This window comes from Pelodiscus sinensis, chromosome 28 (assembly GCF_052426305.1).
Source record: "Pelodiscus sinensis isolate ZL-2025 chromosome 28, ASM5242630v1, whole genome shotgun sequence".
Lineage (NCBI taxonomy): Eukaryota > Metazoa > Chordata > Testudines > Trionychidae > Pelodiscus > Pelodiscus sinensis.
This window is the reverse complement of record NC_143079.1, coordinates 19112027-19181907: the sequence shown is the minus strand read 5'-3', so window position 1 is coordinate 19181907 and position 69881 is coordinate 19112027.

Sequence of the window (69881 nt, the reverse complement as noted above, 5' to 3'; positions counted from 1 at the left end):
CAAAGGGACGTTGTTAAGTGCCCAAAAGCAAACAATTCCGCTGTGTAGGAAAGATAGAAAATATGGCAAAAGACCAGCTTGGCTTAACAAGGAGATCTTGCATGATCTCAAAATAAAAAAGGAGTCGTATAAAAAATGGAAACTAGGACAACTAACAAAGGATGAATATAGGCAAGCAACACGGGAATGCAGGGGCAAGATTAGAAAGGCAAAGGCACAAAATGAGATCAAACTAGCTACAGGCATAAAGGGAAACAAGAAGATCTTTTATAAATACATTAAAAGCAAGAGGAAGACCAAGGACAGGGTAGGCCCACTGCTTAGTGAGGAGGGAGAAGCAGTAACAGGAAACTTGGAAATGGCAGAGATGCTCAATGACTTCTTTGTTTCGGTCTTCACCGAGAAGTCTGGAGGTGTGCCTAACGTAGTGAATACAAGCAGAGAGAGGGTAAGTTTAGAAGATAGGATACACAAAGAACAAGTTAAAAATCACTTAGGAAAGTTAGATGTCAGCAAGTCACCAGCTCCTGATGAAATGCATGCCAGGATACTCAAGGAGCTGATAGAGGAGCTATCTGAGCCTTTAGCTATGATTTTTGAAAAATCATGGCAGACAGGGGAGATTCCAGAAGACTGGAAAAGGGCAAATATTGTGCCCATCTATAAAAAGGGGAATAAGAACAACCCAGGAAACTACAGACCGGTCAGTTTAACGTCTGTCCCAGGGAAGATAATGGAGCAGGTAATTAAGGAAATCCTATGCAAACACTTGGAAGGTAATAAAGTGATAGGGAATAGCCAGCATGGGTTTGTGAAGAACAAGTCATGCCAAACTAATCAGATAGCTTTCTTTGATAGGATAACGAGCCTTGTGGATAAGGGAGAAGCGGTGGATGTCATATACCTAGACTTTAGTAAGGCATTTGATACGGTCTCGCATGATATTCTTATTGATAAACTAGGCAAATATAACTTAGATAGGGCCACGATAAGGTGGGTGCATAATTGGCTGGGTAACCGTAGTCAGAGAGTTGTTGTTAACGGTTCTAAATCCTGCTGGAAAGGGATAACAAGTGGAGTTCCTCAAGGGTCTGTTTTGGGACCCGTACTGTTCAATATCTTCATCAATGATGTAGATATTGGGATAGAGAGTACGCTTATTAAGTTTGCAGATGATACCAAACTGGGTGGGGTTGCAACTTCTTTGGAGGAGAGGGACATAATTCAAAATGACCTTAGCAAGTTAGAGAAATGGTCAGAGGTAAACAGGATGAGGATTAATAAAGAGAAATGCAAAGTGCTCCACTTAGGAAGGAACAATCAGTTCCATACATACAAGATGGGAAGCGACTGTCTAGGAAGGAGCATGGTGGAAAGAGATCTAGGGGTCATAGTGGACCACAAGTTGAATATGAGTCAACAGTGTGATGCTGTTGCAAAAAAAGCAAATATGATTCTAGGTTGTATCAACAGGTGTGTTGTAAGCAAAACTCGTGAAGTTGTGGTCCCGCCCCAGGGTCAGGAGCATGTCAGGTCTTTTCAGACATGCATGTGCCTATTGGGCCACGGCCCCTGGGTGTCACGCAGCTGGAGCGTGGCATGGCATGTGCTTGCACGTGCACAGGTGTCTGTGTGATCCGTGGGAGGCATGGCCCACGTGCGCGGTCCCTGGTCTCCCTCCCGCCTCCTCCCCCGAACTACTTAATTGGAACTACTTCCCCGGTACGGTCTCCCTGGATGATCCTGCCGACTTCAGTGCTGGAACTCCTTGTGGTGGCCCCTCCGGTGTGCCCAGGTGTGACGTAGTGGGGGTACCTGGCTGGTTTCTATGCTGCTGGCTCTGGGGTAACCCCCACTGGCTGTCGTGGGGACCACGACCCAGCAAAACAGGATGAGTCACTATGCAAACCAGTGGCCAGACACCCCCCATGGAGAGGAACAAAGGAAGGTGGAATGCTGCCTTGGCTGGGGGGCAGGGCTGGAAGTGAGTGAGTTGGTTGCTGGCTGTCGGAGGGCATGGAGGAGAGCCTAGGGGAAGGGGCTGGAGTTTAGGGGCCCAGTCTCCCCCATCTCAAGGGGGCCTGAGGCATCCTAGCCCAGTTCCTGTAACCAGATTACATCTGTGCTGCGCTGTGCTGGAGGAGCAATAAACCACCCTCAATTCCACTGGCTGGTGTAGTCTGTTTGTGCCATTTCGGGGTGCAGGAGACGGGGAACCCCCAACGCGCCGTCACACTGGTGTCAGGGGTGGGGATGCACTGCACCCCGTGGATGAAGCTCCCAGCGGCAAGCGACAAGGCGCAGTAGAAGCAAGAGCCCTGGAGCCAGGCGTGCTGGAGACAGAGCGAAGCGGTTCCTGGGAATCGTGGGGCGCTGCAGCACTAGACTGGTGAGTCTGCACCAAGGGGACCAGCGGGCAGATGGCCTACGCCCGACTCTTGAAGGCAGAGCTGGTGGGGCTGTGCAGAGAGAGGGGCTTGCCTGTGCAGAAAGCAACCAAGGCCCAGCTGATTGCCCAGCTGGAAGATAATGACCAGCCACAGGGCCAGGATCTTGTCCCCAGGGGAAGCAGCCAGACCCCCCCTGAGAGTGTGTCAGGCTCAGAGAGGGGGAGGAGCGCTGGAACCCAACGGAGAGATGAGACAGCGTCTCCCGGGAGGCCTGCAAGCCGTAGCCCATCTAGGGCAGGGGACAGCCCAGCGGAGCTGCGGCGCCTGGAGATCCAGCTGCGGATCAGGGAATTGGAAGTAGAGGACCGAGAGAAGGACCGCCAGGACCGAGAGAGGGAGCGCCAAGATCGAGAGAGGCAGCGGCAGCATGAGCTGGCCATGGCAGAGCGGAGAACCGGCGGGGCACCGGCTGCGCCAAGTGCGGATGGGCCCCAGGGTCCCAGGACTGCCAGATGCTTGGAGAGGCCCGTGGTGGCCCAATTGCAGGACATGGGCGACATAGACGGGTTCCTCAGTACCTTTGAGAGGGCCTGTGGACTGCAACGGGTTCCCCCAGCTGACTGGCTGCAGGAGCTCATCCCCGCACTGAGCCAGGAGGCGGCCGGAGTGCTCAGTCAGCTGGAGGACCTACAGCCAGGGGATTACAACCGAGTCAAGGAGGCCCTGCTGCACAAGTTCGGGCTGACCCCCGAGATGTACAGGAAGAAGTTCCGGGGGGTACAGAAAGGGCCACGGGAGACCTATGTGGACCTGGCCTCCCGCCTGGCGCAATACTGCCGCAAGTGGGTGTCTGGAGTCGGAGCCCAGACCGCAGAGGAGCTGCTCAAGCTGGTCATGATGGAGCAGTTCTATGAAGCGTGCCCACCCAAACTGAGGCTGTGGCTCAAGGACCGGAGACCAGAGAACCCCCAGGAGGCCGGGAGACTGGCGGATGAGTTCACGGAGAGCCGGTCCGGGTGTGAACGGGAGTCCCGGAGAGAGAGGGAACCGCGCAGAGACCGGATCTCGGCTGAGCGACGGAGGGAGTCAACTACGGGGCGAGACCAAGGAACAGGTCATCTGTGCCCCAGAGAACCAGCCAGGGCCGGGACAGAGACAGCCCAAAGCCTAACTTGCCATCGCTGTGGGCAAAAAGGCCACAAGAGGGCTCAGTGCACCAGGTCCCAGGACCGGGGACTTTCCAGGGTTAACTGGCTGGGGCGGGAGGAAGGGCAGGCTGCCCCAGAGGCAGGGGCTGGCAGGCAAACCTCAGCTCAGAGAGAGGGGAAGGATGCTCTGTGCACCTCCCCTGGGAGGTCTGATTCTCAGGAGGCGGATTTCTCCGTGTACCGGGTGGGGGCAGGACGGCCCCTGCGGAGCGAGTGCCTCATACCCCTGGAGGTGGATGGTAGGAAGGTGACGGGCTTCTGGGACACGGGGGCGGAGGTGACTCTGGCCCGATCCGACATAGTGGCCCCGGAGCGGATACTACCCCACGCGCAGCTGACCCTGAAGGGCATAGACGGGTCCCCGTTTAAGGTGCCTGTAGCCCGGGTGCATCTGAAATGGGGGGCGAAGGAAGGCCTCAAGGAAGTGGGGGTGCACCCGCACTTGCCCACCGAGGTGCTGATGGGGAATGACCTAGAGGAGTGGCCCCATGAATCCCAGCGGGCTCTAGTCACTACCTGGAGCCAGAGCCAGCGGGGGGCTGACAACGTGGGTCCAGGGAAGGACTCCTGGCAGCATCCTCAGGGTCCCATCCCAGTGGACACGGGGTCCAGCCAGGCTGGGACTCCGGACCTAGGCAGAGGTGGGGGACAGGTCCCGATCCCTGCCTCAGCAGCTGAATTCCAGGCTGAGGTGCAGGCAGACCCCTCCTTGCAGAGGCTGAGGGACCAGGCTGGCCTCCATGCAGCTCAGCCCCGGGGGAGAGGTGGCCAGGAGAGATTCCTGCGGGAGCGTGGGCTCCTGTTCCGTGAGTGGCTTCCCCCCAGGAAGGTGAGGGCATGGAGGGTAGAGCGGCAGCTGGTCGTCCCCCGAAAGTATCGCCTCAAGCTGCTGTATTTGGCCCACGATTCCCCCGTTGGGGGCCACCGGGGGATCCGGAGCACCCGGCTGAGGCTGCTCCAGCACTTCTATTGGCCGGGAATCTTTACAGCCGTGCAGCAGTACTGCCGGTCCTGTGACTCCTGCCAGAGGGGCGGGAAGGCCCAAGACAGTAGGAAAGCGGCTTGGGGGTCTCTACCCCAGATAGACCCTCTGGGCTTGCTGAGAGAGTTATGGGAGGGGAAGTCCTCCCTGGATGGAGCATCGGGGGTGGAAGCCGCCCTGGCTGTCCAGAGAAGGCTCGCTGGGCTCATGGCCCCGGCCCGAGAGACCCTGGCCAGAGATCAAGGCCAGTGGAAGGGTGGGTGTGACCCCCGAGGACAGGCCTCTGCCAGTCGCCCTGGAGCGGGGCGGCGAGTGGACAGAGGGAAGCCAATTCATGTGGGGCCTCGCCACGGCCGGCCCGAGTCAAGGGGAGCACCCATGTCCCCAGGGCGGGTTCCCACGCAGAGGACCCGAACTTCCCTAGGTCACGAGCGGAGTGACCCTGCTCAGTTCGCTCTCGGAGGGGGGAGAACTGTGACGTAGTGGGGGTACCTGGCTGGTTTCTATGCTGCTGGCTCTGGGGTAACCCCCACTGGCTGTCGTGGGGACCACGACCCAGCAAAACAGGATGAGTCACTATGCAAACCAGTGGCCAGACACCCCCCATGGAGAGGAACAAAGGAAGGTGGAATGCTGCCTTGGCTGGGGGGCAGGGCTGGAAGTGAGTGAGTTGGTTGCTGGCTGTCGGAGGGCATGGAGGAGAGCCTAGGGGAAGGGGCTGGAGTTTAGGGGCCCAGTCTCCCCCATCTCAAGGGGGCCTGAGGCATCCTAGCCCAGTTCCTGTAACCAGATTACATCTGTGCTGCGCTGTGCTGGAGGAGCAATAAACCACCCTCAATTCCACTGGCTGGTGTAGTCTGTTTGTGCCATTTCGGGGTGCAGGAGACGGGGAACCCCCAACGCGCCGTCACACCAGGTCAGGGCCCTCCAGTCCCGGTTCGCTGCCTCCCGGGCTGGCACGGACCGCCCCGCCCCCCCAAGAGTCGGTCGAGGGCAGGGAAGTAGGGGCAGGTGGCAGCCCCTGCTGCGACGCCGCCCCTGGTGGCCATGGCGTACGCCTGCCGCAGCTGTTTTACTTTCAGGTGCACCTGCTCCTGGGTGGCCTGTGTCCCTTTCGGGCCATGGCGGCCGCTATGCGCCCGTAGACGGCCACGTTCCTCCTCCTAGTACAGAGATCATGGACGCTGGGGGCCTGCCCCCAAACCTCAATGAGGTCCATGACCTCCACACTAGACCAGGAGGGTGCGCGCCATCTACGGCCCCTGGCTGGCCCCTGGGTGCTGGGGGACTGGGCGGGGGGACGGCTCGCTGGCACTGGCTGCCTGGCTCATCCTGCAGCCCCTGGTTCGGGGCAGAGACTGCTGGCAGGGCTGGCTCTGGCAAGTGCCGTCTGGCCAGAGTCTACCCCTTTAAGGGCCCCAGGGCTGGGGAGAGGAGAGGAGCTTTCCTGCTTTGGCCCAGAGCAGCCACCAGGGGAACCTGGGGAGGGCTGGGCTCCAGCTACTTCGAATTAAGTGGCTACACAGCCCTTAATTCCAACTACTGAATTTGAATTTGGCGTTACTCCTGGTAGAATGAAGTTTACCTAGTTCGAATTAAGTCCAAACTAGCGGTTTGTATGTGTAGCACCTATGAAAGTTAATTCCAACTAACGGCTGTTAGTTCGAATTAACTTTGTAGTGTAGACATACCCATAGTTCCTATACAACTAACAACTAATGGGTAGTCTCCAGTAGTTTAAATCTTGGGGCATTTGGAAAAGGAGGGGGAGCTACATGTGTGCGGGGTGTATTGTTGCCCTCTGCTGGATGGACTGTAAATGCTTTATGTATGTATCATATGCCCTATAGTGCTAACAGTTAATGGAGATTCTCCTCTAGCTCACACCTGGCATTTTCTAAAGTAATATATGTGTGTGTATGTGCGAGAAAGAGCAAGAGCCTGGGGGCTCCCTCATGTCTCCTCCCCATCCTGATCTGCTTGGCTTAAGTGCAGGAAAGAAGAAGTAGTGAGCTTTGTGTATTTGACATCAGGTGGAAGCAGGGGAATGGAGGACTGGTGGGAACAAGAGCACTTGGCTTCTTTTCCTGCAGACCGAGAGGGGTGGGGACTGGATTGAGCTATATAAATCAGATGCCGCTCCATGCCTCAGTTTCCCCCTTCATACAATGCCGATGACACAGAGAATGTTTGTAAAGTGCCTTGTTGTTAGCCCATGGGGCAGAGGGGGAAACTCGGTCTCAGAAGCAAACTGGGGGGAGGTAAAACCCTACCTAGGCAGCGCTGGTTCCACTACGTCACGCTGCCAGACCGGTCTGAGTGGGTCCCTCTCTTGGCTGCTCCTCCCCCCAGGAGGAGTGGGTTCCTCTCCATCGGCTGCAGGAACCAGCATTTCAAGGTCTTTGCCAATGGGCAGCCGTTCTGCAATTCAGCTCTGCCGCGGCTTCCAGCAGATCGATACACTGGAGATCGATGGTGCCGTGGTCGGGTCCTGTGCCCAGTTCTGAGCCCGACCGGTGCCGCTGCCCAGACGGAGATGAGTGGCACACACACGACACCCCCCTACGGCCGCCCTCGCAGACCCAATAAACCTCTCCCTTTCGCAGAACGACTCTGCTCCTGCGTGGTTCTGGGGCTACTTGTGTGTGTGTCCTAGACCCCCTTTCTGCTCAGCGCAGATAGAGACTCCTCTGCAGGTAGAGCTGAGTGCGACACCTGCACTGGGATGGCGTATTGGGATAATGTACTGACAGCTCCTCTGCGCCACCCCTCCTCTTCCTGCCGCTGCAACATCAAATTAACCTTCCTGGTCTGCCCCCGTCCTCCCTCCGGTACCAGGAGACCCCACGCATGATGGGAGGGGCTGCAAACTGGGGAGCAGGCTACTGCAGGGCTGAGGGCAGCAAACCAGCCCCCAGAGCCCTGCAGGGCCTGGCCACGGGGAAGGGGAACTGATGTGAGCAGCATTTAGAGCTGGGGGGGGCTGTGGGGAGGAGGACAACGGAGCCACGAGCAGGACAGGGGGTGAGCCAGCACCAGTGAGTCTCAGGGGGTATGTCTACATTACCCTGCTAGTTCGAACTAGGGGGGTAATGTATGCATACCGAACTTGCTAATGAAGCCCGGGATTTGAATTTCCCGGGCTTCATTAGCATAAAGCCGGCGCCGCCATTTTTAAAAGCCGGTTAGTGCGAACCCCGTGCCGTGGAACGAGGAGTACAGATAGTTCGGAATGGCTACGTAGTTCGAACTATCTAGCCCGTGCCGCGTGTAGCCGCGAGGCACGGGGTTCGCACTAGCCGGCTTTTAAAAATGGCGGCGCCGGCTTTATGCTAATGAAGCCCGGGAAATTCAAATCCCGGGCTTCATTAGCAAGTTCGGTATGCATACATTACCCCCCTAGTTCGAACTAGCGGGGTAGTGTAGAAATACATACCCAGGGGGACTAGAGCCTCCAGGCCTGGCCCCCGTTGAGAGAGAAGCTCAGAGATTGGAGCTGGGGCAGCCAGGAGCCCCCCACTGCTTTGTGGGGTGCAGAACAATGACTGCTCCGGAGGGGGGAAAGGAAGGTGCCTGCACTGCAGGGCCTCCCTGGAGAGACAGTATCGGTCCCTGGCAGACAAAGGTGGAACCAGTTCCAGGGCCTGGCCAGGAAAGAGCCCAAGTCCTGGGAGAAATCAGGTTCCATGCTCAGCTGTGAGTCCGAGTCCCATAGACAAAAGCGCCCCAGGGCAGTGGTGGATTCTCCACATGTCAATGGGTCTAGTGCAGGCCAGAGGCCTTGCTGGGATGCGCTAGGGCAAAGCCCAGGGCTGGGGCCGGACGGGAGCCCGTGAGAGGCAGCGGGGCGAGTGGGAGGCTCTAACTCTTGCTCCTGGCCAGGAAGTCCAGTGCTGGGTGACACCAAGGCCACGTCTGCACTGCAGGCATTTTGCTCAAGAACAACTGTTCTTGTGCAAAAACTTGTGGTGCGTCTACACTGCACGTGAATTCTTGTGCAAGTAAATTTGCAGTAAAGCATCAGAAAAGAGGGCTTCTTGCACAGGAGTTATTCCTCTCCCCACGAGGAATAAGCCCCTTTTGTGCAAGAGCTGTTGTGCAAGAAGGCAGCGTGGACGGGCACCAGGGGCTTCTTGAGCAAGACACTTTTATGGCTAAAATGGTCATCAGAGCTTTCTTGCACAAGAAAGCGTTCACAATGCCATGGACACTCTTGTGCAAAAGCACATGGCAGGGTGGAGGTGCTCTTGCACGAGACCTTTTGCGCAAGAACTCCGGTGTGAAACAGTTCTTGTGCAAGAAGCCTGCAGCGTAGGGCAGGGAGCAGCCTATGGGGCTACTGGAGCTGCTGGCTGCAGGATGCCCAGTCAGGGAGTGGGGGGGACCCCTAGGAATGGCTCCAACTTCCCAGAGGGGTGGCCAGAGGCAGGACATTTGCCTGGCAGGGTGAGGTGAGGGGGGGGGCAGTGACCTCACAGGGGCTTTGGGCAGCCCTCAGCAGATCAGGCAAAGGGCAGGTGGGGAGGTGGTGACCTCACAGAGGAACCCACATCTCAGGCTGATAAAGGGGGGGGCGGGCCCAGGGGACTTTGGAGACCCCCGGTTGCTTTAGCTCTGGTGCGTCTCCTGCTCACAGTTGCTTTGTCCTCTGTGAGTTCCACATCCGGACAGCGTTTTGCAGAAGGTAAGAGCCCCCAGGGGTTTGGATCCCGCCCGGGGCCGGCTGGGTTCCAGGCAGGCCCAGCCCTCGGTCAAGGGCCAGAAGTGCCTGTGCAAGACCGAGCCGATAAGCAAGGGGCCATTTGGGGGCTGGGGGCAGTCGCTCTGGGGAGCTGGAACCCCTGGATTTCGGTCTGCAGGCTGCACCCCAAGCTCCCCTTTGCTCCCCTCATTTGCAGCATGGCCAAACACATCAGGCTGTGGTTCCGGAAAGCCCTGAAGATGGCCCCAGGGCCGGTGGGGAGCAGCTCCTCCGTCCCCGCGGGCGGGGAAGCTGAATCCCACCAGCTCGGGGCGACTCGCCCACCGGCCAGGCCCCTCCGGACCTAGCTCCAGAGGCGGCTGGGAAGGCGGGACCCAGCCCAGCGGGGCAGCCGGGTAGGGTGGCTCTGGGGCCTCCTCTGTGGAGAGAAACACCTGCCCCAGGAGCCCAGCCCCCATTACCACCAGGGGGCATCGCCCTGCCCGGCCCCCGGGGACCTGCCAGTCTCCGGGAGCCCCCAGCCTCTCCGCACCAGCCCCTGCAGCTGTGGGTCCAGCTCAGTGAGCAGCAGCGCCTGGGCCTCCAGCTGCAGCCGGGCCACCTCCTGCAGCCGCTCAGACCCAGGTGAGGGGCCGTGAACATGCTGGGCCCAGGGGCTCACCCAGTACATGGGGGGCAGCCCCAGTGTCTGCCCCGCAGCCAGGGCAATGGATGGGGGCGGGAGCTGCTGCTTGGCTCTCTTGTTCCTGGTGGGGGCTCTGCTGAGGGCGTTGGCAGATGTGAGGGTGGAAGGGGGATGGGTCCCTGCGAGGGGCGTGTGGGGCCCAACCTGCCCTGGGTCCCTGACATGGGGGCGCGTGACCCCTGCTGGCCGCTGGAGTCACCCTGGTCCCTTCCCTCCCGCACAGAGCCCCCCTGCACCTCGGCGGAGCTCTGCCAGGAGCGGATGGACTCCCGGGTGGAGGAAGGGGCCATCTATGATATTGAAGAGCAGCTCCACACCCGGGACACGGTAGGAACCTTCTCCACACGGGGGGGGGGACCCGAGATTGTCCGGCCCCTTCCCAGCACGTCCCCCCCTCCGGGAGGGGCTTGTCCCTGGGGATCCCCCTGGGGCCCCTTCTCCTGCATGACCTGGGCCCCCCAAGCTGAGGTCTCTTGTCATGCACCAGCTGGGCCCCCACAAGCCTGAGGAAGCAGTTGGGGGGGGGAGTGTGGGTGCTTGGACAACCGGCAGCTCCCACCTCCACTCCTGGGAGGCCTGAGCCCTGCAGCTGTCCGTGGAGGGCAGGCAGGCCCCAGGCTCACAGACTCTCTCTGGGGTGCAGAGCCCAGCCGCCCTGCAGCGGTTCCTCCTGGCCGTCCCCCCCGCCTGCCTCGCCGCCCTCCAAAGGGGCGAGGACACCCTGGCGCCGCGCTGCTGCAAGGACACCATGATGGCCAGGATCGTGGTGAGCGAGTCGCGGCGGCCGGGAGGAGGGGAGGGGATACGTGGGGTGGACAGGGGTCTGCCTGGGCCATGGCGGCGGGTGGGGGTGCTGGAAATGGGATGGGTGGGGCCAGGAATGCTGGAGGGGGAGGGGGAGGTGGACATGGGGAGGGTGCGTGGGGATGCTGGAGGAGGGAGGGACACAGAAATGGGGCAGGTCTGGGGTGCTGGACAGGGAGGGGGATTCGGAACAGGGAGGGGTCTCCCCGTGCCATGGGGGGGGGAGCTGGAAGGTTAGCAGAGCGGGCTGCTGAGGATGCGCCTGGGGAGCAGGGATGAGGAGGTTCAGAGGCTGGTCACCAGGGCAGTGAGGGGCAGGAGACGGCCTGGGGACAAGGATTGAGCTGGTCCCGGTTTGGGAGGGGGGTGCTGGGAGGGGCCCTGTGCCGGGCAGGGGGGCTACAGGCCAGCGGGAGGCAGTGGGGTTGGATCCTGCTGGGTGGGGGCGCTGGCTGTGTGAGCGTCTCTTGGGGGCCCCAGCCTCACACGCCCCTTTGTCTCCTTGGGTCTCACAGGAGATCATGGAGGACTCCCCCACCCCACTGGTCTTGGCCGACTGCCTCAACGCCGCCTGCAGCCTCAGGTACCGACCCCCCCCCCCGCCGGCTCCCCTCCAGAGCAGATCCCCTGACCAGGGAGTGGGAAAGTCTCTGTCTCCTGGGCTATGTCTAGACTGCAAGCCTCTTTCGAAAGAGAGCACCCAGTGAGTCTGGATGCTCTCTTTCGAAGAAGCCCTAGTTCCATTCAAGAACGCCTTCGTTCGAAAGAAGCACTTTCCAAAGAAGGCGTTCTTCCTCGTGAAATGAGGTTTACTGCCGTGGAAAGAAAAGCCGCGTTCTTTCGATTTAATTTCGAAAGAACGCGACTGCAGTCTAGACGCAGGTGATGTTTTTTCGGAAAAAGGCTACTTTTCCCGAAAAACCCCCTGAGTCTGGACACAGCCCTGCTGCTGAATTAACAGTCTCTGCCCCTCTCTCCTGCCAGCACCTTGCAGCCTCCCCTACAGGCCCAGCTCCTGAGCCCCCTGCTGAGGGCGGCCGTGGGACAGACTGTGTCTGGGGACTGGCAGCAGGAGCCCATCCACACACAGGTACGTCCCTCCGGGCCCTGCTCCCGGGCTGGGCTGGAGCTCCAGAGAGGAGTGGGGGTGGGGGCAGAGGGAGAGAAGAAGCTGCAGGTTTGAATCCTTCCCTCCAGGTTTCCCGTTGCTCTCCCTGGGGGCCCGTCCCTTCCATGCCCAGCCTGGGCTCCTCTCTGCTCTGCGAGGCGGCTCAGACCCTGCTCAAGGCTGCACCCTGGATTCCCCAAACCCCCTCTGACCCAGGGCTCCCCCTTGTCTTGCAGCAGTTCATCCGGGCCCTTCCCGTCGACCTCCAGGCCCTACTGGCAAGCCTCCTCGCCGAGTCCCCAGACACCGTCAGGCTGCAGCTGATCATGGAGGTGAGCCCCGTGGGGGGGACGGGGCCATTGGCCCTGCTTCCTCGGGGGGCCGAGAGAGGAGCTGTGTCAGTGGCTGGGGGGGGGGGCACAGTCTGAGAGGAGCCCCAGGCTCTGCCCAGAACCGGCGCCTCCCTACGGGTCCTGACCTGCCTCTTTCCCCCCCAGCACCTGAGCCCGTGGCTGGAGTCCCGCCTGCCCCAGGAGCGAGCCAGGGCCCTTGGCAGCACCACGGCCCTGCTGGGAGTCGCCACCACCCTCCCGGGGTTTGAGGTAAGTGACCTCGGAGCCGGGGGGTCTGGGGCTGCAGGGCGCGGGGCTGGGAGCGTCCCCGGGAGGCAGAGCTGGGAATGGGCCGGGAATGGGCCGCGTTCTCCTTTCCCCGGGGAGGGGCGACCCTGGGCCTTTCCGGGGGGCACCTGGGCCCCAGACTGGGGAGTGGCCGTCAGTGGATCCCCTTGTTCAACCCCCGGAGTGACCCTTCAGTCGGGGCCATTGCTCAGGGTTGTCTCCTCGCAAGGCCGGCCCCGCCCCGCCCCACCCCGCCCCGGGAGGTGTCTCTGTCCGTCCCCGAGCTCAGAACCGCCTCGGCGGCCGTTAGCATGGGACGTGCAGCCCCAGGATGCTGAGGGACCCCCCCCCCCTTCTCTCCCCTCAGAACTCCGCCGACTGGCCGAGGATGGGTCACCACGTGGCCCAGCTGGGCCTTTTTATTTCGGACCCATCCGAAGACGTCAGCCGGCTGGCCCGGAAGGGGGTGCACAGCCTGTACCGACTCCTCCTGCACCACAGGGGTAAGGAACCCAGCCGGGACCTGGGCCCCAGGGACACCCTGAGGGTGCCGGCGGCGGGGGGAGGGGACCCAGCCCTTTCCCCCAGACTGGCCCAAGGGGGGATGCGTCCCTCTGTGTTCCCCTTCTGCCCCCTGTGCCCCTCCATTTGCCCAGGGATGCCTGCAGGGACCCGTGGGAGGGGAAGGGCTCAGACCTGCCAGCAGAATCACCCTGGTTTGTCTCTTGCAGGCCTCAACATCCACCAGGCAGAGGACCTGTGGTGCAGGCACTACTATAAGGAGAGATGGGTCCTGGCGCATAGCAACACCGTCAGGGTGGGAGAGGTAAGGACGCGCTGCCAGGGCAGGGCAGGGCTCGGGGGTGGGGCTGGCTGGGGCCCTCGTGCGGGTAGGACGCGGGGTGGGAGCGGGGAGTCGCTGATCGAATGGTCGATGCATTTTCCCTCGACTATTCGAGCCGTGGACAGGGCGGCGCTGCCCCTTTGTGACGCTGTCCCGGCGTTTCAAAGGGGCGGCGCTTCCTAGGGGCAGCGCCGCACCTTGCCCCGGTTCTCCCATAGAAGGGGAAGCAGGGCGGGACGGGGGGCAACACTTTTTGATGGAGGTCGCTCCAAGATGTTGGCCAGTGGCCTAGGGCTGCTCTGTTGTGCGGAGGGGGGTGAGGTCTGGGAGGGTCTTGGGGGCAGGAGGAAGGTGTGACCTGGGGCAGGCGTTGGGGTGCAGGGTGAGGAGAGCGTCTGGGTGCAGGGTCTGGAAGGGAGTTTGCAGAAGGAGGAAGCTGTTTTAGCCCCAGGAGTTGGGGCCGGGCTCTGGGCCGTCAGCTGAAACCTCCCGTGCTCTTGATTTCAGGTCTTTGGGCAGCTCTTCACGCCAGAGCAGGAGAACTGCTTTTTAGACAAGGCTCTGCTCGCTGCCCGCTCCCCCCTGAGGCGCCCCAGCCAGGCCGGGCTGGTCCTGGCCCACGCCCTGCATGGGCAGGCCCATCAGCTCCTGGGATACATGGTGAGCAGCCGGAGCAGATGCAGGAGAGTGGGGCAGGGCCAGGGTCTCCTTCCCATCCCCTCAGGGAGTCCCCCGCCCCTTTCCTCATGCTGCCCCCACCCCACGTCCCTGCTGGGTGGGTCGGAAGCTCACCCTGCGGGCCTGACGGGGGGTGAGCAGAGAGCAGAACAAGTCTCAGCGCAGGGGGGAGGAGGGTGGAAATGCTGGGGGGGGCCAGTACCCCTGAGTCCCCAGGGATGAATGTGACGGATTCTGCTTCCCTTGCAGCAGGAAGACAGCCAGTGAGAGCACAAGGAGCTGAGGAGCCAGCAGCTGCGTCCCCCTCCCCCCAACCCTCCCAATTGTATAGAATGTATTTAAATTCGGATTAAATAACGTTTCAAAAAACATTTGGATCAGGCTTTGTCAATAATTTTTAATGGGGGGGGGCATTTTGGCAAGTGGTCAAGGGCCACATTTCTACCGAGGAGTTTGGGGTCTGGGACGGGGCGGTTGGGTGCAGAAGAGAGCTGAGGGTAGGAGCCTGGGTGCGCACCGTCCATTGCATCATCACGCGGCGCCATTGTGCTAGTGCTGGAGCTTGGGTGACTGGTTTAATTGGAATGTTTACACAGATTAGGTGTTTTAACTTTAGGAAACTTCATTTTAAATAAGGTAAAATGTTAATTTCTGTCTACCACAAAGGGTTTCAAAGTTTTCTTTATTAAAGGCAGGGATGAGGAACCTTTTTTGTCTCCAGGGCCACTGACCCCCAGAAAAACCAGTTGGGGACCACACACGAGAAAAGCAAAATACAAAAACCCTTCTTCCAAAACCCACAAGCCTCACTGAGGTGAGGGAAAGGGACAGGGAGGACTGAGGTTCGGGGATCCCTCATTTTTGGCCCCCCCTCAGATTGAGAGGGACCCGCAAATGCCACTCTCCCTGGAACCCAGGAGAGTTAATCTGTGCTGGGGCTGGAGTGCCAGGGGAGTGAGATGTCTCAGTCGGGGCCACATTCGTGAGGCTTGTGGGGGGGGGGGGGGTTGGAGGCGCCAGGGACGCATTCAGATAGAGCAGGGGAGCCGGCAGGGACCCTGAGAGGAGAAGTGGGAGTGAGAGCCCAGCCGGGGAGACACAAGGAAACCAGAGTCAGTCTAGTATCTCTCAGGCAGCTGGGGTAGACACCCCCCACCCCAAACCCCAGCCTCCTGTTGGATCCTCCTCCCACAGTTAACTGCCTCTGAGTCTGCACCCAAACTCCCATCGCTGCCCTGAACCTGTCCCAGAGCCTGCAACCCGCAGCCTCTCCCGCGCCCCACTCCCCAGCCATCCTGCACCGTAACCCCAGCCTCAGGCCAGCGAACCTGAGTGAGGGTGGGGGAGCCCAAGCAGCAGAGGGAGGGGGGAGTGGAATGAGTGGGGGCGTGGCCTCAGAACAGGGGCAGGGGTAGGTGCGGGGAAGGGGGCGGGGCAATGGTAGTGGCCTCTAATGCCCACACCCCTCCCTTCGGCATCGCTTATGTCCCATGTCCGCCCCCTCCTGAGCCCACAGCCGGTGCCAAGGCCTCGTGCCCAGGGCGGGGTCGCCCCTGTGAGCTGCCAGCCATACTGGGGAGAGGCGAGAGGGTCTGGGCTGCTGTGTCCGTTGCTGGCTCCTGTCAGGCCTTTGCACCAAGTCCTGGTGCAGCCTGAGCAAACCTGGGTCCTTCCCTGCTCCTCCAACACCACCTGGGCAAAGGGAGGAGAGTCCCCAACAGCCTCTGTCACTTCGGCCTCCTGTCGGGGGAACATGCCCCCTGCAGCATGATCCCCTGTAGATCTAGCCCTCTGGGCACTCACCCAAGGTCTCTACACGGCAGCTGCTCTGTGCCTAGTGCTGGCACTGCAGAGCCATTTGCCACTTTGCACCCAACTGTCACCAGGTCCTTTCCATTTGCAGGGCCGGCCACATCTCCTGCCCGCTAGGCCATTGGCTGCACCCTCGTCTCGCTCCTCCTGGTGTCTGTATCCGTCATCACCTTGGTGCTGGAGAGATGGGGCCTGCCCTAGCCTGCCGGGCTGCAAGGGACTCCTGTTGGGAGCAGCTGCATGGGAACCAGAGGCCCAAGAATGGGAGAACCCTATTGACCTGCTGTGAGCAGGAGACGGGGGTGGGGAGGGGGCTGGGGAGGTACCTGGACTCAGCTCTGAATGGGGGCTGGGGAGACACAGACACTGCTGATGATTGCTGCACTGTGGGCCCCTGGGTTACAGTCTATGCCCAGGCAGCTCCTCCAGTCACTGCCTGTCACATTACTGGATCTTGAGGGGAGCAGCCAGATCACTGCTGCACCCATAGGTGGGGGTGTTGGCCCCAGAAAATGGTAGAAAAGGGGGCCATGTGGGGTGCTGAATAGAAGCTTATTATCTGATAGTCCTATGTAAGCTATTTATGTGGTTGTATAACGTCTGTGTGTGTAGTTAGGAATCTGTAGTCTGTGTGGATCCTGAATATTTCTCTGCATGTGGTTGAGCATTGGGCAGAGCCCGGCCTGTGGACATGCTAATTAGCGAGGCCCTGTGGGACAATGGCACTGAATGGGCCAAGGACACACCTAAAGCATGAGGGCGGACAGCTAAGAGCGGCCAGCAGAGAGAGGCTGAGGACCAGGTGATCTCCTGCAGCCAAGAAGAGGCCAGGAAGGAGGGATAAATAGGCCATGTGGTCGATGCCATCTTGGTTCTCAGCTCAGCACTTCATCCCAGAGGCAGCATTGCAGGGATCGAAGAGCCCGAGAGACCTGTGAACCCATCCTGACCCTAGGATGTGCAACAAGAACTCTTAAACCAGCAGCTGTAACATCTCTCCTAGAGGCTGCATCGAGAACTGGGAGATTCGGTGCATGTAACATACTATTCCTTTAACAACCTTACTCTCATGCTTTTCTTTATTGTAATAATAAACCTTTAGGTGTTAGATGCTAAAGGATTGGCTCAGCATGATTTGTGGGTAAGATCCAGAGGGTAAATTGACCAGGGATCTGTGGCTGGTTTCTTGGGACCAGACAGAACTTGTTCGGGGTAGGTGGGATTGGGTGCTAGGACCCCCACCGGTGTATGAGGCCCGGGGCCATCGGGGGCATGGATATTGCTGGGGTGCCGGAGGGGTTTTGCTCGTGAGGCTTCAGGCAGGCAGCTGAAGCGCTCTGTGGGATTGGTTTGTGGCCTGTGTGGAGAGGTCACCAGTCTGGGGGCTGTAAGGAGCCCCGGATTTGAGCAATTCGCCCTGAGCAGACGCCCTCAGCTGTGCCCAGACACGGCCCGGTCCGTCACACTGCCCCTCAGCCTGCAGGCCTCTCCTCGCTCTCAGCCAGGCCAAGGGCTGAGCCCTGCTGTGGCCTGCCCCAGCCAGCCAGCCAGCCCAGCTCCTCCTCCTGCACAAACAGTCCCGCCTGCTCCTTTAGCAAAGCAGAGCGGGCTGGTTGTGGAACTTCTGGGAGACTGAGGTTCAAGTCCCAGGTCTGCTGCAGAGCCCTTGGCCCTGCCACTCCCCTGAGTGGGCCTCAGCTCCCGTCTGTGAAACGGGGACACTGATTCTAACTCGTCTAAGGGGAGCATTTTCAAAGCCCTAAGGGAGTTGGGAGCACAAGTGTGTGACTGTGCTTTGTGCCCACTGCTTGGTGCTCCTAAATCCCCCAGGTGCTTAGCGTGGGAGCTTTTCCGGGCAGGGGCTGCGGCTAGGGTTGCCAGGTGTCCCGTTTGAACCGGACAGTCCAGTATTTGAGCTTTCTGTCCAGGAGATAAATTGAGAAAATATCTCAATTTTCTAAATAAGATGTACTCTAGGTTGTGATGCAATGGCAAGTATGTCTGGTATTTTTATTGACCATCTGGCAACCCTGGCTGCGGCTGCCTCTCACTACTCTGGTGTGGACAAAGCACTGCAGTCATCCCGGGACAACGCCCCCAGAGACGCTCTCCCTCTGGGGCAGGGTCCTTTAATGCTTTTCACACTGACATAGGCTACGGGACAGCCCCTTGGACACGGGCATGAGTGTCCCCGCGGGGCGGTATCCCCCGGACGCTGCGCAATGCAGAGAAGAGGGGTGAGTCCTGGGGGATTGGTGGGACAAGAGACGTTCCGTTATTTTAACCCCACCCGCTATAAAGCAGCAAAACCCTGGGTCCAGGTACTCAAAATTGCAGGGCTCTGCTTCTGCGGGATTAGCCGCCCCTTCTCGGCTGGGAACACGCAGGCGAAGCATCAAAGGGCTCCCACCCCACTGAGATGGTGACTGCATGTCTCGGGAAGGGAAGAATCCAGCCATGGGGGGGGGGGGGGGGATCCCCTCTGGCACTGACAGAGAGGCCCAGAGACATGCAGAAGGAAAGTTCGGGAGGGAGGGGGCAGAGATACCAGGTAGGGAGGAGGACGGAGGTGCAGCTAACTCTGGTACTCGTGACACCCAGACCCCATCTCTCCCCACCTCCTTGGACCCAGGCAGCACCTGCTCCTTTTTGTCTCCTCTCCCATTGACTGCCGCCCTCCTCACCACCAGGTCTCCCAAAGGTTCCTCTCCCCAAATGTTTCTCACTCCCCTCCCACTGTTCCTCGCTCCCAAATCCCTGGGGTCCTGTCAAACAAACGTCTCTTCCTCCCTCCTGTGGCTGGCACCTCCATGTCCTGTAGACTGGCCCCCCTCCCTTTACTCCATCCTTCACCAACCCTTCCAGCTCCTTGAGTTCCATTTCTTCCAGCCTCCACCCCAACTCCCTACATCTGCATCTCCACCCCAGCCCTGCCTCCCAGCCCCGCCTCTTAGCCCCAGGCCCCAAACCTTCCCTTCCCTGGTTCTTCCCCCCCCAAACTGCCTGTTCTGGTTATTTCTAGGCCAGGGGTGAAGCAGGAGCCATTCTGCTGGGCACTCTGCAAACACAGAACAAGGACAGTCCCAGCCCCACACATCTGGCCCTTGAAGAACAAACCCAGAGGGAGAGGGACCTGGACAGACGGGATGGTGGGGGGCAATTTCCCTCAGCAGCTTGGGCCGTCCTGGCAGAATGGTGTCTCAGTCTCCTAGGAGATCACGGTAGTGGGAACCAACTGTCCATGTTGTGCTAGACAAGGGCGATAGGAAGCCGCTCTGGGGTGCCCCACTAAGCCTGGCGGGCTGGGGGCGGGGCTTTGGGTGCTGTCAGCACGCTGGGCTGCACAGCCACAGTGTACTCCAGGGATCTGGTGGCCAAGTAGTGTAGTGGCTGCACTCCCAGTCCCCTGCCCTGAGCCTCCAAACACCCCCCACCACCTACCCCTGACTCCTGCACCACAATCCCTGCACTGCGCCCCCCCTCACTCCTGGACTCCCTGCCCTGAGCTCCCCACACCCATACACTCCCCAGCCCCCTGTCCTGAGCTCCACCATACCCCTGCCCTGAGCTCCCCATCCTCCCACACTCCCCACCCCCTGCCCTGAGCTCCCCCACATCCTCACACTCCTCATCCCCCACCCTGAGCTCCCCATACTCCCACTTTCCCCATCCCACTGTTCACCAGCTCCTGATGAAATGCATCCCAGGATACTCAAGGAGCTGATAGAGGAGCTATCTGAGCCTTTAGCTATGATTTTTGAAAAATCATGGCAGACAGGGGAGATTCCAGAAGACTGGAAAAGGGCAAATATTGTGCCCATCTATAAAAAGGGGAATAAGAACAACCCAGGAAACTACAGACCGGTCAGTTTAACGTCTGTCCCAGGGAAGATAATGGAGCAGGTAATTAAGGAAATCCTATGCAAACACTTGGAAGGTAATAAAGTGATAGGGAATAGCCAGCATGCGTTTGTGAAGAACAAGTCATGCCAAACTAATCAGATAGCTTTCTTTGATAGGATAACGAGCCTTGTGGATAAGGGAGAAGCGGTGGATGTCATATACCTAGACTTTAGTAAGGCATTTGATACGGTCTCGCATGATATTCTTATTGATAAACTAGGCAAATATAACTTAGATAGGGCCACGATAAGGTGGGTGCATAATTGGCTGGGTAACCGTAGTCAGAGAAAGCGACGAGGAGTCCTGTGGCACCTTATAGACTAACTGAAGTGTAGGAGCATAAGCTTTCGTGGGCAAAGACCCACTTCGTCAGATGCATGTAGTGGAAATTTCCAGAGGCAGGAATAAATATGCAGGCCAGGATCAGGCTGGAGATGACCAGGTGGATCCAATCAAGGAGGATGAGGCCCACTTCTAGCAGCTGATCTGGAGGTGTGAATTCCAAGAGAATAGAAGCTGCTTTTGTAGTTAGCAAGCCATTCACAGTCTTTGTTTAATCCAGAGTTGATTGTGTCAAACTTAAAGATGAACTGTAGCTCAGCAGTTTCTCTTTGAAGTCTGGTCCTGAAGTTTTTTTGCTGCAGGATGGCTACTTTTAGATCTGCAATTGTGTGTCCAGGCAGATTGAAGTGTTCCCCTACAGGTTTTTGTATGTTGCCATTCCTAATATCAGATTTGTGTCCATTGATTCTTTTACGTAGGGACTGTCCTGTTTGGCCGATGTATATAGCAGTGGGGCATTGTTGGCACATGATGGCATATATTACGTTGGTGGATGTGCAGGAGAATGTACCAGTGACAGTATGGCTGATCTGGTTAGGTCCTGTGATGGTGTTGCTGGTGTATATATGTGGGCAGAGTTGGCACCGAGGTTTGTTGCAAGGATTGGTTCCTGAGTTCGAGTTCGAGTTATTATGGTGCGGTGTGTAGTTGCTGGTGAGAATATGCTTCAGGTTGGCGGGTTGTCTGTGGGCAAGGACCGGCCTACCTCCCAAGGCCTGTGAGAGCGAGGGATCATTGTCCAGGATGGGCTGAAGATCACTAATGATGCGTTGGAGAGGTTTTAGCTGGGGACTATAGGTGATGGCCAGTGGTGTTCTGTTGGTTTCTTTCTTGGGCTTGTCCTGTAGCAGGAGGCTTCTGGGTACACGTCTGGCTCTGTCAATCTGTCTCCTCACTTCCTCGTGTGGGTATCGCAGTTTACAGAATGCTTGTTGAAGGTCTTGTAGGTGTACGTCTCTGTCTGAGGGGTTGGAGCATATGCGGTTGTACCTCAGTGCTTGGCTGTAAACAATGGATCGTGTATATTACGTTGGTGGATGTGCAGGAGAATGTACCAGTGACAGTATGGCTGATCTGGTTAGGTCCTGTGATGGTGTTGCTGGTGTATATATGTGGGCAGAGTTGGCACCGAGGTTTGTTGCAAGGATTGGTTCCTGAGTTCGAGTTCGAGTTATTATGGTGCGGTGTGTAGTTGCTGGTGAGAATATGCTTCAGGTTGGCGGGTTGTCTGTGGGCAAGGACCGGCCTACCTCCCAAGGCCTGTGAGAGCGAGGGATCATTGTCCAGGATGGGCTGAAGATCACTAATGATGCGTTGGAGAGGTTTTAGCTGGGGACTATAGGTGATGGCCAGTGGTGTTCTGTTGGTTTCTTTCTTGGGCTTGTCCTGTAGCAGGAGGCTTCTGGGTACACGTCTGGCTCTGTCAATCTGTCTCCTCACTTCCTCGTGTGGGTATCGCAGTTTACAGAATGCTTGTTGAAGGTCTTGTAGGTGTAGGTCTCTGTCTGAGGGGTTGGAGCATATGCGGTTGTACCTCAGTGCTTGGCTGTAAACAATGGATCGTGTAGTCAGAGAGTTGTTGTTAACGGTTCTAAATCCTGCTGGAAAGGGATAACAAGTGGAGTTCCTCAAGGGTCTGTTTTGGGACCCGTACTGTTCAATATCTTCATCAATGATGTAGATATTGGGATAGAGAGTACGCTTATTAAGTTTGCAGATGATACCAAACTGGGTGGGGTTGCAACTTCTTTGGAGGAGAGGGACATAATTCAAAATGACCTTAGCAAGTTAGAGAAATGGTCAGAGGTAAACAGGATGAGGATTAATAAAGAGAAATGCAAAGTGCTCCACTTAGGAAGGAACAATCAGTTCCATACATACAAGATGGGAAGCGACTGTCTAGGAAGGAGCATGGTGGAAAGAGATCTAGGGGTCATAGTGGACCACAAGTTGAATATGAGTCAACAGTGTGATGCTGTTGCAAAAAAAGCAAATATGATTCTAGGTTGTATCAACAGGTGTGTTGTAAGCAAAACTTGTGAAGTTGTGGTCCCGCCCCAGGGTCAGGAGCATGTCAGGTCTCTTCAGACATGCATGTGCCTATTGGGCCACGGCCCCTGGGTGTCACGCAGCTGGAGCGTGGCATGGCATGTGCTTGCACGTGCACAGGTGTCTGTGTGATCCGTGGGAGGCATGGCCCACGTGCGCGGTCCCTGGTCTCCCTCCCGCCTCCTCCCCCGAACTACTTAATTGGAACTACTTCCCCGGTACGGTCTCCCTGGATGACCCTGCCGACTCCAGTGCTGGAATTCCTTGTGGTGGCCCCTCCGGTGTGCCCAGGTCAGGGCCCTCCAGTCCCGGCTCGCTGCCTCCCGGGCTGGCACGGACCGCCCCGCCCCCCAAGAGTCGGTCGAGGGCAGGGAAGTAGGGGCAGGTGGCAGCCCCTGCTGCGACGCCGCCCCTGGTGGCCATGGCGTACGCCTGCCGCAGCTGTTTTACTTTCAGGTGCACCTGCTCCTGGGTGGCCTGTGTCCCTTTCGGGCCATGGCGGCCGCTATGCGCCCGTAGACGGCCACGTTCCTCCTCCTAGTACAGAGATCATGGACGCTGGGGGCCTGCCCCCAAACCTCAATGAGGTCCATGACCTCCACACTAGACCAGGAGGGTGCGCGCCATCTACGGCCCCTGGCTGGCCCCTGGGTGCTGGGGGACTGGGCGGGGGGACGGCTCGCTGGCACTGGCTGCCGGGCTCATCCTACAGCCCCTGGTTCGGGGCAGAGACTGCTGGCAGGGCTGGCTCTGGCAAGTGCCGTCTGGCCAGAGTCTACCCCTTTAAGGGCCCCAGGGCTGGGGAGAGGAGAGGAGTTTTCCTGCTTTGGCCCAGAGCAGCCACCAGGGGAACCTGGGGAGGGCTGGGCTCCAGCTACTTCGAATTAAGTGGCTACACAGCCCTTAATTCCAACTACTGAATTTGAATTTGGCGTTACTCCTGGTAGAATGAAGTTTACCTAGTTCGAATTAAGTCCAAACTAGCGGTTTGTATGTGTAGCACCTATGAAAGTTAATTCCAACTAACGGCTGTTAGTTCAAATTAACTTTGTAGTGTAGACATACCCATAGTTCCTATACAACTAGCAGCTAATGGGTAGTCTCCAGTAGTTTAAATCTTGGGGCATTTGGAAAAGGAGGGGGAGCTACATGTGTGCGGGGTGTATTGTTGCCCTCTGCTGGATGGACTGTAAATGCTTTATGTATGTATCATATGCCCTATAGTGCTAACATTTAATGGAGATTCTCCTCTAGCTCACACCTGGCATTTTCTAAAGTAATATATGTGTGTGTATGTGCGAGAAAGAGCAAGAGCCTGGGGGCTCCCTCATGTCTCCTCCCCATCCTGATCTGCTTGGCTTAAGTGCAGGAAAGAAGAAGTAGTGAGCTTTGTGTATTTGACATCAGGTGGAAGCAGGGGAATGGAGGACTGGTGGGAACAAGAGCACTTGGCTTCTTTTCCTGCAGACCGAGAGGGGTGGGGACTGGGTTGAGCTATATAAATCAGATGCCGCTCCATGCCTCAGTTTCCCCCTTCATACAATGCCGATGACACAGAGAATGTTTGTAAAGTGCCTTGTTGTTAGCCCATGGGGCAGAGGGGGAAACTCGGTCTCAGAAGCAGACTGGGGGGAGGTAAAACCCTACCTAGGCAGCGCTGGTTCCACTACGTCACGCTGCCAGACCGGTCTGAGTGGGTCCCTCTCTTGGCTGCTCCTCCCCCCAGGAGGAGTGGGTTCCTCTCCATCGGCTGCAGGAACCAGCATTTCAAGGTCTTTGCCAATGGGCAGCCGTTCTGCAATTCAGCTCTGCCGCGGCTTCCAGCAGATCGATACACTGGAGATCGATGGTGCCGTGGTCGGGTCCTGTGCCCAGTTCTGAGCCCGACCGGTGCCACTGCCCAGACGGAGATGAGTGGCACACACACGACACCCCCCTACGGCCGCCCTCGCAGACCCAATAAACCTCTCCCTTTCGCAGAACGACTCTGCTCCTGCGTGGTTCTGGGGCTACTTGTGTGTGTGTCCTAGACCCCCTTTCTGCTCAGCGCAGATAGAGACTCCTCTGCAGGTAGAGCTGAGTGCGACACCTGCACTGGGATGGCGTATTGGGATAATGTACTGACAGCTCCTCTGCGCCACCCCTCCTCTTCCTGCCGCTGCAACATCAAATTAACCTTCCTGGTCTGCCCCCGTCCTCCCTCCGGTACCAGGAGACCCCACGCATGATGGGAGGGGCTGCAAACTGGGGAGCAGGCTACTGCAGGGCTGAGGGCAGCAAACCAGCCCCCAGAGCCCTGCAGGGCCTGGCCACGGGGAAGAGGAACTGATGTGAGCAGCATTTAGAGCTGGGGGGGGCTGTGGGGAGGAGGACAACGGAGCCACGAGCAGGACAGGGGGTGAGCCAGCACCAGTGAGTCTCAGGGGGTATGTCTACACTACCCTGCTAGTTCGAACTAGGGGGGTAATGTATGCATACCGAACTTGCTAATGAAGCCCGGGATTTGAATTTCCCGGGCTTCATTAGCATAAAGCCGGCGCCGCCATTTTTAAAAGCCGGTTAGTGCGAACCCCGTGCCGTGGAACGAGGAGTACAGATAGTTCGGAATGGCTACGTAGTTCGAACTATCTAGCCCGTGCCGCGTGTAGCCGCGAGGCACGGGGTTCGCACTAGCCGGCTTTTAAAAATGGCGGCGCCGGCTTTATGCTAATGAAGCCCGGGAAATTCAAATCCCGGGCTTCATTAGCAAGTTCGGTATGCATACATTACCTCGCTAGTTCAAACTAGCGGGGTAGTGTAGAAATACATACCCAGGGGGACTAGAGCCTCCAGGCCTGGCCCCCGTTGAGAGAGAAGCTCAGAGATTGGAGCTGGGGCAGCCAGGAGCCCCCCACTGCTTTGTGGGGTGCAGAACAATGACTGCTCCGGAGGGGGGAAAGGAAGGTGCCTGCACTGCAGGGCCTCCCTGGAGAGACAGTATCGGTCCCTGGCAGACAAAGGTGGAACCAGTTCCAGGGCCTGGCCAGGAAAGAGCCCAAGTCCTGGGAGAAATCAGGTTCCATGCTCAGCTGTGAGTCCGAGTCCCATAGACAAAAGCGCCCCAGGGCAGTGGTGGATTCTCCACATGTCAATGGGTCTAGTGCAGGCCAGAGGCCTTGCTGGGATGCGCTAGGGCAAAGCCCAGGGCTGGGGCCGGACGGGAGCCCGTGAGAGGCAGCGGGGCGAGTGGGAGGCTCTAACTCTTGCTCCTGGCCAGGAAGTCCAGTGCTGGGTGACACCAAGGCCACGCCTGCACTGCAGGTATTTTGCTCAAGAACAACTGTTCTTGTGCAAAAACTTGTGGCGCGTCTACACTGCACGTGAATTCTTGTGCAAGTAAATTTGCAGTAAAGCATCAGAAAAGAGGGCTTCTTGCACAGGAGTTATTCCTCTCCCCACGAGGAATAAGCCCCTTTTGTGCAAGAGCTGTTGTGCAAGAAGGCAGCGTGGACGGGCACCAGGGGCTTCTTGAGCAAGACACTTTTATGGCTAAAATGGTCATCAGAGCTTTCTTGCACAAGAAAGCGTTCACAATGCCATGGACACTCTTGTGCAAAAGCACATGGCAGGGTGGAGGTGCTCTTGCACGAGACCTTTTGCGCAAGAACTCCGGTGTGAAACAGTTCTTGTGCAAGAAGCCTGCAGCGTAGGGCAGGGAGCAGCCTATGGGGCTACTGGAGCTGCTGGCTGCAGGATGCCCAGTCAGGGAGTGGGGGGGACCCCTAGGAATGGCTCCAACTTCCCAGAGGGGTGGCCAGAGGCAGGACATTTGCCTGGCAGGGTGAGGTGAGGGGGGGGGCAGTGACCTCACAGGGGCTTTGGGCAGCCCTCAGCAGATCAGGCAAAGGGCAGGTGGGGAGGTGGTGACCTCACAGAGGAACCCACATCTCAGGCTGATAAAGGGGGGGGCGGGCCCAGGGGACTTTGGAGACCCCCGGTTGCTTTAGCTCTGGTGCGTCTCCTGCTCACAGTTGCTTTGTCCTCTGTGAGTTCCACATCCGGACAGCGTTTTGCAGAAGGTAAGAGCCCCCAGGGGTTTGGATCCCGCCCGGGGCCGGCTGGGTTCCAGGCAGGCCCAGCCCTCGGTCAAGGGCCAGAAGTGCCTGTGCAAGACCGAGCCGATAAGCAAGGGGCCATTTGGGGGCTGGGGGCAGTCGCTCTGGGGAGCTGGAACCCCTGGATTTCGCTCTGCAGGCTGCGCCCCAAGCTCCCCTTTGCTCCCCTCATTTGCAGCATGGCCAAACACATCAGGCTGTGGTTCCGGAAAGCCCTGAAGATGGCCCCAGGGCCGGTGGGGAGCAGCTCCTCCGTCCCCGCGGGCGGGGAAGCTGAATCCCACCAGCTCGGGGCGACTCGCCCACCGGCCAGGCCCCTCCGGACCTGGCTCCAGAGGCGGCTGGGAAGGCGGGACCCAGCCCAGCGGGGCAGCCGGGTAGGGTGGCTCTGGGGCCTCCTCTGTGGAGAGAAACACCTGCCCCAGGAGCCCAGCCCCCATTACCACCAGGGGGCATCGCCCTGCCCGGCCCCCGGGGACCTGCCAGTCTCCGGGAGCCCCCAGCCTCTCCGCACCAGCCCCTGCAGCTGTGGGTCCAGCTCAGTGAGCAGCAGCGCCTGGGCCTCCAGCTGCAGCCGGGCCACCTCCTGCAGCCGCTCAGACCCAGGTGAGGGGCCGTGAACATGCTGGGCCCAGGGGCTCACCCAGTACCCGGGGGGGCAGCCCCAGTGTCTGCCCCGCAGCCAGGGCAATGGATGGGGGCGGGAGCTGCTGCTTGGCTCTCTTGTTCCTGGTGGGGGCTCTGCTGAGGGCGTTGGCAGATGTGAGGGTGGAAGGGGGATGGGTCCCTGCGAGGGGCGTGTGGGGCCCAACCTGCCCTGGGTCCCTGACATGGGGGCGCGTGACCCCTGCTGGCCGCTGGAGTCACCCTGGTCCCTTCCCTCCCGCACAGAGCCCCCCTGCACCTCGGCGGAGCTCTGCCAGGAGCGGATGGACTCCCGGGTGGAGGAAGGGGCCATCTATGATATTGAAGAGCAGCTCCACACCCGGGACACGGTAGGAACCTTCTCCACACGGGGGGGGACCCGAGATTGTCCGGCCCCTTCCCAGCACGTCCCCCCCTCCGGGAGGGGCTTGTCCCTGGGGATCCCCCTGGGGCCCCTTCTCCTGCATGACCTGGGCCCCCCAAGCTGAGGTCTCTTGTCATGCACCAGCTGGGCCCCCACAAGCCTGAGGAAGCAGTTGGGGGGGGGAGTGTGGGTGCTTGGACAACCGGCAGCTCCCACCTCCACTCCTGGGAGGCCTGAGCCCTGCAGCTGTCCGTGGGGGGCAGGCAGGCCCCAGGCTCACAGACTCTCTCTGGGGTGCAGAGCCCAGCCGCCCTGCAGCGGTTCCTCCTGGCCGTCCCCCCCGCCTGCCTCGCCGCCCTCCAAAGGGGCGAGGACACCCTGGCGCCGCGCTGCTGCAAGGACACCATGATGGCCAGGATCGTGGTGAGCGAGTCGCGGCGGCCGGGAGGAGGGGAGGGGATACGTGGGGTGGACAGGGGTCTGCCTGGGCCATGGCGGCGGGTGGGGGTGCTGGAAATGGGATGGGTGGGGCCAGGAATGCTGGAGGGGGAGGGGGAGGTGGACATGGGGAGGGTGCGTGGGGATGCTGGAGGAGGGAGGGACACAGAAATGGGGCAGGTCTGGGGTGCTGGACAGGGAGGGGGATTCGGAACAGGGAGGGGTCTCCCCGTGCCATGGGGGGGGGGAGCTGGAAGGTTAGCAGAGCGGGCTGCTGAGGATGCGCCTGGGGAGCAGGGATGAGGAGGTTCAGAGGCTGGTCACCAGGGCAGTGAGGGGCAGGAGACGGCCTGGGGACAAGGATTGAGCTGGTCCCGGTTTGGGAGGGGGGTGCTGGGAGGGGCCCTGTGCCGGGCAGGGGGGCTACAGGCCAGCGGGAGGCAGTGGGGTTGGATCCTGCTGGGTGGGGGCGCTGGCCGTGTGAGCGTCTCTTGGGGGCCCCAGCCTCACACGCCCCTTTGTCTCCTTGGGTCTCACAGGAGATCATGGAGGACTCCCCCACCCCACTGGTCTTGGCCGACTGCCTCAACGCCGCCTGCAGCCTCAGGTACCGACCCCCCCCCCGCCGGCTCCCCCCCAGAGCAGATCCCCTGACCAGGGAGTGGGAAAGTCTCTGTCTCCTGGGCTATGTCTAGACTGCAAGCCTCTTTCGAAAGAGAGCACCCAGTGAGTCTGGATGCTCTCTTTCGAAGAAGCCCTAGTTCCATTCAAGAACGCCTTCGTTCGAAAGAAGCACTTTCCAAAGAAGGCGTTCTTCCTCGTGAAATGAGGTTTACCGCCGTGGAAAGAAAAGCCGCGTTCTTTCGATTTAATTTCGAAAGAACGCGACTGCAGTCTAGACGCAGGTGATGTTTTTTCGGAAAAAGGCTACTTTTCCCGAAAAACCCCCTGAGTCTGGACACAGCCCTGCTGCTGAATTAACAGTCTCTGCCCCTCTCTCCTGCCAGCACCTTGCAGCCTCCCCTACAGGCCCAGCTCCTGAGCCCCCTGCTGAGGGCGGCCGTGGGACAGACTGTGTCTGGGGACTGGCAGCAGGAGCCCATCCACACACAGGTACGTCCCTCCGGGCCCTGCTCCCGGGCTGGGCTGGAGCTCCAGAGAGGAGTGGGGGTGGGGGCAGAGGGAGAGAAGAAGCTGCAGGTTTGAATCCTTCCCTCCAGGTTTCCCGTTGCTCTCCCTGGGGGCCCGTCCCTTCCATGCCCAGCCTGGGCTCCTCCCTGCTCTGCGAGGCGGCTCAGACCCTGCTCAAGGCTGCACCCTGGATTCCCCAACCCCCCTCTGACCCAGGGCTCCCCCTTGTCTTGCAGCAGTTCATCCGGGCCCTTCCCGTCGACCTCCAGGCCCTACTGGCAAGCCTCCTCGCCGAGTCCCCAGACACCGTCAGGCTGCAGCTGATCATGGAGGTGAGCCCCGTGGGGGGGACGGGGCCATTGTCCCTGCTTCCTCGGGGGGCAGAGAGAGGAGCTGTGTCAGTGGCTGGGGGTGGGGGGGGGCACAGTCTGAGAGGAGCCCCAGGCTCTGCCCAGAACCGGCGCCTCCCTACGGGTCCTGACCTGTCTCTTTCCCCCCCAGCACCTGAGCCCGTGGCTGGAGTCCCGCCTGCCCCAGGAGCGAGCCAGGGCCCTTGGCAGCACCACGGCCCTGCTGGGAGTCGCCACCACCCTCCCGGGGTTTGAGGTAAGTGACCTCGGAGCCGGGGGGTCTGGGGCTGCAGGGCGCGGGGCTGGGAGCGTCCCCGGGAGGCAGAGCTGGGAATGGGCCGGGAATGGGCCGCGTTCTCCTTTCCCCGGGGAGGGGCGACCCTGGGCCTTTCCGGGGGGCACCTGGGCCCCAGACTGGGGAGTGGCCGTCAGTGGATCCCCTTGTTCCACCCCCGGAGTGACCCTTCAGTCGGGGCCATTGCTCAGGGTTGTCTCCTCGCAAGACCGGCCCCGCCCCGCCCCGCCCCGGGAGGTGTCTCTGTCCGTCCCCGAGCTCAGAACCGCCTCGGCGGCCGTTAGCATGGGACGTGCAGCCCCAGGATGCTGAGGGACCCCCCCTCTTCTCTCCCCTCAGAACTCCGCCGACTGGCCGAGGATGGGTCACCACGTGGCCCAGCTGGGCCTTTTTATTTCGGACCCATCCGAAGACGTCAGCCGGCTGGCCCGGAAGGGGGTGCACAGCCTGTACCGACTCCTCCTGCACCACAGGGGTAAGGAACCCAGCCGGGACCTGGGCCCCAGGGACACCCTGAGGGTGCCGGCGGCGGGGGGAGGGGACCCAGCCCTTTCCCCCCAGACTGGCCCAAGGGGGGATGCGTCCCTCTGTGTTCCCCTTCTGCCCCCTGTGCCCCTCCATTTGCCCGCCCAGGGATGCCTGCAGGGACCCGTGGGAGGGGAAGGGCTCAGACCTGCCAGCAGAATCACCCTGGTTTGTCTCTTGCAGGCCTCAACATCCACCAGGCAGAGGACCTGTGGTGCAGGCACTACTATAAGGAGAGATGGGTCCTGGCGCATAGCAACACCGTGCGGGTGGGAGAGGTAAGGACGCGCTGCCAGGGCAGGGCAGGGCTCGGGGGTGGGGCTGGCTGGGGCCCTCGTGCGGGTAGGACGCGGGGTGGGAAGCGGGGAGTCGCTGATCGAATGGTCGATGCATTTTCCCTCGACTATTCGAGCCGTGGACAGGGCGGCGCTGCCCCTTTGTGACGCTGTCCCGGCGTTTCAAAGGGGCGGCGCTTCCTAGGGGCAGCGCCGCACCTTGCCCCGGTTCTCCCATAGAAGGGGAAGCAGGGCGGGACGGGGGGCAACACTTTTTGATGGAGGTCGCTCCAAGATGTTGGCCAGTGGCCTAGGGCTGCTCTGTTGTGCGGAGGGGGGTGAGGTCTGGGAGGGTCTTGGGGGCAGGAGGAAGGTGTGACCTGGGGCAGGCGTTGGGGTGCAGGGTGAGGAGAGCGTCTGGGTGCAGGGTCTGGAAGGGAGTTTGCAGAAGGAGGAAGCTGTTTTAGCCCCAGGAGTTGGGGCCGGGCTCTGGGCCGTCAGCTGAAACCTCCCGTGCTCTTGATTTCAGGTCTTTGGGCAGCTCTTCACGCCAGAGCAGGAGAACTGCTTTTTAGACAAGGCTCTGCTCGCTGCCCGCTCCCCCCTGAGGCGCCCCAGCCAGGCCGGGCTGGTCCTGGCCCACGCCCTGCATGGGCAGGCCCATCAGCTCCTGGGATACATGGTGAGCAGCCGGAGCAGATGCAGGAGAGTGGGGCAGGGCCAGGGTCTCCTTCCCATCCCCTCAGGGAGTCCCCCGCCCCTTTCCTCATGCTGCCCCCACCCCACGTCCCTGCTGGGTGGGTCAGAAGCTCACCCTGCGGGCCTGACGGGGGGTGAGCAGAGAGCAGAACAAGTCTCAGCGCAGGGGGGAGGAGGGTGGAAATGCTGGGGGGGGCCAGTACCCCTGAGTCCCCAGGGATGAATGTGACGGATTCTGCTTCCCTTGCAGCAGGAAGACAGCCAGTGAGAGCACAAGGAGCTGAGGAGCCAGCAGCTGCGTCCCCCTCCCCCCAACCCTCCCAATTGTATAGAATGGATTTAAATTCGGATTAAATAACGTTTCAAAAAACATTTGGATCAGGCTTTGTCAATAATGTTTAATGGGGGGGGGCATTTTGGCAAGTGGTCAAGGGCCACATTTCTACCGAGGAGTTTGGGGTCTGGGACGGGGCGGTTGGGTGCAGAAGAGAGCTGAGGGTAGGAGCCTGGGTGCGCACCGTCCATTGCATCATCACGCGGCGCCATTGTGCTAGTGCTGGAGCTTGGGTGACTGGTTTAATTGGAATGTTTACACAGATTAGGTGTTTTAACTTTAGGAAACTTCATTTTAAATAAGGTAAAATGTTAATTTCTGTCTACCACAAAGGGTTTCAAAGTTTTCTTTATTAAAGGCAGGGATGAGGAACCTTTTTTGTCTCCAGGGCCACTGACCCCCAGAAAAACCAGTTGGGGACCACACACGAGAAAAGCAAAATACAAAAACCCTTCTTCCAAAACCCACAAGCCTCACTGAGGTGAGGGGAAGGGACAGGGAGGACTGAGGTTCGGGGATCCCTCATTTTTGGCCCCCCCTCAGATTGAGAGGGACCCGCAAATGCCACTCTCCCTGGAACCCAGGAGAGTTAATCTGTGCTGGGGCTGGAGTGCCAGGGGAGTGAGATGTCTCAGTCGGGGCCACATTCGTGAGGCTTGTGGGGGGGAGGGGTTGGAGGCGCCAGGGACGCATTCAGATAGAGCAGGGGAGCCGGCAGGGACCCTGAGAGGAGAAGTGGGAGTGAGAGCCCAGCCGGGGAGACACAAGGAAACCAGAGTCAGTCTAGTATCTCTCAGGCAGCTGGGGTAGACACCCCCCACCCCAAACCCCAGCCTCCTGTTGGATCCTCCTCCCACAGTTAACTGCCTCTGAGTCTGCACCCAAACTCCCATCGCTGCCCTGAACCTGTCCCAGAGCCTGCAACCCGCAGCCTCTCCCGCGCCCCACTCCCCAGCCATCCTGCACCGTAACCCCAGCCTCAGGCCAGCGAACCTGAGTGAGGGTGGGGGAGCCCAAGCAGCAGAGGGAGGGGGGAGTGGAATGAGTGGGGGCGTGGCCTCAGAACAGGGGCAGGGGTAGGTGCGGGGAAGGGGGCGGGGCAATGGTAGTGGCCTCTAATGCCCACACCCCTCCCTTCGGCATCGCTTATGTCCCATGTCCGCCCCCTCCTGAGCCCACAGCCGGTGCCAAGGCCTCGTGCCCAGGGCGGGGTCGCCCCTGTGAGCTGCCAGCCATACTGGGGAGAGGCGAGAGGGTCTGGGCTGCTGTGTCCGTTGCTGGCTCCTGTCAGGCCTTTGCACCAAGTCCTGGTGCAGCCTGAGCAAACCTGGGTCCTTCCCTGCTCCTCCAACACCACCTGGGCAAAGGGAGGAGAGTCCCCAACAGCCTCTGTCACTTCGGCCTCCTGTCGGGGGAACATGCCCCCTGCAGCATGATCCCCTGTAGATCTAGCCCTCTGGGCACTCACCCAAGGTCTCTACACGGCAGCTGCTCTGTGCCTAGTGCTGGCACTGCAGAGCCATTTGCCACTTTGCACCCGACTGTCACCAGGTCCTTTCCATTTGCAGGGCCGGCCACATCTCCTGCCCGCTAGGCCATTGGCTGCACCCTCGTCTCGCTCCTCCTGGTGTCTGTATCCGTCATCACCTTGGTGCTGGAGAGATGGGGCCTGCCCCAGCCTGCCGGGCTGCAAGGGACTCCTGTTGGGAGCAGCTGCATGGGAACCAGAGGCCCAAGAATGGGAGAACCCTATTGACCTGCTGTGAGCAGGAGACGGGGGTGGGGAGGGGGCTGGGGAGGTACATGGACTCAGCTCTGAATGGGGGCTGGGGAGACACAGACACTGCTGATGATTGCTGCACCGTGGGCCCCTGGGTTACAGTCTATGCCCAGGCAGCTCCTCCAGTCACTGCCTGTCACATTACTGGATCTTGAGGGGAGCAGCCAGATCACTGCTGCACCCATAGGTGGGGGTGTTGGCCCCAGAAAATGGTAGAAAAGGGGGCCATGTGGGGTGCTGAATAGAAGCTTATTATCTGATAGTCCTATGTAAGCTATTTATGTGGTTGTATAACGTCTGTGTGTGTAGTTAGGAATCTGTAGTCTGTGTGGATCCTGAATATTTCTCTGCATTTTGTCTCCTCTCCCATTGACTGCCGCCCTCCTCACCACCAGGTCTCCCAAAGGTTCCTCTCCCCAAATGTTTCCCACTCCCCTCCCACTGTTCCTCGCTCCCAAATCCCTGGGGTCCTGTCAAACAAACGTCTCTTCCTCCCTCCTGTGGCTGGCACCTCCATGTCCTGTAGACTGGCCCCCCTCCCTTTACTCCATCCTTCACCAACCCTTCCAGCTCCTTGAGTTCCATTTCTTCCAGCCTCCACCCCAACTCCCTACATCTGCATCTCCACCCCAGCCCTGCCTCCCAGCCCCGCCTCTTAGCCCCTGGCCCCAAACCTTCCCTTCCCTGGTTCTTCCCTCCCCAAACTGCCTGTTCTGGTTATTTCTAGGCCAGGGGTGAAGCAGGAGCCATTCTGCTGGGCACTCTGCAAACACAGAACAAGGACAGTCCCAGCCCCACACATCTGGCCCTTGAAGAACAAACCCAGAGGCAGAGGGACCTGGACAGACGGGATGGTGAGGGGCAATTTCCCTCAGCAGCTTGGGCCGTCCTGGCAGAATGGTGTCTCAGTCTCCTAGGAGATCACGGTAGTGGGAACCAACTGTCCATGTTGTGCTAGACAAGGGCGATAGGAAGCCGCTCTGGGGTGCCCCACTAAGCCTGGCGGGCTGGGGGCGGGGCTTTGGGTGCTGTCAGCACGCTGGGCTGCACAGCCACAGTGTACTCCAGGGATTTGGTGGCCAAGTAGTGTAGTGGCTGCACTCCCAGTCCCCTGCCCTGAGCCTCCAAACACCCCCCCCCCACCTACCCCTGACTCCTGCACCACAATCCCTGCACTGCGCCCCCCCTCACTCCTGGACTCCCTGCCCTGAGCTCCCCACACCCATACACTCCCCAGCCCCCTGTCCTGAGCTCCACCATACCCCTGCCCTGAGCTCCCCATCCTCCCACACTCCCCACCCCCTGCCCTGAGCTCCCCCACATCCTCACACTCCTCATCCCCCGCCCTGAGCTCCCCATACTCCCACATTCTCCATCCCACTGCTCTGAGCTCCCCCACATCTACAGACTTCCCACCCCCCTGCCCTGAGCTCCCCCACATCCTCACACTCCATCCCCCTAACCTGAGCTCCCCACACCCACACACCCCAGCCCTGAGCTCCCTGGATTCCACACATTCAAATTTCTCACAGGTAATTTCCTGTCATTCAGTTTGGACACAGACCGGCTAACCTTGTGAGGAGGGCTTTAAACTAGGTTCGACGGGGACAGGTGAGCAAAGCCCACAGGTAAGTGCTGAATGTGCGGGACTGAGAGATGGGTTGGAAATGGGGGGGATTACGGCCTATAATGGGAAGGTGCAAGGAGGGTCAGGGCACAACAGGGAGGCAAGATCAAATCAGTATCTTAGATGCCTATATACAAATCCAAGAAGTATGGGTAATAAGCAGGAAGAACTGGAATTGCTAACCAATAAATACAACTTTGATATCATTGGTATTACAGAAACCTGGTGGGATGGGACGCACAATTGGAATGTTGGTATGGAAGGGTACGGCTTGCTCAGGAAGGACAGACAGGGAAGAAAGGGAGTAGGGGTTGCCTTGTATATTAAAAATGTACACACTTGGACTGAAGTGGAGATGAACGTAGGAGATAGCTGTGTAGACAGTCTCTGGGTTAAGCTAAAAGGGGTAAAAAACGAGGGTGATATCATGCTAGGAGTCTACTACAGGCCACCTAGCCAGGTGGAAGAGGTGGATGAGGCCTTTTTTAAACAATTAACAAAACTAGCCAAAGCCCAAGATTTGGTAGTGATGGGGGACTTCAACTATCCAGACATATGTTGGGAAACTAACACAGTGGGGCGCAGGCTATCCAATAAGTTTCTGGACTGCATTGGAGACAACTTTCTGTTTCAGAAGGTTGAAAAAACTACCAGAGGAGAAGCTGTTCTGGATTTGGTTTTAAGAAATAGGGAGGAACTAGTTGAGAACTTGAAAGCGGACAGGGGACTGCAGACAGGGGACTGCAGACAGGGGAGTTGAAGAGGGAGAGCAAAGCGACCCCACCGCCGAAGAGGCTACCCGGTGAGAGTACAAGCTGTGGTGTGAGTGTGTGTGTGTGTGCCTGACTGTTTGAATTTTACAGTTTGAATTGGGAATTGAGTCTGATTCCAGGGAGTGCTAGCAGTTTCAGTTTCAGCTTCTGTGGCAGTTGGGACTGAGAGCCTGCCATTGTTCCCTTGATTGCCTCTGATTAGCCTCAGGCTCAGCCTTCCCCTGTGTGACTCAGAAGGGGGCAGGCCTGACCTAGGCAAGCAGGCTTTAAAAAGCCAGAGCAGTGCGACCAGGGGAGCGAAGCGGACAGGGGACTGCAGACAGGGGAGTTGAAGAGGGAGTTGAGCAGAGGGAGTGACTGATGGTGATGAAGACCCGTAGCGCTTGTGCCAGTACTTCTCCTGTCTCCTCCACCTGTGCCTGTATCCAGACAGAGAACCTGAGCATGGATGCCTCTACCCAGGTCCTGGTGTGGTCTTGCTGTATTTGTGGCTTGCAATTCCCACTGAGTGATCTCCAGGCTGGGGGAGACAACCGTTGTGAAAGGTGCCTGCTGGTAGAATCTCTCAGGCAGCAGGTGGGAGAGCTACAGGAGGAGGTGGCCAGGCTGAGGAGCATTCGAAGCCATGAGGAATTCCTGGACAGTATTCCTGTGGAGTCCACGGAGGTCACTGTCCTAGGATGTGGGACTGTTGACCAGCCACTTATGGAGGAGGCAGTGGTGCAGGGTGAGCACTGGCAGCTGGTTACTTCCGGCAGCAGGCAGTGTTTCACCCCTGCTCCTAACCCTCCCACTGTGTTGTTACATAACCGTTACTCTTTACTTTCAGCAGGAGACAAGGAGTCACCCCCCACAGTGGAGGAGACCAGGCCTTGCACCACCAAGGTTGAGCAGTCTCCTGCCACCACTGCGAGGAGGAAACGTAGAGTAGTGGTGGTTGGAGACTCTCTTCTGAGGGGAACGGAGGCACCCATCTGTCGCCCTGACAGCTCATCTCGAGAGGTATGCTGTCTGCCAGGGGCCCGTATCCGAGATGTTACGGAGGCATTGTCGAGGATTATCCGGCCCTCTGACTACTACCCCATGCTACTCATCCACGTGGGCACAAATGATACTGCCAGGTGTGACACTGAGCGGATCAAGTGTGACTACAGGGCTTTGGGAGTACGGGTGAGGGAGTTTGGAGCGCAGGTGGTATTCTCTTCTATCCTTCCTGTCAAAGGTAGGGGCCCGGGCAGAGAGAGGTGCATCCTGGAGGTGAATGCCTGGCTGCGACGATGGTGTCGCCAGGAGGGATTCGGCTTCCTTGATCACGGGGTGCTCTTCCAGGAAGGACTGCTTGGCGGAGATGGAGTTCACCTTTCCAGGAGTGGGAAGGCCTTGTTTGGACACAGACTGGCTAACCTTGTGCGGAGGGCTTTAAACTAGGTTTGTCGGGGGCAGGTGAGCAAAGCCCACAGGTAAGTGCTGAATGTGCGGGACTGGGAGATGGGTTGGAAATGGGGGGGACTACGGCCTATAATGGCAAGGAGAAAGGAGGGTCAGGGCACAACAGGGAGGCAAGATCAAATCAGTATCTTAGATGCCTATATACAAATGCGAGAAGTATGGGTAATAAGCAGGAAGAACTGGAATTGCTAACCAATAAATACAACTATGATATCATTGGTATTACAGAAACCTGGTGGGATGGGACGCATGATTGGAATGTTGGTATGGAAGGGTACGGCTTGCTCAGGAAGGACAGACAGGGAAAAAAGGGAGGAGGGGTTGCCTTGTATATTAAAAATGTACACACTTGGACTGAAGTGGAGATGAACGTAGGAGATAGCTGTGTAGAGAGTCTCTGGGTTAAGCTAAAAGGGGTAAAAAACGAGGGTGATATCATGCTAGGAGTCTACTACAGGCCACCTAGCCAGGTGGAAGAGGTGGATGAGGCCTTTTTTAAACAATTAACAAAACTATCCAAAGCCCAAGATTTGGTGGTGATGGGGGACTTCAACTATCCAGACATATGTTGGGAAACTAACACAGCGAGGCACAGGCTATCCAATAAGTTTCTGGACTGCATTGGAGACAACTTTCTGTTTCAGAAGGTTGAAAAAGCTACCAGAGGAGAAGCTGTTCTGGATTTGGTTTTAAGAAATAGGGAGGAACTAGTTGAGAACTTGAAAGTGGAAGACAGTATAGGGGACAGTGATCATGAAATAATAGAGTTCATGATCTTAAGGAAAGGTAGAAGGGAGACCAGCACAATTGAGCTAATGGATTTCAGGAAGGCAGATTTTGATAAGTTCAGAGAACTTGTAGGTAAGGTCCCATGGGAAGCAAGACTGAAGGGAAAAACAACTGAGGAGAGTTGGAAGTATTTCAAAGGGACGTTGTTAAGTGCCCAAAAGCAAACAATTCCGCTGTGTAGGAAAGATAGAAAATATGGCAAAAGACCAGCTTGGCTTAACAAGGAGATCTTGCATGATCTCAAAATAAAAAAGGAGTCGTATAAAAAATGGAAACTAGGACAACTAACAAAGGATGAATATAGGCAAGCAACACGGGAATGCAGGGGCAAGATTAGAAAGGCAAAGGCACAAAATGAGATCAAACTAGCTACAGGCATAAAGGGAAACAAGAAGATCTTTTATAAATACATTAAAAGCAAGAGGAAGACCAAGGACAGGGTAGGCCCACTGCTTAGTGAGGAGGGAGAAGCAGTAACAGGAAACTTGGAAATGGCGGAGATGCTCAATGACTTCTTTGTTTCGGTCTTCACCGAGAAGTCTGGAGGTGTGCCTAACGTAGTGAATACAAGCAGAGAGAGGGTAAGTTTAGAAGATAGGATACACAAAGAACAAGTTAAAAATCACTTAGGAAAGTTAGATGTCAGCAAGTCACCAGCTCCTGATGAAATGCATCCCAGGATACTCAAGGAGCTGATAGAGGAGCTATCTGAGCCTTTAGCTATGATTTTTGAAAAATCATGGCAGACAGGGGAGATTCCAGAAGACTGGAAAAGGGCAAATATTGTGCCCATCTATAAAAAGGGGAATAAGAACAACCCAGGAAACTACAGACCGGTCAGTTTAACGTCTGTCCCAGGGAAGATAATGGAGCAGGTAATTAAGGAAATCCTATGCAAACACTTGGAAGGTAATAAAGTGATAGGGAATAGCCAGCATGGGTTTGTGAAGAACAAGTCATGCCAAACTAATCAGATAGCTTTCTTTGATAGGATAACGAGCCTTGTGGATAAGGGAGAAGCGGTGGATGTCATATACCTAGACTTTAGTAAGGCATTTGATACGGTCTCGCATGATATTCTTATTGATAAACTAGGCAAATATAACTTAGGGTACGTCTACACTACAGCGCTAGTTCGAACTAACTTAGTTCGAATTAGTTAATTCGAACTAAGCTAGTTCGAACTAACGCATCTAGAACTAAAAACTAGTTCGAACTAGCGTTTTGCTAGTTCGAACTAGTAAGTCCACATTGAGTGGACTCTGAACAGGGCTTAATGATGGCCGGAAGCAGTGCCGGCAGGGCATAAAAGGAGGACTTAGAGCATGGAGATACTGTCTCAGGCTAGCCGAGGGCTGCGCTTAAAGGGTCCCGACCCCCACCCCGGACACACAGTTCTAAGGGGTGCCCCGCTTGCAAAGAAGTTCTGGCTTGGAGTGCCCTGAGTGCCCACACTGGGCACATCACACCACTCGGCCATCAGCCCGGCTGCACTTGCCGCAGGCTGCCATCTGGGGAGAGGGAGTAATTGGGGGGCTGCAGGAGAGCTTCCACCCCCAGAAGCCCGCAGAGCCAGCCCAGTCCTCCCCATCGGGGGCTCGTACCCCATTCCTCCCTCACCTTCTTCCACTTGCCCTTCCCTAGCCCCCCTTCTTATTGATGTACAAAATAAAGATAACGTTTCTTCCAACATTGACTCTGTCTTTATTGAAAAAAACTGGGGGAGACTGGGAAAAGGAGGTGGGAGAGGGGAAGAGAAAGGCTGGGAGAGGGGAGGGCAACTAACATGATCAGGGGTTGGGAACAGGTCCCAGATGAAGAGAGGCTACAGAGACTGGGACTGTTCAGCTTAGAAAAGAGGAGACGGAGGGGGGACAGGATAGAGGTCTCTAAAAGCAGGGGTTGGGTGGAGAGGGTGCATTCAGAAAAGTTCTTCCTGAGTTCCCATAAAGAAGGACTAGAGGACACCAAAGGAAAGGAATGGGTAGCAGGCTTGAAACTAGTAAGAGAAAGTTGTTGTTGTTGATGACAAAGCAAATAGTTAACCTGTGGAACTCCTTGCTGCAGGAGGCTGTGAAGGCTAGAACTAGAACAGAGTTTAAAGGGAAGTGAGATCAAGTCATGGAGGTTGGGTCCATGGAGTCCTATTAGCCAGAGGGTAGGAGTGGTGTCCCTGCCCAAAGTTTGTGGAAGGCTGGAGAGGGATGGCACGAGACAAATGGCTTGGTCATTGTCTTCGGTCCATCCCCTCCAGGGTCCCTAGGGTTGGCCGCTGTTGGCAGACAGGCTACTGGGCTAGATGGACCTTTGGTCTGACCCAGTACGGCCATTGTAAGCTCAGGGCTCAGTGTCGGGGGTCTCAGTGGACCCCCTTGATTTTCATGCACACCTGGTCCTGGGTGGCCAGGCTGGCAGCTCTCCTGACCTAGCCGGCCACTTTCCTGTGCCTAGTGCGGAGATCGTGGACGAGGTCCACGATGTCCGCACTAGCCCAGGAAGGTGCCCGCCTCTTGCGGTCCAGGGCAAGCTCCCGGGAGCCGCCAGCCTGGTCCCGGCAAGAGGGGGTGGGCTGGGGGGCATCGGGTGGGTGGCTCTGTGCCGTGCCAGGTGCAGGGTCTGCTAGCTGGGTGCTGGCAGGCTTGCACCTGGCACGGGCACCGTAGCCAGCCCGTGCCCCTTTAAGGGGTCCGGGGCCGGGAGGGGGGCATAGAGTTTCCCTGGTGTTGGCCAGAGTGGCCACCAGGGAAACCTGGGGAGGGCTAGCCTCCCACTAGTTCGAACTAAAGGGCTACATAGCCCTTAGTTCGAACTAGCTAGTTCGAACTAGGCGTTAGTCCTCGTAAAATGAGGTTTACCTAGTTCGAACTAAGCGCTCCGCTAGTTCGATTCAAATTCGAACTAGCGGAGCGCTAGTGTAGCGCATAGGAAAGTTAGTTCGAACTAACGTCCGTTAGTTCGAACTAACTTTGTAGTGTAGACATACCCTGAGATAGGGCCACGATAAGGTGGGTGCATAATTGGCTGGGTAACCGTAGTCAGAGAGTTGTTGTTAACGGTTCTAAATCCTGCTGGAAAGGGATAACAAGTGGAGTTCCTCAAGGGTCTGTTTTGGGACCCGTACTGTTCAATATCTTCATCAATGATGTAGATATTGGGATAGAGAGTACGCTTATTAAGTTTGCAGATGATACCAAACTGGGTGGGGTTGCAACTTCTTTGGAGGAGAGGGACATAATTCAAAATGACCTTAGCAAGTTAGAGAAATGGTCAGAGGTAAACAGGATGAGGATTAATAAAGAGAAATGCAAAGTGCTCCACTTAGGAAGGAACAATCAGTTCCATACATACAAGATGGGAAGCGACTGTCTAGGAAGGAGCATGGTGGAAAGAGATCTAGGGGTCATAGTGGACCACAAGTTGAATATGAGTCAACAGTGTGATGCTGTTGCAAAAAAAGCAAATATGATTCTAGGTTGTATCAACAGGTGTGTTGTAAGCAAAACTCGTGAAGTTGTGGTCCCGCCCCAGGGTCAGGAGCATGTCAGGTCTCTTCAGACATGCATGTGCCTATTGGGCCACGGCCCCTGGGTGTCACGCAGCTGGAGCGTGGCATGGCATGTGCTTGCACGTGCACAGGTGTCTGTGTGATCCGTGGGAGGCATGGCCCACGTGCGCGGTCCCTGGTCTCCCTCCCGCCTCCTCCCCCGAACTACTTAATTGGAACTACTTCCCCGGTACGGTCTCCCTGGATGACCCTGCCGACTCCAGTGCTGGAACTCCTTGTGGTGGCCCCTCCGGTGTGCCCAGGTCAGGGCCCTCCAGTCCCGGCTCGCTGCCTCCCGGGCTGGCACGGACCGCCCCGCCCCCCAAGGGTCGGTCGAGGGCAGGGAAGTAGGGGCAGGTGGCAGCCCCTGCTGCGGCGCCGCCCCTGGTGGCCATGGCGTACGCCTGCCGCAGCTGTTTTACTTTCAGGTGCACCTGCTCCTGGGTGGCCTGTGTCCCTTTCGGGCCATGGCGGCCGCTATGCGCCCGTAGACGGCCACGTTCCTCCTCCTAGTACAGAGATCATGGACGCTGGGGGCCTGCCCCCAAACCTCAATGAGGTCCATGACCTCCACACTAGACCAGGAGGGTGCGCGCCATCTACGGCCCCTGGCTGGCCCCTGGGTGCTGGGGGACTGGGCGGGGGGACGGCTCGCTGGCACTGGCTGCCTGGCTCATCCTACAGCCGCTGGTTCGGGGCAGAGACTGCTGGCAGGGCTGGCTCTGGCAAGTGCAGTCTGGCCAGAGTCTACCCCTTTAAGGGCCCCAGGGCAGGGGAGAGGAGAGGAGTTTTCCTGGTTTGGCCCAGAGCAGCCACCAGGGGAACCTGGGGAGGGCTGGGCTCCAGCTACTTCGAATTAAGTGGCTACACAGCCCTTAATTCCAACTACTGAATTCGAATTTGGCGTTACTCCTGGTAGAATGAAGTTTACCTAGTTCGAATTAAGTCCAAACTAGCGGTTTGTATGTGTAGCACCTATGAAAGTTAATTCCAACTAACGGCTGTTAGTTCAAATTAACTTTGTAGTGTAGACATACCCATAGTTCCTATACAACTAACAACTAATGGGTAGTCTCCAGTAGTTTAAATCTTGGGGCATTTGGAAAAGGAGGGGGAGCTACATGTGTGCGGGGTGTATTGTTGCCCTCTGCTGGATGGACTGTAAATGCTTTATGTATGTATCATATGCCCTATAGTGCTAACATTTAATGGAGATTCTCCTCTAGCTCACACCTGGCATTTTCTAAAGTAATATATGTGTGTGTATGTGCGAGAAAGAGCAAGAGCCTGGGGGCTCCCTCATGTCTCCTCCCCATCCTGATCTGCTTGGCTTAAGTGCAGGAAAGAAGAAGTAGTGAGCTTTGTGTATTTGACATCAGGTGGAAGCAGGGGAATGGAGGACTGGTGGGAACAAGAGCACTTGGCTTCTTTTCCTGCAGACCGAGAGGGGTGGGGACTGGATTGAGCTATATAAATCAGATGCCGCTCCATGCCTCAGTTTCCCCCTTCATACAATGCCGATGACACAGAGAATGTTTGTAAAGTGCCTTGTTGTTAGCCCATGGGGCAGAGGGGGAAACTCGGTCTCAGAAGCAAACTGGGGGGAGGTAAAACCCTACCTAGGCAGCGCTGGTTCCACTACGTCACGCTGCCAGACCGGTCTGAGTGGGTCCCTCTCTTGGCTGCTCCTCCCCCCAGGAGGAGTGGGTTCCTCTCCATCGGCTGCAGGAACCAGCATTTCAAGGTCTTTGCCAATGGGCAGCCGTTCTGCAATTCAGCTCTGCCGCGGCTTCCAGCAGATCGATACACTGGAGATCGATGGTGCCGTGGTCGGGTCCTGTGCCCAGTTCTGAGCCCGACCGGTGCCGCTGCCCAGACGGAGATGAGTGGCACACACACGACACCCCCCTACGGCCGCCCTCGCAGACCCAATAAACCTCTCCCTTTCGCAGAACGACTCTGCTCCTGCGTGGTTCTGGGGCTACTTGTGTGTGTGTCCTAGACCCCCTTTCTGCTCAGCGCAGATAGAGACTCCTCTGCAGGTAGAGCTGAGTGCGACACCTGCACTGGGATGGCGTATTGGGATAATGTACTGACAGCTCCTCTGCGCCACCCCTCCTCTTCCTGCCGCTGCAACATCAAATTAACCTTCCTGGTCTGCCCCCGTCCTCCCTCCGGTACCAGGAGACCCCACGCATGATGGGAGGGGCTGCAAACTGGGGAGCAGGCTACTGCAGGGCTGAGGGCAGCAAACCAGCCCCCAGAGCCCTGCAGGGCCTGGCCACGGGGAAGGGGAACTGATGTGAGCAGCATTTAGAGCTGGGGGGGGCTGTGGGGAGGAGGACAACGGAGCCACGAGCAGGACAGGGGGTGAGCCAGCACCAGTGAGTCTCAGGGGGTATGTCTACACTACCCTGCTAGTTCGAACTAGGGGGGTAATGTATGCATACCGAACTTGCTAATGAAGCCCGGAATTTGAATTTCCCGGGCTTCATTAGCATAAAGCCGCGCCGCCATTTTTAAAAGCCGGTTAGTGCGAACCCCGTGCCGTGGAACGAGGAGTACAGATAGTTCGGAATGGCTACGTAGTTCGAACTATCTAGCCCGTGCCGCGTGTAGCCGCGAGGCACGGGGTTCGCACTAGCCGGCTTTTAAAAATGGCGGCGCCGGCTTTATGCTAATGAAGCCCGGGAAATTCAAATCCCGGGCTTCATTAGCAAGTTCGGTATGCATACATTACCTCGCTAGTTCAAACTAGCGGGGTAGTGTAGAAATACATACCCAGGGGGACTAGAGCCTCCAGGCCTGGCCCCCGTTGAGAGAGAAGCTCAGAGATTGGAGCTGGGGCAGCCAGGAGCCCCCCACTGCTTTGTGGGGTGCAGAACAATGACTGCTCCGGAGGGGGGAAAGGAAGGTGCCTGCACTGCAGGGCCTCCCTGGAGAGACAGTATCGGTCCCTGGCAGACAAAGGTGGAACCAGTTCCAGGGCCTGGCCAGGAAAGAGCCCAAGTCCTGGGAGAAATCAGGCTCCATGCTCAGCTGTGAGTCCGAGTCCCATAGACAAAAGCGCCCCAGGGCAGTGGTGGATTCTCCACATGTCAATGGGTCTAGTGCAGGCCAGAGGCCTTGCTGGGATGCGCTAGGGCAAAGCCCAGGGCTGGGGCCGGACGGGAGCCCGTGAGAGGCAGCGGGGCGAGTGGGAGGCTCTAACTCTTGCTCCTGGCCAGGAAGTCCAGTGCTGGGTGACACCAAGGCCACGCCTGCACTGCAGGTATTTTGCTCAAGAACAACTGTTCTTGTGCAAAAACTTGTGGCGCGTCTACACTGCACGTGAATTCTTGTGCAAGTAAATTTGCAGTAAAGCATCAGAAAAGAGGGCTTCTTGCACAGGAGTTATTCCTCTCCCCACGAGGAATAAGCCCCTTTTGTGCAAGAGCTGTTGTGCAAGAAGGCAGCGTGGACGGGCACCAGGGGCTTCTTGAGCAAGACACTTTTATGGCTAAAATGGTCATCAGAGCTTTCTTGCACAAGAAAGCGTTCACAATGCCATGGACACTCTTGTGCAAAAGCACATGGCAGGGTGGAGGTGCTCTTGCACGAGACCTTTTGCGCAAGAACTCCGGTGTGAAACAGTTCTTGTGCAAGAAGCCTGCAGCGTAGGGCAGGGAGCAGCCTATGGGGCTACTGGAGCTGCTGGCTGCAGGATGCCCAGTCAGGGAGTGGGGGGGACCCCTAGGAATGGCTCCAACTTCCCAGAGGGGTGGCCAGAGGCAGGACATTTGCCTCGCAGGGTGAGGTGGGGGGGGGCAGTGACCTCACAGGGGCTTTGGGCAGCCCTCAGCAGATCAGGCAAAGGGCAGGTGGGGAGGTGGTGACCTCACAGAGGAACCCACATCTCAGGCTGATAAAGGGGGGGGCGGGCCCAGGGGACTTTGGAGACCCCCGGTTGCTTTAGCTCTGGTGCGTCTCCTGCTCACAGTTGCTTTGTCCTCTGTGAGTTCCACATCCGGACAGCGTTTTGCAGAAGGTAAGAGCCCCCAGGGGTTTGGATCCCGCCCGGGGCCGGCTGGGTTCCAGGCAGGCCCAGCCCTCGGTCAAGGGCCAGAAGTGCCTGTGCAAGACCGAGCCGATAAGCAAGGGGCCATTTGGGGGCTGGGGGCAGTCGCTCTGGGGAGCTGGAACCCCTGGATTTCGGTCTGCAGGCTGCGCCCCAAGCTCCCCTTTGCTCCCCTCATTTGCAGCATGGCCAAACACATCAGGCTGTGGTTCCGGAAAGCCCTGAAGATGGCCCCAGGGCCGGTGGGAAGCAGCTCCTCCGTCCCCGCGGGCGGGGAAGCTGAATCCCACCAGCTCGGGGCGACTCGCCCACCGGCCAGGCCCCTCCGGACCTGGCTCCAGAGGCGGCTGGGAAGGCGGGACCCAGCCCAGCGGGGCAGCCGGGTAGGGTGGCTCTGGGGCCTCCTCTGTGGAGAGAAACACCTGCCCCAGGAGCCCAGCCCCCATTACCACCAGGGGGCATCGCCCTGCCCGGCCCCCGGTGACCTGCCAGTCTCCGGGAGCCCCCAGCCTCTCCGCACCAGCCCCTGCAGCTGTGGGTCCAGCTCAGTGAGCAGCAGCGCCTGGGCCTCCAGCTGCAGCCGGGCCACCTCCTGCAGCCGCTCAGACCCAGGTGAGGGGCCGTGAACATGCTGGGCCCAGGGGCTCACCCAGTACCCGGGGGGGCAGCCCCAGTGTCTGCCCCGCAGCCAGGGCAATGGATGGGGGCGGGAGCTGCTGCTTGGCTCTCTTGTTCCTGGCGGGGGCTCTGCTGAGGGCGTTGGCAGATGTGAGGGTGGAAGGGGGATGGGTCCCTGCGAGGGGCGTGTGGGGCCCAACCTGCCCTGGGTCCCTGACATGGGGGCGCGTGACCCCTGCTGGCCGCTGGAGTCACCCTGGTCCCTTCCCTCCCGCACAGAGCCCCCCTGCACCTCGGCGGAGCTCTGCCAGGAGCGGATGGACTCCCGGGTGGAGGAAGGGGCCATCTATGATATTGAAGAGCAGCTCCACACCCGGGACACGGTAGGAACCTTCTCCACACGGGGGGGGGACCCGAGATTGTCCGGCCCCTTCCCAGCACGTCCCCCCCTCCGGGAGGGGCTTGTCCCTGGGGATCCCCCTGGGGCCCCTTCTCCTGCATGACCTGGGCCCCCCAAGCTGAGGTCTCTTGTCATGCACCAGCTGGGCCCCCACAAGCCTGAGGAAGCAGTTGGGGGGGGGAGTGTGGGTGCTTGGACAACCGGCAGCTCCCACCTCCACTCCTGGGAGGCCTGAGCCCTGCAGCTGTCCGTGGGGGGCAGGCAGGCCCCAGGCTCACAGACTCTCTCTGGGGTGCAGAGCCCAGCCGCCCTGCAGCGGTTCCTCCTGGCCGTCCCCCCCGCCTGCCTCGCCGCCCTCCAAAGGGGCGAGGACACCCTGGCGCCGCGCTGCTGCAAGGACACCATGATGGCCAGGATCGTGGTGAGCGAGTCGCGGCGGCCGGGAGGAGGGGAGGGGATACGTGGGGTGGACAGGGGTCTGCCTGGGCCATGGCGGCGGGTGGGGGTGCTGGAAATGGGATGGGTGGGGCCAGGAATGCTGGAGGGGGAGGGGGAGGTGGACATGGGGAGGGTGGGTGGGGATGCTGGAGGAGGGAGGGACACAGAAATGGGGCAGGTCTGGGGTGCTGGACAGGGAGGGGGATTCGGAACAGGGAGGGGTCTCCCCGTGCCATGGGGGGGGGAGCTGGAAGGTTAGCAGAGCGGGCTGCTGAGGATGCGCCTGGGGAGCAGGGATGAGGAGGTTCAGAGGCTGGTCACCAGGGCAGTGAGGGGCAGGAGACGGCCTGGGGACAAGGATTGAGCTGGTCCCGGTTTGGGAGGGGGGTGCTGGGAGGGGCCCTGTGCCGGGCAGGGGGGCTACAGGCCAGCGGGAGGCAGTGGGGTTGGATCCTGCTGGGTGGGGGCGCTGGCCGTGTGAGCGTCTCTTGGGGGCCCCAGCCTCACACGCCCCTTTGTCTCCTTGGGTCTCACAGGAGATCATGGAGGACTCCCCCACCCCACTGGTCTTGGCCGACTGCCTCAACGCCGCCTGCAGCCTCAGGTACCGACCCCCCCCCGCCGGCTCCCCTCCAGAGCAGATCCCCTGACCAGGGAGTGGGAAAGTCTCTGTCTCCTGGGCTATGTCTAGACTGCAAGCCTCTTTCGAAAGAGAGCACCCAGTGAGTCTGGATGCTCTCTTTCGAAGAAGCCCTAGTTCCATTCAAGAACGCCTTCGTTCGAAAGAAGCACTTTCCAAAGAAGGCGTTCTTCCTCGTGAAATGAGGTTTACCGCCGTGGAAAGAAAAGCCGCGTTCTTTCGATTTAATTTCGAAAGAACGCGACTGCAGTCTAGACGCAGGTGATGTTTTTTCGGAAAAAGGCTACTTTTCCCGAAAAACCCCCTGAGTCTGGACACAGCCCTGCTGCTGAATTAACAGTCTCTGCCCCTCTCTCCTGCCAGCACCTTGCAGCCTCCCCTACAGGCCCAGCTCCTGAGCCCCCTGCTGAGGGCGGCCGTGGGACAGACTGTGTCTGGGGACTGGCAGCAGGAGCCCATCCACACACAGGTACGTCCCTCCGGGCCCTGCTCCCGGGCTGGGCTGGAGCTCCAGAGAGGAGTGGGGGTGGGGGCAGAGGGAGAGAAGAAGCTGCAGGTTTGAATCCTTCCCTCCAGGTTTCCCGTTGCTCTCCCTGGGGGCCCGTCCCTTCCATGCCCAGCCTGGGCTCCTCCCTGCTCTGCGAGGCGGCTCAGACCCTGCTCAAGGCTGCACCCTGGATTCCCCAACCCCCCTCTGACCCAGGGCTCCCCCTTGTCTTGCAGCAGTTCATCCGGGCCCTTCCCGTCGACCTCCAGGCCCTACTGGCAAGCCTCCTCGCCGAGTCCCCAGACACCGTCAGGCTGCAGCTGATCATGGAGGTGAGCCCCGTGGGGGGGACGGGGCCATTGGCCCTGCTTCCTCGGGGGGCCGAGAGAGGAGCTGTGTCAGTGGCTGGGGGGGGGGGCACAGTCTGAGAGGAGCCCCAGGCTCTGCCCAGAACCGGCGCCTCCCTACGGGTCCTGACCTGCCTCTTTCCCCCCCAGCACCTGAGCCCGTGGCTGGAGTCCCGCCTGCCCCAGGAGCGAGCCAGGGCCCTTGGCAGCACCACGGCCCTGCTGGGAGTCGCCACCACCCTCCCGGGGTTTGAGGTAAGTGACCTCGGAGCCGGGGGGTCTGGGGCTGCAGGGCGCGGGGCTGGGAGCGTCCCCGGGAGGCAGAGCTGGGAATGGGCCGGGAATGGGCCGCGTTCTCCTTTCCCCGGGGAGGGGCGACCCTGGGCCTTTCCGGGGGGCACCTGGGCCCCAGACTGGGGAGTGGCCGTCAGTGGATCCCCTTGTTCCACCCCCGGAGTGACCCTTCAGTCGGGGCCATTGCTCAGGGTTGTCTCCTCGCAAGGCCGGCCCCGCCCCGCCCCGCCCCGCCCCGGGAGGTGTCTCTGTCCGTCCCCGAGCTCAGAACCGCCTCGGCGGCCGTTAGCATGGGACGTGCAGCCCCAGGATGCTGAGGGACCCCCCCTCTTCTCTCCCCTCAGAACTCCGCCGACTGGCCGAGGATGGGTCACCACGTGGCCCAGCTGGGCCTTTTTATTTCGGACCCATCCGAAGACGTCAGCCGGCTGGCCCGGAAGGGGGTGCACAGCCTGTACCGACTCCTCCTGCACCACAGGGGTAAGGAACCCAGCCGGGACCTGGGCCCCAGGGACACCCTGAGGGTGCCGGCGGCGGGGGGAGGGGACCCAGCCCTTTTCCCCCAGACTGGCCCAAGGGGGGATGCGTCCCTCTGTGTTCCCCTTCTGCCCCCTGTGCCCCTCCATTTGCCCAGGGATGCCTGCAGGGACCCGTGGGAGGGGAAGGGCTCAGACCTGCCAGCAGAATCACCCTGGTTTGTCTCTTGCAGGCCTCAACATCCACCAGGCAGAGGACCTGTGGTGCAGGCACTACTATAAGGAGAGATGGGTCCTGGCGCACAGCAACACCGTGCGGGTGGGAGAGGTAAGGACGCGCTGCCAGGGCAGGGCAGGGCTCGGGGTGGGGCTGGCTGGGGCCCTCGTGCGGGTAGGACGCGGGGTGGGAGCGGGGAGTCGCTGATCGAATGGTCGATGCATTTTCCCTCGACTATTCGAGCCGTGGACAGGGCGGCGCTGCCCCTTTGTGACGCTGTCCCGGCGTTTCAAAGGGGCGGCGCTTCCTAGGGGCAGCGCCGCACCTTGCCCCGGATCTCCCGTAGGAGGGGAAGCAGGGCGGGGGGGGGGGGCAACACTTTTTGATGGAGGTCGCTCCAAGATGTTGGCCAGTGGCCTAGGGCTGCTCTGTTGTGCGGAGGGGGGTGAGGTCTGGGAGGGTCTTGGGGGCAGGAGGAAGGTGTGACCTGGGGCAGGGGTTAGGGTGCAGGGTGAGGAGAGCGTCTGGGTGCAGGGTCTGGAAGGGAGTTTGCAGAAGGAGGAAGCTGTTTTAGCCCCAGGAGTTGGGGCCGGGCTCTGGGCCGTCAGCTGAAACCTCCCGTGCTCTTGATTTCAGGTCTTTGGGCAGCTCTTCACGCCAGAGCAGGAGAACTGCTTTTTAGACAAGGCTCTGCTCGCTGCCCGCTCCCCCCTGAGGCGCCCCAGCCAGGCCGGGCTGGTCCTGGCCCACGCCCTGCATGGGCAGGCCCATCAGCTCCTGGGATACATGGTGAGCAGCCGGAGCAGATGCAGGAGAGTGGGGCAGGGCCAGGGTCTCCTTCCCATCCCCTCAGGGAGTCCCCCGCCCCTTTCCTCATGCTGCCCCCACCCCACGTCCCTGCTGGGTGGGTCAGAAGCTCACCCTGCGGGCCTGACGGGGGGTGAGCAGAGAGCAGAACAAGTCTCAGCGCAGGGGGGAGGAGGGTGGAAATGCTGGGGGGGCCCAGTACCCCTGAGTCCCCAGGGATGAATGTGACGGATTCTGCTTCCCTTGCAGCAGGAAGACAGCCAGTGAGAGCACAAGGAGCTGAGGAGCCAGCAGCTGCGTCCCCCTCCCCCCAACCCTCCCAATTGTATAGAATGTATTTAAATTCGGATTAAATAACGTTTCAAAAAACATTTGGATCAGGCTTTGTCAATAATGTTTAATGGGGAGGGGGCATTTTGGCAAGTGGTCAAGGGCCACATTTCTACCGAGGAGTTTGGGGTCTGGGACGGGGCGGTTGGGTGCAGAAGAGAGCTGAGGGTAGGAGCCTGGGTGCGCACCGTCCATTGCATCATCACGCGGCGCCATTGTGCTAGTGCTGGAGCTTGGGTGACTGGTTTAATTGGAATGTTTACACAGATTAGGTGTTTTAACTTTAGGAAACTTCATTTTAAATAAGGTAAAATGTTAATTTCTGTCTACCACAAAGGGTTTCAAAGTTTTCTTTATTAAAGGCAGGGATGAGGAACCTTTTTTGTCTCCAGGGCCACTGACCCCCAGAAAAACCAGTTGGGGACCACACACGAGAAAAGCAAAATACAAAAACCCTTCTTCCAAAACCCACAAGCCTCACTGAGGTGAGGGGAAGGGACAGGGAGGACTGAGGTTCGGGGATCCCTCATTTTTGGCCCCCCCTCAGATTGAGAGGGACCCGCAAATGCCACTCTCCCTGGAACCCAGGAGAGTTAATCTGTGCTGGGGCTGGAGTGCCAGGGGAGTGAGATGTCTCAGTCGGGGCCACATTCGTGAGGCTTGTGGGGGGGGGGGGGGGTTGGAGGCGCCAGGGACGCATTCAGATAGAGCAGGGGAGCCGGCAGGGACCCTGAGAGGAGAAGTGGGAGTGAGAGCCCAGCCGGGGAGACACAAGGAAACCAGAGTCAGTCTAGTATCTCTCAGGCAGCTGGGGTAGACACCCCCCCACCCCAAACCCCAGCCTCCTGTTGGATCCTCCTCCCACAGTTAACTGCCTCTGAGTCTGCACCCAAACTCCCATCGCTGCCCTGAACCTGTCCCAGAGCCTGCAACCCGCAGCCTCTCCCGCGCCCCACTCCCCAGCCATCCTGCACCGTAACCCCAGCCTCAGGCCAGCGAACCTGAGTGAGGGTGGGGGAGCCCAAGCAGCAGAGGGAGGGGGGAGTGGAATGAGTGGGGGCGTGGCCTCAGAACAGGGGCAGGGGTAGGTGCGGGGAAGGGGGCGGGGCAATGGTAGTGGCCTCTAATGCCCACACCCCTCCCTTCGGCATCGCTTATGTCCCATGTCCGCCCCCTCCTGAGCCCACAGCCGGTGCCAAGGCCTCGTGCCCAGGGCGGGGTCGCCCCTGTGAGCTGCCAGCCATACTGGGGAGAGGCGAGAGGGTCTGGGCTGCTGTGTCCGTTGCTGGCTCCTGTCAGGCCTTTGCACCAAGTCCTGGTGCAGCCTGAGCAAACCTGGGTCCTTCCCTGCTCCTCCAACACCACCTGGGCAAAGGGAGGAGAGTCCCCAACAGCCTCTGTCACTTCGGCCTCCTGTCGGGGGAACATGCCCCCTGCAGCATGATCCCCTGTAGATCTAGCCCTCTGGGCACTCACCCAAGGTCTCTACACGGCAGCTGCTCTGTGCCTAGTGCTGGCACTGCAGAGCCATTTGCCACTTTGCACCCGACTGTCACCAGGTCCTTTCCATTTGCAGGGCCGGCCACATCTCCTGCCCGCTAGGCCATTGGCTGCACCCTCGTCTCGCTCCTCCTGGTGTCTGTATCCGTCATCACCTTGGTGCTGGAGAGATGGGGCCTGCCCCAGCCTGCCGGGCTGCAAGGGACTCCTGTTGGGAGCAGCTGCATGGGAACCAGAGGCCCAAGAATGGGAGAACCCTATTGACCTGCTGTGAGCAGGAGACGGGGGTGGGGAGGGGGCTGGGGAGGTACCTGTACTCAGCTCTGAATGGGGGCTGGGGAGACACAGACACTGCTGATGATTGCTGCACCGTGGGCCCCTGGGTTACAGTCTATGCCCAGGCAGCTCCTCCAGTCACTGCCTGTCACATTACTGGATCTTGAGGGGAGCAGCCAGATCACTGCTGCACCCATAGGTGGGGGTGTTGGCCCCAGAAAATGGTAGAAAAGGGGGCCATGTGGGGTGCTGAATAGAAGCTTATTATCTGATAGTCCTATGTAAGCTATTTATGTGGTTGTATAACGTCTGTGTGTGTAGTTAGGAATCTGTAGTCTGTGTGGATCCTGAATATTTCTCTGCATGTGGTTGAGCATTGGGCAGAGCCCGGCCTGTGGGCATGCTAATTAGCGAGGCCTTGTGGGACAATGGCACTGAATGGGCCAAGGACACACCTAAAGCATGAGGGCGGACACCTAAGAGCGGCCAGCAGAGAGAGGCTGAGGACCAGGTGATCTCCTGCAGCCAAGAAGAGGCCAGGAAGGAGGGTTAAATAGGCCATGTGGTCGATGCCATCTTGGTTCTCAGCTCAGCACTTCATCCCAGAGGCAGCATTGCAGGGATCAAAGATCCTGGAAGACCTGTGAACCCATCCTGACCCTAGGATGTGCAACAAGAACTCTTAAACCAGCAGCTGTAACATCTCTGCTGGAGGCTGCATCGAGAACTGGGAGATTCGGTGCATGTAACATACTATTCCTTTAACAACCTTACTCTCATGCTTTTCTTTATTGTAATAATAAACCTTTAGGTGTTAGATGCTAAAGGATTGGCTCAGCGTTATTTGTGGGTAAGTTCCAGAGGGTAAATTGACCAGGGATCTGTGGCTGGTTTCTTGGGACCAGACAGAACTTGTTCGGGGTAGGTGGGATTGGGTGCTAGGACCCCCACCGGTGTATGAGGCCCGGGGCCATCGGGGGCATGGATATTGCTGGGGTGCCGGAGGGGTTTTGCTCGTGAGGCTTCAGGCAGGCAGCTGAAGCGCTCTGTGGGACTGGTTTGTGGCCTGTGTGGAGAGGTCACCAGTCTGGGGGCTGTAAGGAGCCCCGGATTTGAGCAATTCGCCCTGAGCAGATGCCCTCAGCTGTGCCCAGACACGGCCCGGTCCGTCACACTGCCCCTCAGCCTGCAGGCCTCTCCTCGCTCTCAGCCAGGCCAAGGGCTGAGCCCTGCTGTGGCCTGCCCCAGCCAGCCAGCCAGCCCAGCTCCTCCTCCTGCACAAACAGTCCCGCCTGCTCCTTTAGCAAAGCAGAGCGGGCTGGTTGTGGAACTTCTGGGAGACTGAGGTTCAAGTCCCAGGTCTGCTGCAGAGCCCTTGGCCCTGCCACTCCCCTGAGTGGGCCTCAGCTCCCGTCTGTGAAACGGGGACACTGATTCTAACTCGTCTAAGGGGAGCATTTTCAAAGCCCTAAGGGAGTTGGGAGCACAAGTGTGTGACTGTGCTTTGTGCCCACTGCTTGGTGCTCCTAAATCCCCCAGGTGCTTAGCGTGGGAGCTTTTCCGGGCAGGGGCTGCGGCTAGGGTTGCCAGGTGTCCCGTTTGAACCGGACAGTCCAGTATTTGAGCTTTCTGTCCAGGAGATAAATTGAGAAAATATCTCAATTTTCTAAATAAGATGTACTCTAGGTTGTGATGCAATGGCAAGTATGTCTGGTATTTTTATTGACCATCTGGCAACCCTGGCTGCGGCTGCCTCTCACTACTCTGGTGTGGACAAAGCACTGCAGTCATCCCGGGACAACGCCCCCAGAGACGCTCTCCCTCTGGGGCAGGGTCCTTTAATGCTTTTCACACTGACATAGGCTACGGGACAGCCCCTTGGACACGGGCATGAGTGTCCCCGCGGGGCGGTATCCCCCGGACGCTGCGCAATGCAGAGAAGAGGGGTGAGTCCTGGGGGATTGGTGGGACAAGAGACGTTCCGTTATTTTAACCCCACCCGCTATAAAGCAGCAAAACCCTGGGTCCAGGTACTCAAAATTGCAGGGCTCTGCTTCTGCGGGATTAGCCGCCCCTTCTCGGCTGGGAACACGCAGGCGAAGCATCAAAGGGCTCCCACCCCACTGAGATGGTGACTGCATGTCTCGGGAAGGGAAGAATCCAGCCATGGGGGGGGGAGGGATCCCCTCTGGCACTGACAGAGAGGCCCAGAGACATGCAGAAGGAAAGTTCGGGAGGGAGGGGGCAGAGATACCAGGTAGGGAGGAGGACGGAGGTGCAGCTAACTCTGGTACTCGTGACACCCAGACCCCATCTCTCCCCACCTCCTTGGACCCAGGCAGCACCTGCTCCTTTTTGTCTCCTCTCCCATTGACTGCCGCCCTCCTCACCACCAGGTCTCCCAAAGGTTCCTCTCCCCAAATGTTTCCCACTCCCCTCCCACTGTTCCTCGCTCCCAAATCCCTGGGGTCCTGTCAAACAAACGTCTCTTCCTCCCTCCTGTGGCTGGCACCTCCATGTCCTGTAGACTGGCCCCCCTCCCTTTACTCCATCCTTCACCAACCCTTCCAGCTCCTTGAGTTCCATTTCTTCCAGCCTCCACCCCAACTCCCTACATCTGCATCTCCACCCCAGCCCTGCCTCCCAGCCCCGCCTCTTAGCCCCTGGCCCCAAACCTTCCCTTCCCTGGTTCTTCCCTCCCCAAAGTGCCTGTTCTGGTTATTTCTAGGCCAGGGGTGAAGCAGGAGCCATTCTGCTGGGCACTCTGCAAACACAGAACAAGGACAGTCCCAGCCCCACACATCTGGCCCTTGAAGAACAAACCCAGAGGCAGAGGGACCTGGACAGACGGGATGGTGGGGGGCAATTTCCCTCAGCAGCTTGGGCCGTCCTGGCAGAATGGTGTCTCAGTCTCCTAGGAGATCACGGTAGTGGGAACCAACTGTCCATGTTGTGCTAGACAAGGGCGATAGGAAGCCGCTCTGGGGTGCCCCACTAAGCCTGGCGGGCTGGGGGCGGGGCTTTGGGTGCTGTCAGCACGCTGGGCTGCACAGCCACAGTGTACTCCAGGGATCTGGTGGCCAAGTAGTGTAGTGGCTGCACTCCCAGTCCCCTGCCCTGAGCCTCCAAACACCCCCCACCACCTACCCCTGACTCCTGCACCACAATCCCTGCACTGCGCCCCCCCTCACTCCTGGACTCCCTGCCCTGAGCTCCCCACACCCATACACTCCCCAGCCCCCTGTCCTGAGCTCCACCATACCCCTGCCCTGAGCTCCCCATCCTCCCACACTCCCCACCCCCTGCCCTGAGCTCCCCCACATCCTCACACTCCTCATCCCCCACCCTGAGCTCCCCATACTCCCACATTCCCCATCCCACTGTTCACCAGGTCCTGATGAAATGCATCCCAGGATACTCAAGGAGCTGATAGAGGAGCTATCTGAGCCTTTAGCTATGATTTTTGAAAAATCATGGCAGACAGGGGAGATTCCAGAAGACTGGAAAAGGGCAAATATTGTGCCCATCTATAAAAAGGGGAATAAGAACAACCCAGGAAACTACAGACCGGTCTGTTTAACGTCTGTCCCAGGGAAGATAATGGAGCAGGTGTGACGGCGCGTTGGGGGTTCCCCGTCTCCTGCACCCCGAAATGGCACAAACAGACTGCACCAGCCAGTGGAATTGAGGGTGGTTTATTGCTCCTCCAGCACAGCGCAGCACAGATGTAATCTGGTCACAGGAACTGGGCTAGGATGCCTCAGGCCCCCTTGAGATGGGGGAGACTGGGCCCCTAAACTCCAGCCCCTTCTCCTAGGCTCTCCTCCATGCCCTCCAACAGCCAGCAACCAACTCCCTAACTTCCAGCCCTGCCCCCCAGCCAAGGCAGCATTCCACCTTCCTTTGTTCCTCTCCATGGGGGGTGTCTGGCCACTGGTTTGCATAGTGACTCATCCTGTTTTGCTGGGTCGTGGTCCCCACGGCAGCCAGTGGGGGTTCCCCCAGAGCCAGCAGCATAGAAACCAGCCAGGTACCCCCACTACGTCACAGTTCTCCCCCCTCCGAGAGCGAACTGAGCAGGGTCACTCCGCTCGTGACCTAGGGAAGTTCGGGTCCTCTGCGTGGGAACCCGCCCTGGGGACATGGGTGCTCCCCTTGACTCGGGCCGGCCGTGGCGAGGCCCCACATGAGCTGGCTTCCCTCTGTCCATTCGCCGCCCCGCTCCAGGGTGACTGGCCCAGGCCTGTCCTCGGGGGTCACACCCACCCTTCCGCTGGCCTTGATCTCTGGCCGGGGTCTCTCGGGCCGGGGCCATGAGCCCAGCGAGCCTTCTCTGGACAGCCAGGGCGGCTTCCACCCCCGATGCTCCATCCAGGGAGGACTTCCCCTCCCATAACTCTCTCAGCCAGCCCAGAGGGTCTATCTGGGGTAGAGACCCCCAAGCCGCTTTCCTCCTGTCTTGGGCCTTCCCGCCCCTCTGGCAGGAGTCACAGGACCGGCAGTACCGCTGCACGGCTGTAAAGATTCCCGGCCAATAGAAGTGCTGGAGCAGCTTCAGCCGGGTGCTCCGGATCCCCCGGTGGCCCCCAACGGGGACGTCGTGGGCCAAATACAGCAGCTTGAGGCGATACTTTCGGGGGACGACCAGCTGCCGCTGGACCCCCCATGCCCTCGCCTTCCTGGGGGGGAGCCACTCACGGAACAGGAGCCCACGCTCCCGCAGGAATCTCTCCTGGCCACCTCTCCCCCGGGGCTGAGCTGCACGGAGGCCAGCCTGGTCCCTCAGCCTCTGCAAGGAGGGGTCTGCCTGCACCTCAGCCTGGAATTCAGCTGCTGAGGCAGGGATCGGGACCTGTCCCCCACCTCTGCCTAGGTCCGGAGTCCCAGCCTGGCTGGACCCCGTGTCCACTGGGATGGGACCCTGAGGACGCTGCCAGGAGTCCTTCCCTGGACCCACGTTGTCAGCCCCCCGCTGGCTCTGGCTCCGGGTAGTGACTAGAGCCCGCTGGGATTCGTGGGGCCACTCCTCTAGGTCGTTCCCCATCAGCACCTCGGTGGGCAAGTGCGGGTGCACCCCCACTTCCTTGAGGCCTTCCTTCGCCCCCCATTTCAGATGCACCCTGGCTACAGGCACCTTAAACGGGGACCCGTCTATGCCCTTCAGGGTCAGCTGCGCGTGGGGTAGTATCCGCTCTGGGGCCACTATGTCGGATCGGGCCAGAGTCACCTCCGCCCCCGTGTCCCAGAAGCCCGTCACCTTCCTACCATCCACCTCCAGGGGTATGAGGCACTCGCTCCGCAGGGGCCGTCCTGCCCCCACCCGGTACACGGAGAAATCCGCCTCCTGAGAATCAGACCTCCCAGGGGAGGTGCACTGAGCATCCTTCCCCTCTCTCTGAGCTGAGGTTTGCCTGCCAGCCCCTGCCTCTGGGGCAGCCTGCCCTTCCTCCCGCCCCAGCCAGTTAACCCTGGAAAGTCCCCGGTCCTGGGACCTGGTGCACTGAGCCCTCTTGTGGCCTTTTTGCCCACAGCGATGGCAAGTTAGGTTCTGTGGGCCCATTCGGGTCGGCTCTGCCCGGGCCCTGGCTGGTTTTCTGGGGTATCGACGACTGGTCCTGGTCCCTGGGGCTCGCCTCGGAGGTGTCTCTCTCCGTTGCTCCGCCGAGAACCGGTCTCTGCGCGATTCTCTTTCTCTCCGGGACTCCCGTTCACCCCCGGACCGGCTCTCCGTGAACTCATCCGCCAGTCTCCCGGCCTCCTGGGGGTTCTCTGGTCTCCGGTCCTTGAGCCACAGCCTCAGTTTGGGTGGGCACGCTTCATAGAACTGCTCCATCATGACCAGCTTGAGCAGCTTCTCTGCGGTCTGGGCTCCGACTCCCGAGACCCACTTGCGGCAGTATTGCGCCAGGCGGGAGGCCAGGTCCACATAGGTCTCCCGTGGCCCTTTCTGTACCCCCCGGAACTTCTTCCTGTACATCTCGGGGGTCAGCCCGAACTTGTGCAGCAGGGCCTCCTTGACTCGGTTGTAATCCCCTGGCTGTAGGTCCTCCAGCTGACTGAGCACTCCGGCCGCCTCCTGGTTCAGTGCGGGGACGAGCTCCTGCAGCCAGTCAGCTGGGGGGACCTGTTGCAGCCCACAGGCCCTCTCAAAGGAGCTGAGGAACCCGTCTATGTCGCCCACGTCCTTCAATTGGGCCACCATGAGCCTCTCCAAGCGCCTGGCATCCCCGGGACTCTGGGGCCCATCCACTCTTGGCGCAGCCGGGGCCCCGCAGGTTCTCCGCTCTGCCATGGCCAGCTCATGCTGTCGCTGCCTCTCTCGGTCCTGGCGCTCCTTCTCTCGGTCCTGTACTTCCAATTCCTTCATCCGCAGCTGGATCTCCAGCCGCCGCAGCTCCGCTGGGCTGGCCCCTGCCCTAGATGGGCTACGGCTTGCAGGCCTCCCGAGACGCTGTCTCATCTCTCCGGTGGGTCCCAGCGCTCCTCCCCCTCTCTGAGCCTGACACACTCTCAGGGGGGGGTCTGGCTGCTTCCCCTGGGGACAAGATCCTGGCCCCGTGGCTGGTCATTCTCTTCCAGCTGGGCAATCAGCTGGGCCTTGGTTGCCTTCTGCACAGGCAAGCCCCTCTCTCTGCACAGCCCCACCAGCTCTGCCTTCAAGAGTCGGGCGTAGGCCATCTGCCCGCTGGGCCCCTCGGTGCAGACTCACCAGTCTAGTGCTGCAGCGCCCCACGATTCCCAGGAACCGCTTCGCTCTGTCTCCAGCACGCCTGGCTCCAGGGCTCTTGCTTCTACAGCGCCTTGTCGCTCACCGCTGGGAGCTCCATCCACGGGGTGCAGTGCATCCCACTCCTGGCACCAGTGTGACGGCGCGTTGGGGGTTCCCCGTCTCCTGCACCCCGAAATGGCACAAACAGACTGCACCAGCCAGTGGAATTGAGGGTGGTTTATTGCTCCTCCAGCACAGCGCAGCACAGATGTAATCTGGTCACAGGAACTGGGCTAGGATGCCTCAGGCCCCCTTGAGATGGGGGAGACTGGGCCCCTAAACTCCAGCCCCTTCTCCTAGGCTCTCCTCCATGCCCTCCAACAGCCAGCAACCAACTCCCTAACTTCCAGCCCTGCCCCCCAGCCAAGGCAGCATTCCACCTTCCTTTGTTCCTCTCCATGGGGGGTGTCTGGCCACTGGTTTGCATAGTGACTCATCCTGTTTTGCTGGGTCGTGGTCCCCACGGCAGCCAGTGGGGGTTCCCCCAGAGCCAGCAGCATAGAAACCAGCCAGGTACCCCCACTACGTCACAGCAGGTAATTAAGGAAATCCTATGCAAACACTTGGAAGGTAATAAAGTGATAGGGAATAGCCAGCATGGGTTTGTGAAGAACAAGTCATGCCAAACTAATCAGATAGCTTTCTTTGATAGGATAACGAGCCTTGTGGATAAGGGAGAAGCGGTGGATGTCATATACCTAGACTTTAGTAAGGCATTTGATACGGTCTCGCATGATATTCTTATTGATAAACTAGGCAAATATAACTTAGATAGGGCCACGATAAGGTGGGTGCATAATTGGCTGGGTAACCGTAGTCAGAGAGTTGTTGTTAACGGTTCTAAATCCTGCTGGAAAGGGATAACAAGTGGAGTTCCTCAAGGGTCTGTTTTGGGACCCGTACTGTTCAATATCTTCATCAATGATGTAGATATTGGGATAGAGAGTACGCTTATTAAGTTTGCAGATGATACCAAACTGGGTGGGGTTGCAACTTCTTTGGAGGAGAGGGACATAATTCAAAATGACCTTAGCAAGTTAGGGAAATGGTCAGAGGTAAACAGGATGAGGATTAATAAAGAGAAATGCAAAGTGCTCCACTTAGGAAGGAACAATCAGTTCCATACATACAAGATGGGAAGAGACTGTCTAGGAAGGAGCATGGCGGAAAGAGATCTAGGGGTCATAGTGGACCACAAGTTGAATATGAGTCAACAGTGTGATGCTGTTGCAAAAAAAGCAAATATGATTCTAGGTTGTATCAACAGGTGTGTTGTAAGCAAAACTCGTGAAGTTGTGGTCCCGCCCCAGGGTCAGGAGCATGTCAGGTCTCTTCAGACATGCATGTGCCTATTGGGCCACGGCCCCTGGGTGTCACGCAGCTGGAGCGTGGCATGGCATGTGCTTGCACGTGCACAGGTGTCTGTGTGATCCGTGGGAGGCATGGCCCACGTGCGCGGTCCCTGGTCTCCCTCCCGCCTCCTCCCCCGAACTACTTAATTGGAACTACTTCCCCGGTACGGTCTCCGTGGATGACCCTGCCGACTCCAGTGCTGGAACTCCTTGTGGTGGCCCCTCCGGTGTGCCCAGGTCAGGGCCCTCCAGTCCCGGTTCGCTGCCTCCCGGGCTGGCACGGACCGCCCCGCCCCCCAAGAGTCGGTCGAGGGCAGGGAAGTAGGGGCAGGTGGCAGCCCCTGCTGCGGCGCCGCCCCTGGTGGCCATGGCGTACGCCTGCCGCAGCTGTTTTACTTTCAGGTGCACCTGCTCCTGGGTGGCTTGTGTCCCTTTCGGGCCATGGCGGCCGCTATGCGCCCGTAGACGGCCACGTTCCTCCTCCTAGTACAGAGATCATGGACGCTGGGGGCCTGCCCCCAAACCTCAATGAGGTCCATGACCTCCACACTAGACCAGGAGGGTGCGCGCCATCTACGGCCCCTGGCTGGCCCCTGGGTGCTGGGGGACTGGGCGGGGGGACGGCTCGCTGGCACTGGCTGCCTGGCTCATCCTGCAGCCCCTGGTTCGGGGCAGAGACTGCTGGCAGGGCTGGCTCTGGCAAGTGCCGTCTGGCCAGAGTCTACCCCTTTAAGGGCCCCAGGGCAGGGGAGAGGAGAGGAGTTTTCCTGCTTTGGCCCAGAGCAGCCACCAGGGGAACCTGGGGAGGGCTGGGCTCCAGCTACTTCGAATTAAGTGGCTACACAGCCCTTAATTCCAACTACTGAATTCGAATTTGGCGTTACTCCTGGTAGAATGAAGTTTACCTAGTTCGAATTAAGTCCAAACTAGCGGTTTGTATGTGTAGCACCTATGAAAGTTAATTCCAACTAACGGCTGTTAGTTCGAATTAACTTTGTAGTGTAGACATACCCATAGTTCCTATACAACTAACAACTAATGGGTAGTCTCCAGTAGTTTAAATCTTGGGGCATTTGGAAAAGGAGGGGGAGCTACATGTGTGCGGGGTGTATTGTTGCCCTCTGCTGGATGGACTGTAAATGCTTTATGTATGTATCATATGCCCTATAGTGCTAACATTTAATGGAGATTCTCCTCTAGCTCACACCTGGCATTTTCTAAAGTAATATATGTGTGTGTATGTGCGAGAAAGAACAAGAGCCTGGGGGCTCCCTCATGTCTCCTCCCCATCCTGATCTGCTTGGCTTAAGTGCAGGAAAGAAGAAGTAGTGAGCTTTGTGTATTTGACATCAGGTGGAAGCAGGGGAATGGAGGACTGGTGGGAACAAGAGCACTTGGCTTCTTTTCCTGCAGACCGAGAGGGGTGGGGACTGGGTTGAGCTATATAAATCAGATGCCGCTCCATGCCTCAGTTTCCCCCTTCATACAATGCCGATGACACAGAGAATGTTTGTAAAGTGCCTTGTTGTTAGCCCATGGGGCAGAGGGGGAAACTCGGTCTCAGAAGCAGACTGGGGGGAGGTAAAACCCTACCTAGGCAGCGCTGGTTCCACTACGTCACGCTGCCAGACCGGTCTGAGTGGGTCCCTCTCTTGGCTGCTCCTCCCCCCAGGAGGAGTGGGTTCCTCTCCATCGGCTGCAGGAACCAGCATTTCAAGGTCTTTGCCAATGGGCAGCCGTTCTGCAATTCAGCTCTGCCGCGGCTTCCAGCAGATCGATACACTGGAGATCGATGGTGCCGTGGTCGGGTCCTGTGCCCAGTTCTGAGCCCGACCGGTGCCGCTGCCCAGACGGAGATGAGTGGCACACACACGACACCCCCCTACGGCCGCCCTCGCAGACCCAATAAACCTCTCCCTTTCGCAGAACGACTCTGCTCCTGCGTGGTTCTGGGGCTACTTGTGTGTGTGTCCTAGACCCCCTTTCTGCTCAGCGCAGATAGAGACTCCTCTGCAGGTAGAGCTGAGTGCGACACCTGCACTGGGATGGCGTATTGGGATAATGTACTGACAGCTCCTCTGCGCCACCCCTCCTCTTCCTGCCGCTGCAACATCAAATTAACCTTCCTGGTCTGCCCCCGTCCTCCCTCCGGTACCAGGAGACCCCACGCATGATGGGAGGGGCTGCAAACTGGGGAGCAGGCTACTGCAGGGCTGAGGGCAGCAAACCAGCCCCCAGAGCCCTGCAGGGCCTGGCCACGGGGAAGGGGAACTGATGTGAGCAGCATTTAGAGCTGGGGGGGGCTGTGGGGAGGAGGACAACGGAGCCACGAGCAGGACAGGGGGTGAGCCAGCACCAGTGAGTCTCAGGGGGTATGTCTACACTACCCCGCTAGTTCGAACTAGGGGGGTAATGTATGCATACCGAACTTGCTAATGAAGCCCGGGATTTGAATTTCCCGGGCTTCATTAGCATAAAGCCGGCGCCGCCATTTTTAAAAGCCAGCTAGTGCGAACCACTGCTTTGTGGGGTGCAGAACAATGACTGCTCCCGAGGGGGGAAAGGAAGGTGCCTGCACTGCAGGGCCTCCCTGGAGAGACAGTATCGGTCCCTGGCAGACAAAGGTGGAACCAGTTCCAGGGCCTGGCCAGGAAAGAGCCCAAGTCCTGGGAGAAATCAGGCTCCATGCTCAGCTGTGAGTCCGAGTCCCATAGACAAAAGCGCCCCAGGGCAGTGGTGGATTCTCCACATGTCAATGGGTCTAGTGCAGGCCAGAGGCCTTGCTGGGATGCGCTAGGGCAAAGCCCAGGGCTGGGGCCGGACGGGAGCCCGTGAGAGGCAGCGGGGCGAGTGGGAGGCTCTAACTCTTGCTCCTGGCCAGGAAGTCCAGTGCTGGGTGACACCAAGGCCACGCCTGCACTGCAGGTATTTTGCTCAAGAACAACTGTTCTTGTGCAAAAACTTGTGGCGCGTCTACACTGCACGTGAATTCTTGTGCAAGTAAATTTGCAGTAAAGCATCAGAAAAGAGGGCTTCTTGCACAGGAGTTATTCCTCTCCCCACGAGGAATAAGCCCCTTTTGTGCAAGAGCTGTTGTGCAAGAAGGCAGCGTGGACGGGCACCAGGGGCTTCTTGAGCAAGACACTTTTATGGCTAAAATGGTCATCAGAGCTTTCTTGCACAAGAAAGCGTTCACAATGCCATGGACACTCTTGTGCAAAAGCACATGGCAGGGTGGAGGTGCTCTTGCACGAGACCTTTTGCGCAAGAACTCCGGTGTGAAACAGTTCTTGTGCAAGAAGCCTGCAGCGTAGGGCAGGGAGCAGCCTATGGGGCTACTGGAGCTGCTGGCTGCAGGATGCCCAGTCAGGGAGTGGGGGGGACCCCTAGGAATGGCTCCAACTTCCCAGAGGGGTGGCCAGAGGCAGGACATTTGCCTGGCAGGGTGAGGTGAGGGGGGGGGCAGTGACCTCACAGGGGCTTTGGGCAGCCCTCAGCAGATCAGGCAAAGGGCAGGTGGGGAGGTGGTGACCTCACAGAGGAACCCACATCTCAGGCTGATAAAGGGGGGGGCGGGCCCAGGGGACTTTGGAGACCCCCGGTTGCTTTAGCTCTGGTGCGTCTCCTGCTCACAGTTGCTTTGTCCTCTGTGAGTTCCACATCCGGACAGCGTTTTGCAGAAGGTAAGAGCCCCCAGGGGTTTGGATCCCGCCCGGGGCCGGCTGGGTTCCAGGCAGGCCCAGCCCTCGGTCAAGGGCCAGAAGTGCCTGTGCAAGACCGAGCCGATAAGCAAGGGGCCATTTGGGGGCTGGGGGCAGTCGCTCTGGGGAGCTGGAACCCCTGGATTTCGGTCTGCAGGCTGCGCCCCAAGCTCCCCTTTGCTCCCCTCATTTGCAGCATGGCCAAACACATCAGGCTGTGGTTCCGGAAAGCCCTGAAGATGGCCCCAGGGCCGGTGGGAAGCAGCTCCTCCGTCCCCGCGGGCGGGGAAGCTGAATCCCACCAGCTCGGGGCGACTCGCCCACCGGCCAGGCCCCTCCGGACCTGGCTCCAGAGGCGGCTGGGAAGGCGGGACCCAGCCCAGCGGGGCAGCCGGGTAGGGTGGCTCTGGGGCCTCCTCTGTGGAGAGAAACACCTGCCCCAGGAGCCCAGCCCCCATTACCACCAGGGGGCATCGCCCTGCCCGGCCCCCGGGGACCTGCCAGTCTCCGGGAGCCCCCAGCCTCTCCGCACCAGCCCCTGCAGCTGTGGGTCCAGCTCAGTGAGCAGCAGCGCCTGGGCCTCCAGCTGCAGCCGGGCCACCTCCTGCAGCCGCTCAGACCCAGGTGAGGGGCCGTGAACATGCTGGGCCCAGGGGCTCACCCAGTACACGGGGGGGCAGCCCCAGTGTCTGCCCCGCAGCCAGGGCAATGGATGGGGGCGGGAGCTGCTGCTTGGCTCTCTTGTTCCTGGTGGGGGCTCTGCTGAGGGCGTTGGCAGATGTGAGGGTGGAAGGGGGATGGGTCCCTGCGAGGGGCGTGTGGGGCCCAACCTGCCCTGGGTCCCTGACATGGGGGCGCGTGACCCCTGCTGGCCGCTGGAGTCACCCTGGTCCCTTCCCTCCCGCACAGAGCCCCCCTGCACCTCGGCGGAGCTCTGCCAGGAGCGGATGGACTCCCGGGTGGAGGAAGGGGCCATCTATGATATTGAAGAGCAGCTCCACACCCGGGACACGGTAGGAACCTTCTCCACACGGGGGGGGGGACCCGAGATTGTCCGGCCCCTTCCCAGCACGTCCCCCCCTCCGGGAGGGGCTTGTCCCTGGGGATCCCCCTGGGGCCCCTTCTCCTGCATGACCTGGGCCCCCCAAGCTGAGGTCTCTTGTCATGCACCAGCTGGGCCCCCACAAGCCTGAGGAAGCAGTTGGGGGGGGGAGTGTGGGTGCTTGGACAACCGGCAGCTCCCACCTCCACTCCTGGGAGGCCTGAGCCCTGCAGCTGTCCGTGGGGGGCAGGCAGGCCCCAGGCTCACAGACTCTCTCTGGGGTGCAGAGCCCAGCCGCCCTGCAGCGGTTCCTCCTGGCCGTCCCCCCCGCCTGCCTCGCCGCCCTCCAAAGGGGCGAGGACACCCTGGCGCCGCGCTGCTGCAAGGACACCATGATGGCCAGGATCGTGGTGAGCGAGTCGCGGCGGCCGGGAGGAGGGGAGGGGATACGTGGGGTGGACAGGGGTCTGCCTGGGCCATGGCGGCGGGTGGGGGTGCTGGAAATGGGATGGGTGGGGCCAGGAATGCTGGAGGGGGAGGGGGAGGTGGACATGGGGAGGGTGCGTGGGGATGCTGGAGGAGGGAGGGACACAGAAATGGGGCAGGTCTGGGGTGCTGGACAGGGAGGGGGATTCGGAACAGGGAGGGGTCTCCCCGGGCCATGGGGGGGGGAGCTGGAAGGTTAGCAGAGCGGGCTGCTGAGGATGCGCCTGGGGAGCAGGGATGAGGAGGTTCAGAGGCTGGTCACCAGGGCAGTGAGGGGCAGGAGACGGCCTGGGGACAAGGATTGAGCTGGTCCCGGTTTGGGAGGGGGGTGCTGGGAGGGGCCCTGTGCCGGGCAGGGGGGCTACAGGCCAGCGGGAGGCAGTGGGGTTGGATCCTGCTGGGTGGGGGCGCTGGCCGTGTGAGCGTCTCTTGGGGGCCCCAGCCTCACACGCCCCTTTGTCTCCTTGGGTCTCACAGGAGATCATGGAGGACTCCCCCACCCCACTGGTCTTGGCCGACTGCCTCAACGCCGCCTGCAGCCTCAGGTACCGACCCCCCCCCCGCCGGCTCCCCTCCAGAGCAGATCCCCTGACCAGGGAGTGGGAAAGTCTCTGTCTCCTGGGCTATGTCTAGACTGCAAGCCTCTTTCGAAAGAGAGCACCCAGTGAGTCTGGATGCTCTCTTTCGAAGAAGCCCTAGTTCCATTCAAGAACGCCTTCGTTCGAAAGAAGCACTTTCCAAAGAAGGCGTTCTTCCTCGTGAAATGAGGTTTGCCGCCGTGGAAAGAAAAGCCGCGTTCTTTCGATTTAATTTCGAAAGAACGCGACTGCAGTCTAGACGCAGGTGATGTTTTTTCGGAAAAAGGCTACTTTTCCCGAAAAACCCCCTGAGTCTGGACACAGCCCTGCTGCTGAATTAACAGTCTCTGCCCCTCTCTCCTGCCAGCACCTTGCAGCCTCCCCTACAGGCCCAGCTCCTGAGCCCCCTGCTGAGGGCGGCCGTGGGACAGACTGTGTCTGGGGACTGGCAGCAGGAGCCCATCCACACACAGGTACGTCCCTCCGGGCCCTGCTCCCGGGCTGGGCTGGAGCTCCAGAGAGGAGTGGGGGTGGGGGCAGAGGGAGAGAAGAAGCTGCAGGTTTGAATCCTTCCCTCCAGGTTTCCCGTTGCTCTCCCTGGGGGCCCGTCCCTTCCATGCCCAGCCTGGGCTCCTCCCTGCTCTGCGAGGCGGCTCAGACCCTGCTCAAGGCTGCACCCTGGATTCCCCAACCCCCCTCTGACCCAGGGCTCCCCCTTGTCTTGCAGCAGTTCATCCGGGCCCTTCCCGTCGACCTCCAGGCCCTACTGGCAAGCCTCCTCGCCGAGTCCCCAGACACCGTCAGGCTGCAGCTGATCATGGAGGTGAGCCCCGTGGGGGGGACGGGGCCATTGGCCCTGCTTCCTCGGGGGGCCGAGAGAGGAGCTGTGTCAGTGGCTGGGGGTGGGGGGGGGCACAGTCTGAGAGGAGCCCCAGGCTCTGCCCAGAACCGGCGCCTCCCTACGGGTCCTGACCTGTCTCTTTCCCCCCCAGCACCTGAGCCCGTGGCTGGAGTCCCGCCTGCCCCAGGAGCGAGCCAGGGCCCTTGGCAGCACCACGGCCCTGCTGGGAGTCGCCACCACCCTCCCGGGGTTTGAGGTAAGTGACCTCGGAGCCGGGGGGTCTGGGGCTGCAGGGCGCGGGGCTGGGAGCGTCCCCGGGAGGCAGAGCTGGGAATGGGCCGGGAATGGGCCGCGTTCTCCTTTCCCCGGGGAGGGGCGACCCTGGGCCTTTCCGGGGGGCACCTGGGCCCCAGACTGGGGAGTGGCCGTCAGTGGATCCCCTTGTTCCACCCCCGGAGTGACCCTTCAGTCGGGGCCATTGCTCAGGGTTGTCTCCTCGCAAGACCGGCCCCGCCCCGCCCCGCCCCGCCCCGCCCCGGGAGGTGTCTCTGTCCGTCCCCGAGCTCAGAACCGCCTCGGCGGCCGTTAGCATGGGACGTGCAGCCCCAGGATGCTGAGGGACCCCCCCCCCCTTCTCTCCCCTCAGAACTCCGCCGACTGGCCGAGGATGGGTCACCACGTGGCCCAGCTGGGCCTTTTTATTTCGGACCCATCCGAAGACGTCAGCCGGCTGGCCCGGAAGGGGGTGCACAGCCTGTACCGACTCCTCCTGCACCACAGGGGTAAGGAACCCAGCCGGGACCTGGGCCCCAGGGACACCCTGAGGGTGCCGGCGGCGGGGGGAGGGGACCCAGCCCTTTCCCCCAGACTGGCCCAAGGGGGGATGCGTCCCTCTGTGTTCCCCTTCTGCCCCCTGTGCCCCTCCATTTGCCCAGGGATGCCTGCAGGGACCCGTGGGAGGGGAAGGGCTCAGACCTGCCAGCAGAATCACCCTGGTTTGTCTCTTGCAGGCCTCAACATCCACCAGGCAGAGGACCTGTGGTGCAGGCACTACTATAAGGAGAGATGGGTCCTGGCGCACAGCAACACCGTGCGGGTGGGAGAGGTAAGGACGCGCTGCCAGGGCAGGGCAGGGCTCGGGGGTGGGGCTGGCTGGGGCCCTCGTGCGGGTAGGACGCGGGGTGGGAAGCGGGGAGTCGCTGATCGAATGGTCGATGCATTTTCCCTCGACTATTCGAGCCGTGGACAGGGCGGCGCTGCCCCTTTGTGACGCTGTCCCGGCGTTTCAAAGGGGCGGCGCTTCCTAGGGGCAGCGCCGCACCTTGCCCCGGTTCTCCCATAGAAGGGGAAGCAGGGCGGGACGGGGGGCAACACTTTTTGATGGAGGTCGCTCCAAGATGTTGGCCAGTGGCCTAGGGCTGCTCTGTTGTGCGGAGGGGGTGAGGTCTGGGAGGGTCTTGGGGGCAGGAGGAAGGTGTGACCTGGGGGCAGGCGGGTGTGCAGGGTGAGGAGAGCGTCTGGGTGCAGGGTCTGGAAGGGAGTTTGCAGAAGGAGGAAGCTGTTTTAGCCCCAGGAGTTGGGGCCGGGCTCTGGGCCGTCAGCTGAAACCTCCCGTGCTCTTGATTTCAGGTCTTTGGGCAGCTCTTCACGCCAGAGCAGGAGAACTGCTTTTTAGACAAGGCTCTGCTCGCTGCCCGCTCCCCCCTGAGGCGCCCCAGCCAGGCCGGGCTGGTCCTGGCCCACGCCCTGCATGGGCAGGCCCATCAGCTCCTGGGATACATGGTGAGCAGCCGGAGCAGATGCAGGAGAGTGGGGCAGGGCCAGGGTCTCCTTCCCATCCCCTCAGGGAGTCCCCCGCCCCTTTCCTCATGCTGCCCCCACCCCACGTCCCTGCTGGGTGGGTCAGAAGCTCACCCTGCGGGCCTGACGGGGGGTGACCAGAGAGCAGAACAAGTCTCAGCGCAGGGGGGAGGAGGGTGGAAATGCTGGGGGGGGCCAGTACCCCTGAGTCCCCAGGGATGAATGTGACGGATTCTGCTTCCCTTGCAGCAGGAAGACAGCCAGTGAGAGCACAAGGAGCTGAGGAGCCAGCAGCTGCGTCCCCCTCCCCCCAACCCTCCCAATTGTATAGAATGGATTTAAATTCGGATTAAATAACGTTTCAAAAAACATTTGGATCAGGCTTTGTCAATAATTTTTAATGGGGGGGGGGCATTTTGGCAAGTGGTCAAGGGCCACATTTCTACCGAGGAGTTTGGGGTCTGGGACGGGGCGGTTGGGTGCAGAAGAGAGCTGAGGGTAGGAGCCTGGGTGCGCACCGTCCATTGCATCATCACGCGGCGCCATTGTGCTAGTGCTGGAGCTTGGGTGACTGGTTTAATTGGAATGTTTACACAGATTAGGTGTTTTAACTTTAGGAAACTTCATTTTAAATAAGGTAAAATGTTAATTTCTGTCTACCACAAAGGGTTTCAAAGTTTTCTTTATTAAAGGCAGGGATGAGGAACCTTTTTTGTCTCCAGGGCCACTGACCCCCAGAAAAACCAGTTGGGGACCACACACGAGAAAAGCAAAATACAAAAACCCTTCTTCCAAAACCCACAAGCCTCACTGAGGTGAGGGGAAGGGACAGGGAGGACTGAGGTTCGGGGATCCCTCATTTTTGGCCCCCCCTCAGATTGAGAGGGACCCGCAAATGCCACTCTCCCTGGAACCCAGGAGAGTTAATCTGTGCTGGGGCTGGAGTGCCAGGGGAGTGAGATGTCTCAGTCGGGGCCACATTCGTGAGGCTTGTGGGGGGGGGGGGTTGGAGGCGCCAGGGGCGCATTCAGATAGAGCAGGGGAGCCGGCAGGGACCCTGAGAGGAGAAGTGGGAGTGAGAGCCCAGCCGGGGAGACACAAGGAAACCAGAGTCAGTCTAGTATCTCTCAGGCAGCTGGGGTAGACACCCCCCACCCCAAACCCCAGCCTCCTGTTGGATCCTCCT